A 52,620-nucleotide genomic window follows, 5' to 3' on the forward strand; every position below is an offset into this window, starting at 1 on the left:
AATTAACACTTATTCATTCATTATCAGAAAAATATTTTCAATGTTAAAAAATCATTACATTATGTACTTACAATAAAAAAAAATGATAACTGCAAAATGACTTTCTTATTAAAGAAATTCCGTAAGTCATTTTGCATAGAAATATATTGGGGTTTCTTCAAATAATGAAAGATTCAATAAGAAACGGTTTACTGATTTTGCGGCAGGATAGGTAAAGTAATATTTAAATTGAAAATATATCAGATTTCTAAATACAATAGTAAATATAACTGATCATACGATTATGGTTCTGTGCTCATTTATTTGAGATTGGAATCACGTTTTAACGATTAATATTATTATACAACGATATTTGATATTTCTCTACAGACATTGATCATAGCGACCTATATACCCTGGCTGATTGCTTTGAATAGTTTTTTGTAGTTTTAGTATATATTTAGTATTTAAGTATATATTCCATTGGTTGATACGTATGTGTCAATAATATTCCAGGCGTCACTGATACAATTATGTGTATTATAAGATCATAATAATAGTGATAAGTTAAGCCCCTCATGGTATATGAATAAAACTAATTTAAACTTATTTATTGTCAGGAAAGTCTGTTTAAACATGGTATCACATCATTTATAAACTTTACCTAAATGTTTAAAATCTACATAGCATCTAAAGTTCATGGAAACAAGTTTTTGATTAATTTTGTATTAATGTTTATAATAAGATAAACAGAGTAATAAACATTGAAGTAAAAAATGCACACATTCAGTCAAAAGGACAAAAAGGAAAGGGGTAGGAAATGGACGGGATGACAATAATGTTGGTTGTAAAATTGAAAAGTGTGTCACTTACCGTTCACGTCTACCCAACGAATGACAACTCAATTGTAATAAAGTAAACATTTCAAACAGAATAACTTAAGTACACATCTCTTCAGATCGTCTATTTTATGTGTATATCTCTCATTAATAAACTCAGTGGAAACCCTTTTTATGACAACTCAGAAATGAATACCACTCAAGTATTAAGACTTTTTAAAAAAAAAACATGAGTTTTTGTTTTATGTCAATAATGCTAATGGTGGCATGGCCCTGAAATAAGGAACACACATTACATTCTAGTGGTGCTTTTCTTTAACGTACTTACGTTATATCTCTAGTTAAATCGCAAGAACTTATTTATTTGTGTTTCACTAAACGTTTTTAGCTACGCAGTTGCGTAAGTTTAAACGTTAGGTTGCGCTCACTTATTACTGGGGTAAATTGCACGTTCTCTTTAGTGAAATGCAACGAACGCAAATTTACGTTTCGCGTATGTCCAAATTTACGTAAAAAATACGAAAAACTCACGAAATATTAGTGAAACGCTCGCCTGATTATTTGTTTTAATATTTTTTACTCCTCTTTTAAAACCACTGATAATTCAGTCCGTTTCTATAAAAAACTTCAAGTTCGCTCTGTTTTAGCTTGAATGCTCTTAGTTCTGACACTTGATTTAACAATGTGTTGTAACTGTTAGAATACTGTATAAGGTAGGATTGCAAAGTCGTTTAATATTGTTTTCTGCACATTTATGCTGTGAAGAAAAAATGTTTTTGATAGATAATACGTACAACATTTAATACAGAAACCTGACCAATGATAATCTTATGATTAATAATAAATTCCTTCAGAATGAGTTCCTGGTCTCGTTCGATAAGATGTCAAAATATTTGTTTATATTAGTATTTGAAGATTGTTATTATAATACACATTGTGAACAATTGTTTTTTTTTACAAACAAACCAAATTATACAGACTCAGATAATAAAATAAATTTCGCATTCTGTAAAGCCAACCTATTGTCAAAGGAAATTCTACTAGATGTTAATAGAACAAAGCGCTACTTCAGAATGACCTTATCTAATAATAAAATAGTGACTTTTTACTGCATTGGACAAATAACAAGCCATTTTCCTAGCAAGGAAGATCAGATGAGCAAGCAGTCAAAGACTATCATGCTACTTTTGTTTATAAACTACAAAATGTAAAAAACATGTTTCTAGCTTTTATATGGATTTGTTACTACTGTTTATTTTTCAGATAAGTCGAGTGTTGAAATATGGAGGTTTCGGGAAAGAAACTTCGTAAATATTGTAAACCTTGTGAGCAACGTAAGGCATCAAAATACTCGGATGGTTTTTGTTCACAATGTGAAGAAGAAATGTGTCAAAGATGTTTTGATACTCATAAACAATGGAAGCTTTTTCGGGAGCATAGACTTGCTGCATCTGTTGCGGCAGCATCTAATAAAGGTGAAACACCAACGTTTGATGATTGTACTAAACATCTAAACGAGCCTATTAAATTTTTCTGCCCCGAACATGGCCAAGTTGGTTGCGGAGATTGTATGATAATTTCGCATAAAACCTGTAAAGTAGAGTATATACCTGAACACATCGACGGATATAAAGACGGTAAACAGCTCAAAATGTTGAAAAAGGATATAGATTCATATGAAAATGAAGCAAAATCTCTGTTAGGAAGCATCAGGCGTAACAAGGACCATGTAAAAGATGTCAACAAAAAGTTTGCTCTTGAAGTGAAATTGTTTAGGGATGAAATGGTTTCACATATCACAGAACTCGCTGATGACATGCTTAAATATGGAGATGATATCATGACAGCAGACATGACAAAGATCGAAAACCTTGAAAAAGAAAATAAAAGCCTAGTTGATGAAACAAATGGTATGAGAGACACATTACAATCAGAAGCTGATCAGCCTTACAAATTGTTCATCAGTTCCTTGTCATACAAACAAAATCTTCATCTCGTCCGAGACCAGCTAGAAAGAATCAAAGCGAACAATACGATCGAAAAATACGACTTCACGCGTGACTGTAATCTCGAACAATTGATGAAAACTTGTAAACAACTAGGAGCTTTGCATAAGCCAAATGAATCTGGTGCCGGTAAGTTTCTTACTTTCATAGTAATTTTTGATGATACATGTTTAAACAGGATGAATTTTTTTTACTTATAATGTGTGTCATATCAATTAAAGCCTAATATAAAACATGTTCTCAGAAGTTACATTTGTTTTATACATTCTTGGTTAATATAACGGCTTTTCTTTCAATTCTATACAGTAGTCTTATTTCGAGTGTTAATATGCATTTTTATAATTACTTTGTAAGCTATGGTATTTAATTTGTTTCTCTTCCTTTTTCATAAATCAGCACTTAGAAAAGAAACAGTAAAAGCAAACAGAGCAACACCGGTGGCAAAGGCTAAATGTTCACAAACAAATCAAGTAAGTATCTTATATTATTTGAGTGTGTTGTAGCTTTTATTTGTATTTTTTAAACGACTTATCTAATCATCACGGTATCAAAATATATTGTATATGTTAAGTGTGTTTATATTTTAATTTATACAATTAATCATTACTTATTTCGCGTTATATTTTGTTTTCAGCTGTTGCTGGACAGACAACTTGTTTGCAAAAACCTAATCATTGACGGAGACATAATCAGGTGACATAAAACAACTAAATTTTTACACTAACTTAAACTTTGTAATTAATATGCAATTATTTCAAAATATATTGAAAATATTTAATAGGTTAAAGACTATGTTATAATTGTAGGACATTTTTACCTGTTTTGATCAATACGATGGATTTGCATTCTTTTTCAGTTATGCTGAAAAAGCAAAAGGCGACCTTGGTTTATTTATTGACAAATATTTATTAAATTCGTGGGACAGTTTTGAAGTCAAGGTTATGAGCATTGGTAGAGGCGGAGGTATAGGTAACAGTTAACATAATATAACATTCGATCAAATGTAACTTGAGTCAAGTGTTTAGCCATAATTAGTTTGTGTACCATAATACTGCTTAAGGAATTAAAGAAGAGTCGTCAAAATTCTTATTCTCTTCAGATAGTCTTTTGAGCATATCATGTTTATGATAAAATCCGATGATACCTTATCGTCATTAACCAAACAAAATTGAATGTTATTTTAAAATATGTTACGATAATAGTAATTATATGAAGGAGTTTTAAGTTAAATATTCATTTTCGTCTGTAAATACTTTCTGAAATTAATTGATAATCTGCCATAAATACTTACCAAGCAAATTGTGAGGAATACAAGTTTGTTTTATTTTTTATAAATATTTTATTCTGATTATCAAAGTATCAATATGATTTGTTTACAAGGAACACCGTGACTCTTTTTATTACATATTCAAACAGTCATTAATTACATTAAATAATTTTGTCTTACAGTAAACGAAAACCATTAAAGGTTATTTATTTTTTATTTATTATTTATAAATCTATGAAATTATAAATAACATAGTAATTATTTAATTAATTTTTTTATTAATTATTTATTAATTAATTAAATATTTTATTTACTTATTTATTGTCTCTTTATTTTTCATTTTATTTATTTATTTATTTATTTTGTTCTAATTCAAAGTTAAATACTTTCAATCAATTGATTAATTAATCTATTTATTTATTTACTTGTTTTATTTATTTATTTATTTATTTATTTATTTATTTATTTTGTTCTAATTGAAAGTATAATACTTATAATATGGGATGACTCTTCGTTGATTTTTACAATAGAAGAATTTCATTCTAGCTATCGGTGTGGTACCGGATAACTATCCAAATGATCTTCTACCTGGATTAGGAAATGATTCATGTGGATACCATTCAAACGGCATGTATGTGTTATTTGTTTTTTTAACATACTCTTACCTTCGCTTTCAAATATATATGCGATTAACGGACTAGAAAATTAAATGCATATACAACTAAGCCAAGTTCTTTCTATAACCCAATGCTTCCAAATCTTAGAAACAAAATCAATAAAAAGACATGTTTTTATTTCTTGCGCCGTTTTCAAATTGTCAGTCTTTTATGCATACACACAGACGAAAATGCAATACATTGATAGGGTTGACGTGATTCCACCAGCACCCAATTGTATAAACGTTGGTTAAATTAACCCTGGGTTAAACGCTAACCGTGGGTTAAATTTAACCAACTTTGGTTAACTAACCAATTTGGTTAGTCACTTGTATAAACCGAGATAACCAAAAGGTTAACTAACCAAAATGGTTAAAATTAACCGCTGGTTAAACTAACCAATACTAGTCCCGACATGCAATAAATTCTATATCCGGTTATGTTATTTCGCGGAATATGTCAAAATTGACACATGGTTTACGCTTCTATTTTTATTACAATCGAAAATGTTGATAGTAGAGTTAAACTCGGTTCAAATTTAAATGAAGATGTTGTCACCACACTAATTACATATCATCATTAAACAAATGTACAAAATATAACTTTTACGTAGGATTAACTTGTTTAAGACCTCGGACTGGTGTTTAGGTACGAATAACTTGCATGGTTGCTATGGGCTTTGTTTACAAATTAAAATGTACTGCAAATGAGGAAATATTCGCTGATATAATGTTATAAATCAAAATCATCCGTCAACTGGGACAGAAAATGGTTAGAATGTAACTAATTTCATACAAAAACCACTCAATGCAGAAGTATTGACGCATATATTTTCTATCAGATTCGTACCTAAAACGTTCGAACCCAAAATATTTTGTGTAACAGCAGATGCAATTTTTGAATGATTTTGCCCCAAACTACTCTCTGTAGTTTCACTATATAGTATATGAAACTTCTGTTTCAGTTACTAAATACCATATCAGTCACTTGGGAAAATCTTGTTGCATTTGCCAAAGCTATGTTTCATGATAGAAGAGCTTTTAAAATGCTGAAAGTTTACCATATTATAGCAAAATAAATAATAAAATAAAAGTCTACTTATTGCTAATTAACCCCCCCCCCCCCCAATAAAAAAATAAATAAAAAAATAAAATAAATAAATAAAAATAAACAAGAGGGCCATGATGGCCCTGAAGTCGCTCACCTGTATATAGGCCCCCAGAGGGGGGCCAGTTTAAACCCCAGGGCTTTTATTTGAACATACTTGGAAGACACCCATTAGAAGATTTTTCATGATGTTAAGTTTTTACTACACACATATAATGAAAAACAATGACCCCCACCCCCACCCCCCTTTTGCAGGGCCAATTTTAACCCAAGGGCTTTTATTTGAACAAACGTGGTAGACACCCACAAAAAGATGTTTCCTGCTTAACAATCTAACCTCTTGCTCATTGGGTTTTTTAAAAGAAGATTTTTTAAGTTTTTACTATACACATATAGTTAAAAACAATGACACCTCTGGGGCGGGGCCAGTTTTAACCCCAGGGCTTTTAATTTAACAAAATTTGTAGACACTTATTAGAAGATGTTTCATGCTTAATATCTAAACTCTAGCTATTTGGGTTTTTTCAAAGAAGATTTTTAAGTTTTTGCCATACACATATAAGGAAAATGAATGACCCCCGGGCGGGACCAATTTTGACCCTAGGGCTTTTATTTGAACAAAATTTGTAGACACTCACTAGAAGATGTTTCATGCTTAATATCTAAACTCAAGCTATTTGGGTTTGGGTTTTTTCAAAGAAGATTTTTTAAGTTTTTGCTATACACATATAAGGAAAAGGAAAATCAATGACCCCCTGGGGCGGGGCCAATTTTGACCCTAAGGCTTTTATTTGAACAAACTTTGTAGACACCCATTAGAACATGTTTCATGCTAAATATCTTAGCTCTAGCTCTTTGGGTTCTTTAAAAGAAGATTTTTTAAGTTTTTACTATATGCATATAGGGAAAATCAATGACCCCCTGGGTCGGGGCCAATTTTGACCCCAGGGCTTTTATTTGAACAAACTTGGTAGACATTCACTAGAAGATGTTTCATGCCAAATATCTAAGCTCTAGCTCTTAGAGTTCTTTAAAAGAAGATTTTTTTAGTTTTTACTATATGTATATAGGGAAAATCAATGACCCCCAGGGGCGGGGCCAATTTTGACCCCAGGGCTTTTATTTGAACAAACTTGGTAGACACTCACTAGAAGATGTTTCATGCCAAATATCTAAGCTCTAGCTCTTATGGTTTTTTAAAAGAAGATATTTAAAGTTTTTTCTTTTGGTTGCCATGGCAACCAGAGTTCTGCATGGAATTAAATTCTTTGAACAATTTTTAAAGGTGACCACCAAAGGAACATTCCTCTGAAGTTTGGATGAAATTGGCTCAGTGGTTTATGAGGAGATGTCATTTAAAGCAAAAGTTTACGGACGGACGGACGACTGACGGACGGCGGACGGACGGACGCCGGACGAAAAGCGATCACAAAAGCTCACCCTGTCACTTTGTGACAGGTGAGCTAAAAACAAAACAACAACAAAACAAACAAACAAAATATATGAAAAACACATAAATGAAAACAAAATCATTTTGCTTTCTTGTGACTGTATGGCTGACATCCTATATTTTAAACATTCAACATGTTTTAACTTTAATTCTCACTAGTCACAACACTCAAATGCAAAATTGACTTGGTTCCCAGCAGTAAATTTACTAAACAGAGGAGAAACTAAATGAAAAAATAATTATAAAAAAATGTCATCTTGAATTTACCATAATTAATTAATTTATGAACAATCAAAAGTGATTTTTAATTTACCTCTACTTCAATTTTGAATTAATTTTATTGATGTTGTTTAGGAATTCTTAGATCTTATATATTTATTACTTATACATGGATCTTGTAAATAAAAATACTTAACACTTAATGAATGATTGGAACCTGTCACTGGCTAACATTATACTAGTCCAGTACCTTTAGGAATAGGCTATATGTCATTGAAGTAGGTAAACCAGGGTTTCAATATATATACATAATGTAATGAATAGTGTATGACTGTTACCATAAACAATAAGTTATATATAGTTTAATAAGTGCATAGTCTATAACTGGTTAAAAATGAAAAAGTGTCCAAATATGTTTTCTAGAGTTCTATCTATTGTTAAAGGTCCCATTGAATGGTAATTTACCACAGCGATATTTCCATTTATATTCGTAAGAAAAAGCCACTAAACCTTTTTCAGCGGAAATTACCGACTGCTGTCGTGTTTATTGGAGCATAAATCACCGCTAATCATTGGCCAGTATTTCACGCGTTTTACGATTCAACGCACCTCGGCGATTTACGGAAAAAGTCGGAAGATACTTGGTGTGACGTCACACCCAGTACTCGTTCGAGAATCGCCATATTGGAAACATTGAAAAAAAAATATCGTACAGTAATTTTTAGATTTATTCAGCGTAATTGGTTGGATTTAAGCAATGGGAGGCGCGAGATGTGTAGTTGGAGGATGCAGCAATAAGAGAAGTGAGCGGGTTAGTTTACATCAATTCCCTAAGGACACGAACATTCGACAACAGTGGGTGAGGGCTATCAAGTGTACAGGAACGAATGTCTCTAGAGCTGACTGGAATGGACCTAGTTCTTCAAAATCAGCACAAGCACAATTGGTATGCTCTGAACATTTTGAATTCACGTGCTTTACCCTCACCACTAGGATGCATTGGCAGCAGGGATTACCATACAAGGCTGCCCTTACTGACGAAGCGGTGCCTACCCTGTTCGGTCTACAGATACAGGAGTATAAGAAAAGGGTAGAGAATCCAAGTTCTAGAGGAGCCTTCAGAAAACGTGAATTGGAAAGAGTAAGTGTATTTCTATGCATATTTTTGAAAAATACATCTTAAAATAGATAAATTTTGTGGCTAATATATCGATATATACTGTACTGATACTGTATACAGGTCAAGCACGTCTCAACAAATGTTTGTTAAGAAAGAAAATAGTTGGATATTTTTTAAAACATCAAACTTCAAAGTAAATTTTATGTGCAGCGTCTGCAAAATATCTAGAATTCTACAAAATTTTGGAAACAAAGTGATCCCTCGGAAGCATTAATCACAACAAAAAAACATAAGAATTGCAGACTCGGTTTGATTGAGTCTGTACATGAGAGATAATGAATAAGTGCAACATCCCTCACGCCCCCTAGCACCGGCTTGAGCGGTACTCAATTCTCAACACTTTATAGTGTTGGCATCAATGATCCAGAAGGACCAGAAAATATAACAACACTGAAGTGAAGTACGGGGCAACTTTTTACGGCTGCCACACGGCACTTGACACCTGCCATAGTCATACATGGAACATTTGGGTGAAATTTGCACTGTAATTTGTAAAATGCTTAGGCTATCTCAAGGATATATCACCAGATTGATTTCAAGACAGCTTGGTGTGATCAACTTGGAACAACTTAGCCTGTATTCAGCTCATGTTACATTCATTTTGTAAATTACGCAAACAAAAGATGTTTCATCATAGAAAATTATGCAAAATCTGCTAAAGAAATGCATCTAGACCTTTTGTTCATTTTTTTTTAGATTATTGGAGAATATGAAGTCACACCAACTGGAAATGCTGAGCAACCCCTACCAGTCACTGGGCCAGCACTACTTCAGCCCTCCACTGGACAAGTGAAAGAAGCACTTACGGTAAATATCAAGAAAAGTGAACATTTGTTTCCACATACACTAGCTAAATCTGTACCCTCATTTTGTGTTTAGTAATGGAAGTATTTGAATTTGGTTTTGATGAAAGACCCCAAGTATTATAGGCTTCAGCCTGCCGCTGTTATTTAACACTCATGAATATTGTATGTTAACATTACTAAATGTTCTGAAACATAATATTGTTCTGCTTAGTACAATTTTAAGTACACTCTTGTCTATTTAGCAATGATTTTGTGCATGCACTATTCATTTTTAATGCAGTTAAAGAACATAGATCTTCCACTCAAGAATTTTGGAAGTTTTTTTTTTACTCAAACAATAATATTTGCAGCAGATGTATAAGCTTACACACTTAAAATGTCTAGGAATAATTAATTATGAAAAATTATTCAAAACATATACAAAAGCAGGTGGCCATGTCAAACACTAAGCTACTGTTACACAATGAACCCATTTCATAGCAGTGATAGCAAAAAATCAGTTAGGAAAAAATCATGCAAGGGACATTTGAGCCGTGGCACGACAAAACCAACATAATGTGTTTGCGACCAGCATGGATCAAGACCAACCTGCGCATTCTGATCAGGATCCATGCTGTTCGCTATCCATTTCTCTACTTGTTATACGGTTTGTAAGCGGATTCGCAGGCTGGTCTGGATCCATGCGTGTCGCAAACGCATTATGTTGGTTTTGTCATGACCCGGCTCATTTATAACAGCTATGTAAAGGAATTATATACTAGAGATAAGGAGTATATATATATCAATATTTCAGCTTCAATGTCAAATTCAACATTCTCCATTCATTGTTGTAGATCTACAGTTATTTTTTCCTTTTTGGCAGAGATTCATAAAATTAACGGGAATTAAATTTATTGGTTGACGAACTGAATCTAATATTTCCTCTACTTAATTATGTTCATCAGTATAAGCAGCTTATGGCACAAATTCAAAGTTTCCGTTTGCAAGGTTACATGGCTTTGCTTGGCAGCTAGCTTCATTTCAGCTACATTGGTACATCATGTACATAGGTTGCCCATTACTCCTTAAGTTCTTTATTTATCACAAGCTAGATAAAATGGAGATGATACTTTCCAAGTTAAATCCCTTTCGAAGGATGTCACTTGCTATAATAGCATGCACAACAATACATTGTAAATTGGAGAGCAGGACAAAGCAACAAGAAGACAATGGTTATACAATTCAAGCTTTATTTAAATACAAGTCATTCTAATATGTTATGCAATCATGCTTTGACAATATATACTTTTTGTATATAAAATTAAACAAAAAGGCCTATGTAGACATTGCATGTACAAAGATTTAGATCCCCATAAAGTATTAAAAAAGGAGGTGATAATGTTTTAGTAGAATTTGAAATACTATTAATTTACTTCTAAATAAGTTATTTTTAATGCAAAAATTAAAAAAAATTATACAATAGGCCTAATATTTATGTTTTTCCTTGTTTTAGTTGAAATAAATGCTTAGTAAACATAAATGAGTCTTACAGATCAGATGTTTAAGTTTTAACAAAACTGTTACATGGCCAAAATCTGATTATATACTCTAAAGGTAACTACAAAATCCAAATAATGGTATGTAACTTAAAAAAGGAGCAGTCAACAGGACTGAATGCTTAAGTTTTTATTGCTCGCCTATAAACAAAACTTTGGCAGAGACCAAAAACCTAACAAAGGTCTATGAAAACTTAAAGATATACTATGCTCATCTTTGAGTAAAATATTTTGATCAAAGAAATTTATTTAAACCTATGAAATTCTTACTGAGTATGTCTAATTTGAATAAAAAATGAAAACAACTATGCATTGGAAGTCACATGGTCTATTATAGGACAAGTAAAATTAGTCTTTTCTTAAAAAAACTGCCAGTTTTTTTAACGACACTATATATTCATATTGTGACGACCTATAGTTTGTAGAGTTTTAAACATGACATATAAACTTTATGTAAAGTCAAAACATGTTTATTTCATTTTTACAAAGAGACTATGTAGTAATTATCAATATTTTCTGATATCAAATTTGAGCATAGTATATCTTTAAATTCCTAATGGGGTCACCTTCTCTTGTCAACAGATTGGGTAATGATTTAAACAATCATTCAAAGTTTAAAGACATTAAGTACATTTTCTGATAAAAAAGGACAATAGATGGACAATATGATGGTCAACAAGTATGGCAAGTTTCAAAACCATAGTTTTAATACTTTGTCACAAAAAAACTTTTTCTAAGATGTGACTCAATTGCATATAAAAGGGATAGCAGGAAAGCTCTTCTTTTTCATTGAAAAGGCTAGCTTAAATCAAATACATGATCGTTTCTTTTTAACATAGCATAAGGTACTTTTTATTACACTTGTTTTATTAACCAACAACAAATGACAATGGCAAAATTATTATTCAATCTAAATATAAAATTTCATCACAGTAAATTGCAAAATCAGCAAGATTCCTTTTGCCGAAAACATATACATCATGACTGTTTTTTGCCAAAAACATATACACATGTACATCATGTTTGGCACAGCAGTATGACTAGTTGAGAAAAGACTCACATACATACAAAAACAATCAAACAAAGATTATTTGTCTACTTATCAATTTTTTGGAAAAAATAATATTGCTTTTCTTACTTTTTATTTAAGTATCATGTAAGAAACAAGCAAACCCTAGAAATGTGTCTGAGACACAGATGCCCTTCCTATATATGTTAGAACATCGAAACATCTGACATGACAGAATTGTTGTGCCACAAATGACCTTTTCAAGTAAGAGTACAGATGGTTGTTTGATAAAACATATCTTAAATATTAAAAAATCCTTAATTTCAAAGTGACAGAGCACAAATTATCAAATTGCTGACCTTTGACCTCTAAACATGACCTTGACCTAAGACTCTTGATCTTGTGCATGACACACCATCTCATCCTGGTAAACCATGTTGGTGCCCAAATTCACAGTTTTCCTTCGCAGACGTAAATGGGCCAAACAAGATTAAAAAATTGCTGACATTTGACCTCTTAGTGTTATCTTGAAAGGTCAATATAACACTTAGATTTCAAATGTCTGTAGTTGGCTAAGTGTCTAGGTCATGCACATGACACATCATCCAAATCCCTTGATGTAAGACAGTTATGGACTGGACAAGATTTTCTAACTGCTGACTTTTGACCTTTGTGACCTTGAATCTAGGGGTCTACGTCATGCGCTTGACACATATCGTCCTATCATGTTCAACATTTGTGACAAAACGTTTAAAATTCCCTTGATGCATGACAGAGTTATGGGCCTGACAAGATTTTCTAAAAATAGTTCACACAGGGACAGACAGACAACGGTAACAATTATATGCCCCTTGCCATTATCTTGGGGCCATAAAAACATTCTTTTCAGTTGAGGACATTAAGTCAGAACATATTATATAACATTCTTTACCAAGATATCTTTAAAAGGTATTGCATCTTATAAAGTTATATTTTAACAAACCACTTACAAACAATCCTGATGTTCTATTCTTCTCTTGATTTACTAATTAAAATTATATTTTGTACAACTCATGAGAATATGACACGGCATTCTTAGAACACATATGACAATATTTCTCAAACAATTATTACTAAATTCTGTGTTTATCATAATTTGTTACAATATCTAAGTAATGAGACACACTTAAACTTATTTCTGCATTTACAATAATAATGTCATGAAGTACATCAGTATGGTGTAGACTAGATGGACATATTGATCATAGATACATTGTTAAACTAAAGTGATCAAATAATGATTAAGCACTTGTTGATTTTGATACAATACTTCCCTCTAGAGTTAGCCAATATTAATAATTTGATACTTTTTATCCTCAGCTATTATAAACCCGTATTTAATGTCTAATGTACACCCATGGAAATGATGCCAGAGCTGTACTTCTTTATAGACATAAAGTCAAATCTGCTTCTACAGGTGGTTTTCCAGATTTCAAAAACGTTTCATCAATAGGAGCTTTTCTTCGGCAGACCTTTTTCTCCTTTTCTCTGCAAAATTTAAGACACAATTACCTTACAATTCAGGACAAGTTAAACAGTTATGAAAATATTTTTTTCTTTTTGTCACACTGGTAGTGTAGTTATTTGTTGTTTTGAGATCATAATGTATGTACCTTATATTCAGAGAAAAAAATTGCATTCGCAAATATTCTTCAATTAGGGCAACTTCTTGCAATAAACTGACAGAGGGAATGATGTCTCCTATGAAACCGCCCCAGTTTTTGTTAAGCATGGATATAAAGAAGATAGCATATTAAAAATTTAACTTGGCTTCAAAAAAGTTTCAAACTCCAAAACGATTGCAAAACTACAAAAATTTATCGGATATAACCTAGAAATCTATGATGAAACATCTTTTGTTTGCGTAATTTACAAAATGAATGTAACATGAGCTGAATACAGGCTAAGTTGTTCCAAGTTGATCACACCAAGCTGTCTTGAAATCAATCTGGTGATATATCCTTGAGATAGCCTAAGCATTTTACAAATTACAGTGCAAATTTCACCCAAATGTTCCATGTATGACTATGGCAGGTGTCAAGTGCCGTGTGGCAGCCGTAAAAAGTTGCCCCGTACTTCACTTCAGTGTTGTTATATTTTCTGGTCCTTCTGGATCATTGATGCCAACACTATAAAGTGTTGAGAATTGAGTACCGCTCAAGCCGGTGCTAGGGGGCGTGAGGGATGTTGCACTTATTCATTATCTCTCATGTACAGACTCAATCAAACCGAGTCTGCAATTCTTATGTTATTTTGTTGTGATTAATGCTTCCGAGGGATCACTTTGTTTCCAAAATTTTGTAGAATTCTAGATATTTTGCAGACCTGCACATAAAATTTACTTTGAAGTTTGATGTTTTAAAAAATATCCAACTATTTTCTTTCTTAACAAACATTTGTTGAGACGTGCTTGACCTGTATACAGTATCAGTACAGTATATATCGATATATTAGCCACAAAATTTATCTATTTTAAGATGTATTTTTCAAAAATATGCATAGAAATACACTTACTCTTTCCAATTCACGTTTTCTGAAGGCTCCTCTAGAACTTGGATTCTCTACCCTTTTCTTATACTCCTGTATCTGTAGACCGAACAGGGTAGGCACCGCTTCGTCAGTAAGGGCAGCCTTGTATGGTAATCCCTGCTGCCAATGCATCCTAGTGGTGAGGGTAAAGCACGTGAATTCAAAATGTTCAGAGCATACCAATTGTGCTTGTGCTGATTTTGAAGAACTAGGTCCATTCCAGTCAGCTCTAGAGACATTCGTACCTGTACACTTGATTGCCCTTACCCACTGTTGTCGAATGTTCGTGTCCTTAGGGAATTGATGTAAGCTAACCCGCTCACTTCTCTTATTGCTGCATCCTCCAACAACACATCTCGCGCCTCCCATTGCTTAAATCCAACCAATTACGCTGAATAAATCTAAAAATTACTGTACGATATTTTTTTTTTCAATGTTTCCAATATGGCGATTCTCGAACGAGTACTGGGTGTGACGTCACACCAAGTATCTTCCGACTTTTTCCGTAAATCGCCGAGGTGCGTTGAATCGTAAAACGCGTGAAATACTGGCCAATGATTAGCGGTGATTTATGCTCCAATAAACACGACAGCAGTCGGTAATTTCCGCTGAAAAAGGTTTAGTGGCTTTTTCTTACGAATATAAATGGAAATATCGCTGTGGTAAATTACCATTCAATGGGACCTTTAAAAGGTTGATAAAATAACTTTATAATATATGACTTGTGTGTTAATTCATGATCATGAAGCCTGTATAACTTTCTTTAAAAACTAAATAAAAACAGTTTGATTTTCACCAGAAGATGACATTGTTTCTTTTCCCTGCTACTAGAAATAAACAAGCCCTTTATCAACCTTTGATGAGAAGACAAATTGCCTAAGTCATCAGTTTGGAAATTTTGCTGATAAAATTAGGAAAAAGCAAGGTTTTCAACAGGGAAATCTTCCTAAATTATTGAAAACAAATTATTGTACTCTACCAAAAAAAACAACAACACACTGTGACACATATGTCTGTAACAATACCGGAATGAACTTAATCAATAACTAACTTTATTGCATTGGATATTCCAAATTTCAGTTTGATTAGGAATTTTTTTAAAGATTTGGGAAAAATAAGCATGATTATATGTTTTACAGTATTTTCATTTTGGAATCTGCTTGATAGAGCTAAAATAATTATCAATGTATCTGGAAACTATTTAATACACATTAAAAAACTTTTTGACTAATTTTACACAAGATGAGCCAAAATATTTTAAGGACACCAGCTTAGCAAAATGTACATTGTCCTAGGATTTTAAGAAAAGTAAAATTCAAGTTTTTAGTAATATTTTTTATGACAGTTGTGAACAACTGATGATTGATTTTTCAGTATCATCACCATATTTCACTATATTTCTACTGTATGACTAACGCAGTAAAGCTACCGTCTCACTTACATCCCGGCAGAGCCCCGGTAGACAACTTGGGTACAACCGTAACTCTGCCGGCAACGTCCTGGATGATCCGGGAACATTTGACCCCGGATAGAATAAAATATTTAATATCACTGGGGTGGTTCGGGATGATCCGGAAAGAATAGCTTTGCCGGCTTTTTCCTTAGCTCTGCTCTGTAAGTGTGACCGCAACAATAATTTCGCCCCGGATCATCCCGGTAACTTACCGGGATGGTCCTGGGCTCTGCCGGGAGTAAGTGAGACCGCAGCTTAAGGACTTTTTGCATATTTTGACCTCTTTCTAGTATGGTAGCTGATACGTTACACTTTTGCATGTTGCGTTGTTGTTTATTGCCTTCTTTTCCTGGGCGCTACAAAACATGCAAGACTGTGGCACGCTGTCCCCATGTCGGCATATAACGAGGGAATGACTTCTTACTGTGTTATCGCATGGCTTAATTGAGTCGTTGTCGCCAGCAACAAAGCAGATTTAAGCCTCAATAAGCTAATTTTTCCATTTGAGCCAAGCGACAATGTGTCATGGTGCCACACACTGCGAAACAACCTGCCAGTTGGCTTGTTTCGCTAGTGACATGACAACAAGATATCAAGGCCTGAGCAATCTTGACTTTTGGGTTTAGGAATAATAGATCTAATTGTTAAAAAGCAGAACAGTGCATGAAATATGGAATGAACAAAATATATTATTTTATATGACTTCGTTCCTTTGTTTTGCCGATTTTCATATCAGATAATGGTTTTATACACAAAACACAACAAAAACACAAAAAGTCATGCAAACTGTTTAACTGACAGTGGCACAAAAAGTTAAAGGCATTATCATACCTTCTTCATCATGATAAGTTCAGCAAGAGAATTCTCTAAGGTGATATATCCTGTCAGTCTGTAAATCTTTAATAAGTCATGTTGTTATTGACAATTACACGAAAACGCACACATATGTGTTGATCGAAATAAAATTCACTGATCAATCACAAAGTATACAGCCTCATGTTTGTCTTTCTAGGGATCTTCCGCTGCGTACTGGTCCAGAATGACTTCGTAATTTTATCTCTAATTGTCCTTCAAGTTTATCCTCAGTATTAACCTAAGCATGATCTTCATTTAATCGGTTTAAAATGACATTTTGTATCATGACTTATCCGAATTATCGACACTGACAGCTGATTTTTAAAACTGTTTATTTCCGGCTCTGGAAAAGTTTGTTTCCGTTTCCCGTCACTACGCAACATAAAGAAATATCGTTGCCATCATATACAACCAATAATAGTCTATTTCGAAGCAAAAATGAACAAAAGTTGAGACGAAGCGTACAAACGGCAGCCATTTTGTTTCTGGTTAACATTTGGTTAAAATTTAACCCACCTCATATACGTGGGTTAATTTAAACAGAAATTTACGCTGGTTAAATTTAACAAAAATTTTATACAATCGGTTAACCAAAGTTTAACTCAAAAGTTAACCTAACCATGGATTTAACCCAGTGGTTAAAGTTAACCAACGTTTATACAATTGGGTGCAGAAATATAGATGACCTTTTGAATTCTGGAAATCATGTCTAAAAGTTCGTATCTTGATATTCTAATTAGAGATGATTAACCTTTAAAGTAAAACAAATAAAGAGTGGCTGGCAAAAAGTTTGCCAAATAAAAACATGTTCATGTATTAAAAATATAGTATGTAATATAGTATTTAAATGATTTATTTATAAATATTTCAGAGGAGATGCACCCAAGTTCCGAACAATAAATAAATATATTTTTCTACTATTTTGTTCTATCTAGACGACATATATTGAATTAAGGTATATTCAGTGAATAATATCGCTCGATCATATTGTTATTTTTATGTAATTTTATAAACATTGTGTTGTGGAAATTTTGCAAATCATTTTCAACGTATTTACATTTCACATGAAATTTTACAATTCCATATTAGCATATCTTTGTTTTAAATGTTAAATTTTGTCCATCATATAAAAAAATGTTTGAGTACGATTACATTTAAGCGGTATTTCTGTCTGAGTCCAAAAAATTTTCTTCAAATGGAAATCAGTATAATGAAATGCTGAAGCAGTATATGTTTTCATCTTCATCAAATATTTGATTAAAAAATATTTTAAGTGAAGCTCTGCTGATACATATTATGTAAGTTCATGCAAATAATAGGAACATAGTTATAACTTTAATAAACTCTTTTAATAATTATTTACCCGTAAACATTATAATTTACCATAATGTGAACAAATAATTTAGGTGTTTGTCTTTCTTATCAAACTCACTTAAATGAAATTCTAACTTAATCAGCGATTTCATATCACATGCCAAAATGTCTTTTTTAAGGACATACTTTACCTTCAAAATGGCAAGCAAAATAAAAAAATATGTTCCTGTTGAAAAAATATGTCTCTTTCATTAAGTAAGGTAGAAATAAATGGGATAAACATCTTTTCGAATGTCTGAATATCCTTCAAATTCATAATTAAATAATTTGATTTGTTGAAACAATATATTTTTCATCTGCATCACCTGCATCAAATACTAAATTTTGAAATATTTTCTTTCATGTAAAACCTATACATTATTTGTTTCAAATTTAGTCTAGTAAAAATAAAATATGACCCAGAACTAATTGCAAAAGTTTTGAATCTTTGTTCATTGAATAGGGCTGGTATATGTATATGTCAGAAAAAAAGTTGCACATATAACTCTGTGCCCAACTTTTTTTACAAGCGTTCAAAGTTCACGAATTTTAACTTTATATTTTAAGACTCGAACTGTACACCATACACGCATTTTTTTCCTATGACGTAACAATTTTACGTAGGCACGCGCGTCATTGTACACTTGTCATATGATTTCGTGAAACTTCCGTCGAAACATGAATATCATTTTTCATCAAAAATAGCATTTAGATGGCAAAGGTAAGTTTGTTTTGTGTATTTTACATTTACTTTTATCATTTATGCCTTTTTACTTTCACAATAAGTGCCATAGTTAAATATAACTACGATTTTATGTTAAATATTTTTGGAAATAAACGTAAATGTTAGTAGATTTGATTTAAATAAACGATCTATATATATTTATAAGAAAACGATGTTAATAAGACATATTTAATATGAAAAACTTTATATTTTCGACATTATATTGTTACTTTGAAATGAACAAATTTCACGATTTTTTAATCTACGGAAGACAAAACGGGACATAATTTACGTCGTGAATATGCATTATTTTATTATAACAAGGTATTTTTATTGTACTGTCGGGGATCATCAAACGAACACTTTTTGAACAATTTTCCGTACAAATTTCATAATTTCTAACCTACTGTAGAGACGTTAAAATTTGACACACTTCAGCTAGGTTCTTCTCCTAACTAACTAACTTGTTTATTTCTGATTGTATTGACACTTATATCTGAGGCTCCACAAGGAGAACTTGTCTACAATACAGCACCATGTGTCCGGACAGATATGTACATCACGTGGGGTGTTTTGATTTTAGATTTTTATCATGATATACAATATTTCAGCAACAAATACTGAAGTTTTGGATATTCTATTATTTACTCTGCAAATGATTATAGCTGGTATATGAGGTCAGGCAATGCTTTCTTGACCCCAAAATTTCAACGTCAACATTCTAGAAATAGACAACAAAAATATTACCATTTACGTAGGTTGAAATAAAATTTATTTACTTAATTTGACTGACAACCACTGCACAAATAAAATACTAAATAAAGCATTTTCGGGGCCGTCCGGGTTTGGTGGTTGTCTGGTTTTGGTGGTCCCAAACCAGTATGTAAAACAATATTCAGATTTGCATGTATGTATATATTAATTTATATTTAGATATATATTTTGCATTATTAAACATGTAAATGTACATAAATAAAATCAATACTTAATTTCAGATAGGACATCCATGATTTACACACCAATGGTCATATGATGATTATCTAATGTTCAGCTGTCTCTTGTATCAAGGTGAGTCATACTTTAAGTCTTATCTATGCACAATTTCTATCTATAATAAATTATATGAAAAATGTTTGTTTTAAATTGTCCTTTTTTTAAATATGCTATTATGTGAAATTGACCTCACCAGTAGCTCTTCATAGGAAATTTCATACTACATGATTGCCCGGAACATGCAATACATTCCATATATGTTCACCTTCCTCTGTCTGTTGTGATTGTATAACTGATTTAATATTTTAAAAATGCAAAGTATAACATAGTACGGATTTTTTTTTTGTTATTGCCTACATTAACACCTATTGAAAGTAATGCCGAATATTCAAATTGGCATTTGCCAAATGACGTCACGCTTTATTTATCAAAGTGGAAGAATGAAATGAACGATTATGTCATTTGAGTATCGGTTCATGCAAAATATACTTGTTTCTTTTAAATACAAAGTTAATATGCTAATATAAATATATGCTAAATTCATGCATGATTTCTCACACAAAATATGTCTTTTATTTCTATAGATGATACAAGCCACATTACTAAACCCTGCTGATGGAACAAATAACGATATGAAGGGCGTTGCATTTCGGTATGTTTTATACTGACTACTGTATATTTAAATTAATAAAAACTCATGACAATTTTCTCTGTAAATATACACATGCTTGTCATTAAGTTTTCGGACAAAGATTTAATGTATGTTAAATGCAGGGAAATAACATAGGCTATTTTAAGGTAGGCTGAAATAAATGCACATTTTATACTGAATATTTCTATTCTGAATTGTTTTTTTTCAGAAACCCGTTGTGCATTTCTGATTTCGGGATCTACAAGAAAATATCAACATGGCAACAGGTATATTTGTTTTTACCAATGTCAGATGGTTTATACATTCATCATGTTCCCATGTGTCGATATTGGTCTGAATTAGTAAGAAAATCAATACACAAACATATATATAAAATAACATATTTCTATAAGTTATATACATGTATGATGTATATTACACTACATAATACTATTGTTACTGTGAAATAATGCATATACAAAAAATAATAATATATACAGATCTATAGATTTTAAAATATGCTTTCAGATTCTACATCGTGCGTTATTTTATGCGCAGGATATCCAGAATAGGTCCCAATTGTCACTCTCAGAGAGAAGGGAAGCAACAGTGTTAACCATGCTAGCGATCTGAGGAATTCAAGTATACAAGTATACGAACAATTACAGGCCAAATTGTGCACCAAAACTGTAGAAGGGATTTTACTCACACTAGAAACATTTCAAAAACTAAGTTCCAATGTTAAGTGTAACCAAGGTAAAAGACCTTTAAGATCAAATGCTAATTTTGCTTTTAAGTGATATTGCTTGTTCTGTGGTAAGCCTGCTAAAGTTGCATCTGGTAAACGTAGATGTTCATCCTGGTAGAAGTTTTGATTTTCAGAAAAACACATCGTTCGGAACCCACGGTACACATTCCGTATATACTACATTCAATATTATTACCGATACATATATACGGTAAATAGCCTGGTTACCGAGGATGCAGGAAACAATACAACTCAAAATGCCTCTGAGAGAAACAATCTGTGGGGAAATGATGTTTAAAACAGACTGTTGTCAGTTTTGGATTTTCGTCAGATTCGAAGAATGTATATTTCAGATCAGACAATAAAAACCCAAATAGCTTGGCATATATATTCAAAAGACACCAAAATGTGATTGGAATAGAGATTTGTTATTTCCTACCATTCCTGCACGCTTTCTCTGGTTGCCGACAGTTCTTAAAATAATGTGTAAAAATGAAGTGTTCCGGCAAAATGCTGCAATACTTCATTTCTGCAACAAACAAAGAAGAAATTATCACAGGTGGTGAAAATGCCTTGAGGATATTATATGATGGAGCTAGGGAGATAACTTTGAACAGACTGAGATTTCACAAATTTGTAAGGAAAACCATGTCAAGTTCATCTGTTATTCAAGTTCAAAGCATTCCGCCTACGTCTGATGCTGCGGCGCAACACTCTATACCGTCATATTTTCAATCACAAACATGGATTGGAAATGATAAAGTAGACCCAACTGAATTGGGATAGGAACTTCTCTAAGGACTCGTGTACCTGCAAAATCTACACAACCCGCTGCTCCAGATTTCTTTTAAATATTATCAGATGCAATTGCAAAAAATGATATTCTTGGAGATGTACCTGTCGCAAACATGACCTCGAATGTTCGGTTGGTTGTGGAGAATGTATTAGCTGTTCAAACTGTCGGTCCATTTCAGATATTGATTTTGCAGACATGGAGGACTAGATCTTGTATCGACACAATGCACTTAGAACTAAGTTGTCAATTTTTACCTGTTTTGTATTGAAATGTATTCATATTTTGTGTTATTATTGACAATGTACATGCATCTGGCATCTTGTTTTTACATAAGCAATAGAGGTTTCACTTTAAGTTATTCATAAAAAACTTTGCAGACAAATATGTTCTATATATTGAACAGTCTCATATTCCTCGCGATGTAAATACAATGTAGCTTGTAATAAAAACAAAAGATTTATAATAATACTCTGTTTGCTTGTCATATGAAGTAGTTCTTTAGTATTGTAGTTCTACTCTTTTATCCAGTGTCAAATTACACTAAAATTTATGCACAATATTTTATATTGGTGTCTATCACAAAACAATTAACTTGTACTAGCACCAAACTATGCCCTATAACATAAATGTAGTAAAATGTTTGAAACAATTTAACTCCAAATGTACAATAGTATTGTACATTTAAAGTTAGATTGTATATTGAATAAATACTTATCAATGCTTTCTTATATTTGCTTGTGTTGCGACACACTGTTTTTTTCTTCTCTAATTGTCAATGTCAAAGTTCATCTATTGTAAATAAAAATGTATTACTATACTGTCTGAAATACAGAACGATAATTTCAAATTTAAAAAAGTGGTCTTATATGTTGTAGACTGTTATATGTTAGTACAAGCATGACAATAACCCTACCATATACTTAAAGTGATTTAAGTGTACATATCGATGTGACAAAAATGTAGTTCTTGTGAATGAAACAGCCTGTATATTCGTGTTCTTTATATTTATTATCACTACATTGTTGCTTGCCAAATTATGTAGCTCTTCGATACATTTGTACATTTAGTTTTATTCCGTGTGTAATGTCAAATTTCAACAAGTGACACTTAAATGTATATACTACAATTTCTCCATAGACCGGGCATTGTATTTTTCATCTGTAGTTTTGGTAAATGTTACTTGCTCTTAATTATACTTACTTGTTGTTGTTGTTGTTCTTTTCTTTGCATGAAACAAACAAATTATTCAAAATGCTTTGGATGTTCAGAATGTAGACCTGGGTTCTGATATAACAACACCTGATTTGGTTCTATTCTGTATATATTTTCAATGTAATCGCTTGTACTTCTTTTCTCTGGTGTTTATCCCGCTAATTAAACATGGCGTCTATGGGCAATTTCGGCTTTCTCAAAAACATCAGCTCAAAGGGCGAGACTTTTGTCGATTCGTGTGGGGTGCAGTTGTAGGCAAAGACTAAGCGATCAATGTATTTCTTCCAATCCGGTTTCTGCCAGTTTTCAAGCGTCCCCAACATGCTAAGCAACGTTCTATTGAATCGCTCCGGACCCGAATTTCCCTGGGGGTGGTAAACTGTGGTATGCGATTTCTTGATATTCATCATTTGACATAGTTCTTTAATTAAATCACTTTCAAAGTTAGCGCCCTGGTCAGAATGTAAACGAGTTGGAATTCCATATTTAACGGTGAAGTTTGAAAAGAATGCTTCTGCGGTGGTCTTTGCAGTTTGATTTCTTGTTGGAACAGTTATTGCAAATTTACTGAAGTGATCTGTGATAACTAGTATGTTAGAGTAGCCTCCTTTTGATGTTTTGAGTGATAAGAAGTCGAAGCAAACCAATTCCAAGGGGTAGGTGGTATTAATATTGACCAATGGAGCTCTGGTGTTTGTTGCTGATTTTCTTCGAAGGCCTCTGTCGCATCGCTTGACTAAGTTTTCAATGTCTGATGTCATCCCTGGCCAGAAGAATCGCTGACGGATCAATCTTGTTGTCCTCTCTATACCAGGATGACCTATATCTGTATGCAAGCCCTTGAGGATGTCTTGTCTGTAGCATTCAGGCACTACAAGTTGTTATATCTTCTCTTCATTTTCTTCTATCTCTCTAAATAATATTCCTCTCTTGATCCTGAAGCTCTTGAAATTTCTCTTCATAATTTGATCTTCCTTTGTAAATGTCTTCTCAATCTGTTGCCCATCTATTACCGCAATTCGCCATTTTCCAATTACTCTATCTGCCATCTGGTTTCTTCTAATTTCCCGCATCTCGACTTGAGCCATTGGAGTCCCAGGATCTTCTGTAACCTCTACTAAGTTTAGATTCATAGCTGGTAAGGAGTCAATCAGTGGCTGTGATGTCATAAGAGCACTGCAGATTGTCCTCACCACCTCTGTATCCATCTGAATTCTTTCTTCATCTTCATTGTCAACCTTTTGATGGGGTTATCGACTAAGAGCATCTGCATCAATGTTGCTTGTACCAGGACGGTAAATAATTTCATAGTCGAACTCCACCAAGGCTGCGGCCCATCTCTGTCCTGTTGCATCTAGTTTAGGTGAGGTAAGGATATGAGTTAATGGATTGTTGTCAGTATAACACTTGAAATGCTTTCCTGCCAAATATAATTTAAACTTGTCGGTCACTGCCCACTTCAAAGCAAGGAACTCGAGCTTGTATGCAGAGTATTTCTTTTCTGACTTGGATAAAGATCGGCTGGCATAAGCTACAACACGCTTGCGGTCTCCATCTTGCTGGTAAAGGATTGCGCCAAGACCAAGGATCGAGGCATCGGTGTGCAGTTCGAATGGTTTGTTGGAGTCTGGATAAGCAAGTACTGGAGGAGATAAAAGGATTATCTTCAGCTTGTCGAAAATCTCTTGTTCCTGTTCTGACCATTTCCATTCTTTAGTGTTCTCTTTACGCCTTGGACCTTTCTTAGATGACGGATGGGGAATAAGTTCAGCAATCTTGGCGAAGTCTTTGATGAACCTCCTGTAGTAACCGGCAAAGGCTAAGAATGAATGTAACTCTTCTGGTGTTGATGGTGTTGGCCAGTTTCGCACCTTGTCTATCTTTGCAGGGTCTGTCTCAATTCCATCTTTGCTGACAACATGCCCAAGAAAGTTCACTCTCTCCTTGAAGAAGAAACACGTCTCTGGTGCAAGCTTCAGGTTACACTCTTTCAGTCTGGACAGATGAGATCCAACCTTTCAAGATGCTCTTCATATGTATTGCTGTACACTATCAGGTCATCAAGGTAAATGATACACATCTTTAGATTCATGTCTCCCAAACAATCCTCCATTAGACGTTAATATGTCGCTGGACTATTGGTGAGACCGAACGGCATCTTGTTATACTCATAAAAGCCCAAAGGTCTAACCGTGAAACTCGTTTGCTCCTTGTGCGACTCTTCTACCTCTACCTGGTGATATCCGCTGTTCATATCTATAATTGTAAAGTAGTGAGCTCCATGTAGTGAGTCGAGTACCTCCTCAATCCTAGGTAGTGCATATGAGTCCTTTAACTGTTCTCTCGTTTAGCTTGCGGTAGTCTACACAAAGTCGAATCTTACCATTCTTCTTCCTCACTAACACAATGGGTGATGCAAAAGAGGATTTAGATGGTCTTATAACTCCACAGGACAATAGTTGTTCTAGGTGGGCCCTTACTTCATCTACCATAGAGGGTGGAATCCTTCTGTGTCTCTGTTTGAAGTACGTAGGATCTATCAGGTCAATCCTATGCTTGATCCTGTTACATTGTCCTATATCTGTATCGCTTGTGCTGAATATGTCTCTATGTTTCATCAGTAAATCTCGAAGTTTCTCTTGTTGTGGCTTGTCGAGAAAGTTATCTTGATCTATGTTCAAGTCTGTAACTATTTTCTTTCTTTTCTTCTCCAACTCTTCTTCTTCTACTCTTTCTATAACTTCATCTGTAATTGTGACTGGCTGTAATTCGCATATTGTCGACCTTGGTGGAATGGTAACAGTGTTGGTGGTCAAATTGGAGAGTGTTACGATTACTTCTCTTGAATTTGGATAGCTATAGTTGATAACACTAGGTTCAACATCTATGAAATCAGGTAAATCACTTTGCATGCATAATTAATACTAGATCCCTGCAAAACCTGGTTTAGGTCATATACTTCACTAAATGTCTTTACCTTAACTTAAGCAACTATATCTCATACTAATTAAGTATAGGCCACTATCTTGATTATAAGTAATTTTCCAAATTTTCATGCTGGTGTAGAATTCTGGTTGTTTACTTCATTGCTCAGGTGTGACCCAAAACATTTTATCAGTGGTAACCTACTTTCAATTTGAGATATTTCCCTTGTTTAATTGTGTTTATAAATGTAATTTCTCCTTGATTATTTAATTTTCTACAATTATCAGGTGATGCATATCATTTCCAACAGTTGGCATCTGTTTGTCTGTGTAAACAGTCCTTGTTTTCCTTTTGTGTACCCAGTGACCTGATATTGTTTACTACACATTCCTTTCTATTTTGGGAAATCCCTGTGTAAGGTATATGCAAATTAAGAGCACCTGCTGAATTTTCATTGGTCGATTTTGAAGGTGTGCCTGTGTTGACTCTTTTGATTGGATAACACATTAAAATGACATAGACATGTACAGTTGACCTTGACTGCAAAAGCGCATGGTTCCTGTTTGTTGACAGGTATTGAGAATTGCAATTTAAATGAAGTTTGGTATTTATTAAGACTTTAGAAGTATCTTAGGTAATTAGTAATAGAAGATAAGCATATTTATACCTAAATAAACATATTGTAAAGGGTGATAGTACACATTTGTGCATTAAATGCGATTTTGTGTCTAATTATACAAATATTTCAAATTAAAAAGTTTACAGTGCAAATATTTGTGTCTGATAGAAATGAAAATGACTTAAATGACATTTGCTGTTCTGACAGATTATAAAAATCAGTAAAGTTAACACATTTAATTGTAACATTTAAAGTAATTTAACATAAAATTTCTGAAATATAAATTTTACAATCTGTGAGAAATGAAAGTGACTTAATTGACATTTTCTGTTCTTCTAGATATTTGATATTCGGTATATCACGGTGATTTTAGTAAACTACTAATATTGTGTATTAGTATTTCATCAAGTTTACTGTAGCGGAACATAATACTTTTGCATCGTGATATAAAACTTTTAATTATTACTTAGAATTAAATAAATAAAATAGATATTAAATTTAAATTAATTTAATAATAGAAATACACTGTAGTTAATAAATAAATTAGTTAAATAAATTTAAACTTGACAATCATTTAAATTTTATTGAGGTTATAGTTGTGTCCTTTATAAAATAATTAAAATAGAGATAAATGTAAAGAAGAAATGTATAATTCAACAACTCTCACAATGATATCTGACCTGAGAGTGGTCACAATGTCACATGACAGCAATTATATTTAAAAACAGCGTGAAACCCAATGCTTGAATAATCATTCAAATTTACAATCAAAGGGAAGTAATATACAACTCAAATTAAAATGCGAAAAGGTTAAAATAAACGAAAAGACCAAAAACACGAACTGGTTACATTATGTATTGTTTTTACTGTAGATATACATGGAATGGATTATTTGCTGCTTATATATCGGAATTTGACTGGTTAAAAATTTTAACATAAAGTGGGTGGGGTAATTTGACACCAGTTTGTCATAGTTTGCCCAACAATTTTTTTTTTTTTTTTTATTTTAAATGCATAAATTTTTGTATCAACATGGACAAAAATTTGTTTGTATGAAGTGTGCATGTAATAAATATGTTTAACTTATATATAGAAGTGTTTTTTTAGTATCATCGGAAATTAACAAATTACGCCGATTTTATAACTGAAATTTAAAGGGTGTCAACTTGAAAGTTAGAATTATCACATTTCCCCTTCAGCAAAAGAGTGCAACTTTTTTCCAAATATCAAGCAGATATGGTACCATCATAAAATACGAAAACAAAAACTTTTGCAATTAGTTCTAGGTTAGCTTGATTTTCGGGCTAATTTGACTAGACTAATTGAATATATACATAAACACACATCTTTATGAGATAAATACAGTTACGGTTTTAGTAAATATGCTAAAAATATTGAACTTACTTTACCGTAAAGGTGCCAATTATCTTTTTTGTTCAAGTCATGAAATTAAATGGTTTATTCTGAAATAAAGTCAGACTAGATCAGTAATTTTATATTATACGAGAGAGGAGCCATAAAAAATGCAAATGTTTGGTGTAAATGATATATGGTTCATCAATATAATGCCATCATGTATTTAAAAACGTCCAGCATCTTTTTACAAAATATTAGGCAAAATAACAAGTCATTGAAAAACTACATACAACAAAAAATTGTCAATGTGGCCTACGCGGCGAACTTCTTAGCTCATTTCACGTCTCTTGTATAGTTTTTAAAGACGCCGTTTACGAAACAGCGACAAGGGTACAAGATTGTTATCTGTTCATATTTTAATTAATTTGACTAATTTCATTGTAATGAATATTTTGTTGGAAAATGACTGTAAACCATTGCTGGTCATACAATGCGACATGTTTACAATCACTCCACATAAAGGTGTCAGAACTGTATTTCCTATGTTGTTTATTCATGGATGAATTTATGGAGAAATAAACCGAAGCCATGTCAGAAGAATACGAATTTTATGGTGTATTCATGACATTTATTTAAAAAATTGTAGATTGTGTGAAATATTTTGTTTAACTGAAGAGTTTTAAAGAACTTTCAAATATCATTAAAAAAAAGTCGCAATTAATGTTTTCAACACTGAACACTCTATACATAGGTTTGCTTCATTAATTAAATAGTTTATAACTGAAAATTTGAGACATTTAATCAAGTCAAGTTATACGATATAACAAAATTACCTTTAGTGACATTTTATTTTTCAAATTGTTTAAAGATTTTCGATCTATGAAGCCTTAGCGCTCAGTCATTTTCCTGATCATTTGTCTTCGTGTGAAGCAAATCGAAAATTTACGACGTTTTTGTCATATTCTGTCTTTTTTTACACGGAATAATGCCCTTCTGCACTGTCCATTGTTGTCAAAAAAAACGGTATTTGTTCAGTTTCATTTTCACTTGATATTCCCTTTTGGTTTTATCAACCATCTTAAGCCTTTATTGTGATATTTGTACGACATAATTACATTACTTAGATATTACACGGATTTCAGCTAATCTTTACACGCCATTTCTACGCTAGAAACAATGGTAGCACCGCACTTTCTCTGAACACTGTTTTTTATGAAATTGCAAAATTCAGATTACATTCTTTCTTGATATAATAGCATCATCGAACTGAATCAGATGAGGCTTTATTTTGCGTTTTTTTTTCATGTTTATTTTATTTTGACTTAGGATTTATTTCACTTAAAAACTGCCCCAAAATCTGCGTGCGCCGCATATGTATTATTATGGTAATATTATCGCATGCCAAGTTTGCACATTTTACTTAATATATTATAGTTATGTGATGTCTTATTAATTGTACGTTCCGTTTTTTAATGTATGGTTTAGATGTTAATTTAAAATACACATGTGAAATTCAAAGGTTTGGGTCAGTCCAGATCATCCCTCGTTTACCCTATCATTCAAGGATATTCATTATCTTCAAACACATAACTGAAATGAAAATGTATTTCTAGTTTGGTAAACTAAACTATAAAACTATATAACGTACAAATTTGTGTGAAGATTATAATCTTACACAAGTTTACTATTTTAATCAATTATTAATGATAATAATTTACAGGTCATTGTAATGATAACGTGCGCATACACATCTTTGAAAAAAGTATATACACAAGTTTTCTAGTTTGAAAGATTTTAGATTATAATAGTGTTCTATTCGGTGTTAAGACTTTGTCTATTTAAATTGATAAAACATTTGAATATTTACTTGTTGAAGACGTTTAAACCAAGCTCCGATACAGTTGAAGGAAAGCTTTTGTCACATGATAGAATATTTACAAAGGACAAAAGGTAGTACTTGTTTACACACTACATCAACACGAAAACAACAACGGATATATACAATAAGGAACTTCGCTTTATCTATTTTTGTTGTAACTAAGAATATATTTCCCGCCAAAACGCACGAAACTATCAGTTAAATCTGAATAATTAAACAGCTGAGTAAAAAACCTTAATTTTAGTGTCTTATCCTTCTACGAACGTTTTCTGATATAACAAATATTTTTTTTTTTTTGTTATTGTTTATTTTTTTTTTTAATGTTGTTTTTTTCTTTATTAACGGTGAATTATTACCAAAGTTCGAAGTAGTGAAACTACATCAAACACATACATTACTGTTATATGAATGTCAGTCATTATAACGCATTTATTAATAAGAAATATTTGTATTATTGCTTTTTTGTAGACTCAAAAGTTTGTTCTGCCAACAAGTGACATGGTAACATTTACCTTACTATTGACACCTCCCATATCAACAGTTTCATCAGTGTACACGATCTGTTCATGAGAAAAGAATGCGTGATACTTCTTATTGAATGCACCTGTGTCAATTATGATCATTGTTAATGTTTACCATTCATTCACAATATGTGTCTAATATGGGCTACACTGTTTAAAAGAGACTATATTATTGTTGAGTTGTATACTTTGTTTCGGACTCACACGTGCAAAATCTTTATTTGACCCAATATACATTTTTTCTACAGCTGTATACTAGTCTTATTGTGGTCAGTATTGCATTCAAAAATGTATAAAATAAAACTAAGATATTGTATTTCCATACGATTGATATTGCATTTTCTGCATCATTTAATCGTTAAAGTTTGTTCGAATTATAACACTTGGGCAAACTTGATTTTTTCATTATATAGGAAATACTCCAATAATCTTCTTCTTGAAAACTGCAAGACCTAAATCTTCCGATATTTAACATGAAACGTAGTCAGATGTCCCTTTTTTTTCTTAATTTCAACGAAAATTAGCATTAACACCATATCAGAAATAATAATTGATAAATCCAATTGTATGAATAACAAACAACTACAACATGTTTTATGAAGTAGATAGATTTATCACACACCCGTACCGATTTTGCGACTCCGTAAATATGGAATTGCACGGCCGTGCATATATTTTGACGTGACGAGAAAACTCTAACTCAACATTTCAGTTACTTTTTGCAAAAATAACTGTAATCTCGATATATAGAAATATTAGAGGAATTCATATGTTTACGTCTATAATTGAATATAAATATGATCTTGATTATATATTTTGTTTAAGGATAATGAAGCGGTTTTCTGTTAAACAACGTTTTAAAAAAGGACTTCTTTCTGATACAAACATCTCAGTAAATTATGTTTAATATACCATATTAATGCTACCCTGTTCCATGTATATTATGAATTACATACATGCAATTAATTTTTTATAACAAAAATTTCCAAATGAATAAAAAATTTCATAGTTGTAGCTGCTAAATCTAGCAATATAAAATAAACTATGTATATGCAATATTATAAATGGAAGCTTTACGATGATAAGTAATAATAAAGGGACTCCACTCAAATTGTTTGACATGATTGGATTGTTCGATAATAGTTTTAAGTAGGTTTACATAATTAAGTTGTTTGCAAAATTGCAAATAGTTTCCGTGCTCCGTTTTTTATCAAGAATGTAAATTCGTATTATAAACATGGCCCACGTCAAAACCATGTAATAAAAGCAGACACAACATCTGAAAGGAATATAATATTTGTCCACGATTAAATGTGTATGTAATTGAACAAGAACGAATAACATAATTCAATTCTTACATTATTGTTGAGCATCCCTATATATACATACATTATTTACTTTAACATAATATACAATCATTATCCATATATATACATACAACTGTTACTTTAACATAATCTATAATCATTATACACATATATACATACATTATTTACTTTAACATAATATACAATCATTATCCATATATATACATACAACTGTTACTTTAACATAATATACAATCATTATCAAAGTATGAACATAAATTGATTTTTGTCAAAAGTTTTGTCAAAATTTATTCACTGTGAATAGAGTTATTTGTTTCATTTCCTAGACAATCCTAGTTATTTTGTTGTTTTTGTTTTCTAGGCACACACAATAATGAGCTTAATTGACAAATAACATCACAGGGATCTAACTACTACCAACAATGTTTTTTAATTCAGTATCAATGTAAAATATTATAAAAAACAAAAACTAAAAACTAAAAAAAAAACTTTCATGTTATAAAAGCACTGCTAAGAGATAGGAATCCTATATTTGACAAACTTTATTCTCAAACATGTTATTTAAAATTTGTTTTAAGGGTGTTCAAAGGAAGTAAATCCGGTGAAAAATCTGGAAACAAGTGGAAAGTCTGCGATCGAATCAAAGTTGAAATGTAAGTATTAAGTAGTTTTTTCTATGTTTGTTTTGTAATGATTTGATTCATAAAGATTTACACAGACAATTCATTTTGTAAATATTACATAAAACATTGCCGTTGAACGTTTAATATGAAACTTAATAATTAAGGTATGATATGCTATTTCTGATATTCCAGCAGTTGACATAATTGGTCCATACTTTATGTTTGTTTATATGTTTGTCAAATACGGATATACCATCAATCTACATTCCAATGGTTAATTTAAAGATATATTTTACACTTTATCACTTTTAAAAAAATGTAAAGGAGATACAACATTTATACATAGTTAAAATGTTATAATGATTTTCCCAAAAGTAAAATGAGTGTTACATTGAATTCACGCATTATTCAATGTTAACGGTATTGTACTGAATGTACCGTTTCTAAATCGATAATTTAAAACGTGCAACAACATGCTTCAAAATTAAGCAAAAGCAGTTTTCAAATAACAAAAGTATTTCCATCGAATTCAATTAAGTTCTTTATTTTACCGTGTAGCTCAGTAGCAGAAACCACCATTTGTTGGTGTTGGTTTTTTTATACAGAATAAAATTGCTTATTTTATTACATACTTTTTGTTGAAATTTCGATCCAAAAGACTTATTATTGAAGTATGTATATTGGCTGGATTCAGAAGAAAATAGCACGGCAAGACACCAGTGAAAATACGAAACATTCACTGCAATATATGTTTTCATTTTTAAAATAAGGAAAACAAAAATACGCTCATTTTTTTTTATCAATATTTTAGTTATCTAATTTAACTATTAAATTATTATCCAATCTTCATTTCGTAAATATCGGACACATAGATGTTTTCAAAGCGCAAGCATGTTGAGCTGGTATTTAAAGTCCGGTGCTTTCTTCAGTTGTTATATCACGAATATAATTGCTTTTCTTGCATACAAATAGAACTCTGGTTCGGGAAATACGCAGTCCTCTTTTTCCGTATAAAAACTGATATACTTTTCCCGTGCGAGTACAATGTCATTTGATACTTTAATTGATAAGCAATCACCATTTTAGCCAGCTTTTTAAGCATGGTGCCCCGTGACGCATCTATTAAAAACATAAAACATCAGTGAGTGCTCACGTGATGGTATGCGGTTATGCATTTAATGTTCTCCGTGTATCTATACCTGCATAGGCTGTGTGACGTCATGTAAGTTTGCGACCAGCATGGATCCAGACCAGCCTGCGCCTCCGCGCAGTCTGATCAGGATCCATGCTGTTCGCTATCAGTTTCTCTACTTGTAATATACTTGGTAAGCGAACAACATTGATCCTGATCAGACTGCGTGGATGCCAGGCTGGTCTGGATCCATGCTGGCCGCAAACCCATTATGTTGGTTTTGTCGTGACGCGGCTCACTTATATCAGTTCTAATTCATGTATATCAATTTTGATGAAATGTATATTTGCATAATTATCATGTAAAAGCTTAACCAGAGATTTTAGTTTTAGCTAAGCGGATATTACTTATAAGTAATAAATTATGTAACAACACAACAAATGTTTGTTAATTCTAACGTTTCACCACACATTAACGTTGACTTTAACGTTCCGGTTTACGGCTGCATCCGTCTTACAATTTAATCGAAGATTAAACCTCCATTAAAATTTTACAAAAGTATCATTGAAACGGTTTTGTAGGTATATTTATTCTTATGCAGTGACAGTCATATAGATGGAACTTATGCAAAATATCAATATGGATGAAGTGCAGATTTAACCAATTAAATGTAGCTATAAAGATTTATTATATTACATGGCGTCGTTTTAATTGTTGAAATGTATTTAAAATATTACAAAACGTTTCTTTTTTATGGGGAGGGGCGACTTTGTTCAGGTAAAAACAAACAATGGTGCATAAAACGAATGAAAGAGGTTTTTTCAATTGTAAGTGTTTGTAAAAACATTTTCTGTGGATGTTATTCTTTAAAACATATTGCATTACTCTTTTCTAACTGTAAATGAGTATTGTGAGATATCGTATAAAATATTCAAAACGCGAAAAGAATACAACAATAATATTTGTTTTCCATTTTTTTAAAATTCATTCTTCATATACATATAACATTTATTTGTTTCTGACAGATCTCGAACAATTTTCATTACAATATATCCTCAATCAACTCACAATGCAAATACTCATTGGTCAAAGTTTAAATTTGTTACTGTAAAAGAGGTTTTGCTCTATGTAATTTGGAGGGAATTTGATTTACCAAATGTGATTTTAATTTCATGGAATGGCACTAACGTGTCACATTGAAGGTTCCATGATAACCGCCATATGAACACATCTGCGGATGTTTCAAAATTCTAAATTTTACCAGTTCATGTTAAATGTTGAATTCTGCTTAAGCCGGTGCTAGGGGGCGTGAACGGTAACTTGCACTTTCCAGTACCGTCCATGAACAGGCTCAATCAAACCGAGCCTGCAACATTTTCTATTTTGCCGTGTTGGGCTTTCTTTAGGGATTCTGTATTTATCTATCTTTAATTTTTAATCAGCAAATAAAGAGAATAAAATTTCTAGTATGTTCAGCAGGTAGCATATAAGTACCCGTTTCCAACAACATGTATGTCAAAAGGTATAGGCTTAAAAACACAACCAGGTCTTTTTAAACCACCTTTTTAGATTTGACCACTTTTCAATACACGCTTGCCATCTCCATTGACCGTATCTCAGAGTTTATTGTTTTTATGCCCCCACAAAGTTGGAGCATATAACGTTGCACTTGTCCGTCCGTCCCCACGTCCGTCAGTACGTCCGTCCGTACGTATGTCCGTACGTCCCGAAATCTTGTGAACGCAACTCCTCTTAAACCGGATGGCAGATTATGCTTAAACTTCTAGGGATGAACAACCTTAATTTGTAGATGGCAGTAAAGGAAGGAATTTTCGCTGCGACCAAATTTAACAGAATTATGGCCCTTTGTTGATTTTTTCACTATATACTATGTAGAAATTTTGTGAACGCAACTCCTCTTAAACCGGATGACACATTTTGCTTAAACGTCCAGGGATGAACAACCTTAATGTGTAAATGGTAGTAAAGGAAGGAATTTTAGCTGCGACCAAATTTAACAGAATTATGGCCCTTTGTTGATTTTTTCTCTATTTACCCTATAGAAATTTTGTGAACGCAACTCCTCTTAAACCGGATGACAGATTTTGCTTAAACTTCCAGGGATGAACAACCTTAATGTGTAGATGGTAGTAAAAATAGGAATTTTTGCTGCGACCAAATTTAACAGAATTATGGCTCTTTGTTAATTTTTTCACTATATACCATATAGAAATTTTGTGAACGCAACTCATCTTAAACTGGATGGCAGATTTTGCTTAAACTTTTAGGGATGAACAACCTTAATGTGTAGATGAAACTAAAGGAAGGAATTTTTGCTGCGACCAAATTTAAGAGAATTATGGCCCTTTGTTGATTTTTTCACTATATACAATATAGATGTTGTCAGTAGGGGCATCCGTATCCTTTGGGCACAGTTCAAGTTTTTCTATGTGTCACTTGCAAGTTTTAAGAAATAAACATCCAGTTCAAAAGCATATGAATATAATCTCAAAGCCCGATAGACCTTATAAAAATAGAGCAAAGCATTTGAAGATAAAACATGCATTGTTTTACTTAAATACACACATAATGAATATCGTTTCTTTACTTATTAGAAAGAGAAATGATTAAGTATATCAAACTACAATTAGAGACGATAAGATTGGTTGTTATTTTTCTGACATTAGTTCGTTTATTGATGTCATACATGACGTCATTTGAGTGTACGCATTCTTTTTTATACCGTGTACTAACCGTGTAATAAGACCTTGTTATACACGTTAATAAAACAACACCAACACTTAATAGATATTCTAAGCAAGATTTCGTCGTGCAGTAAGAAGATTTTAATAATTTTACATAACATATGAAACTCATAAATTGATATGATATATCAAATCTATCATTAAGATCACGTGGTAGCTATCTGTCTTAAAAAAATCACTTCGTTATTACCTATCATCTAATACTAGGCAATCAAGCATTTAATAGTTGTCTCCTGTTGCAAATATCACGATTTCTTGTTTTATGCTTATCTTTCCACATGTCTATACCAAACTTTTAAGATAATAAATGTATTGTTATTCATAAATCATTATTCTTTTGTAAGACATTACCACTTAACAAAATTTTAGAATTCAATACAAAAATGTTTTTTAAGTCGTATTTAGAATTTAACTTAGTGTACATATCAGGTATTGTTTTCATAATACATTATCTTAAAACGCACACACTTGCAAAACTGTAATAAATGATAAGGCAACGAATAAGTTCTCATAAACATAAATTTATATTCGCAAAACATTTGCAGCTATTCTAGTAATACTTAAAATGGTAGTCAGGGTATCTCGTTTCTATCAGTCTTTCACATGTTTTATTTTATCTTTTATTCATTCTACATTACACGTGTTTAGAAAGCCAACTTTGGTGTGGGTAGAGTCTTTTGATAAGTCCGATGGTTTATGCAGTTATAATATTATTACGAATGGAAGGTACATTAGCGCTATTTATGCATGCACAAGTTAACTCTGGCTCGGAATTACTTTATTAAACATTGTTTTAATAGTTTTATTTTCGTTTACAAAAACTTGATTATTTTTTTTCATATGGAAGTGGAATGTTATTTTATTTTTTAATTTGATAATTAAATTACCGGGACATCACACTAGTTTCCTATTAGTGACGTAAACTATCAGGCGTGCTCACATGATTTTATGCGGTAATGCATTTCTTTTACCCCTATTTATCTATACTCGCTTTAGTTGTACGACGTCTCTCACGCTAGCAAGCACTGACTTAAGTTGTCACAGCATGAATAAACTATTTTTTTTACGAAGATTCACATTAGTAAGTAGTGTTGCTAACAACATGTAGCTACAGTTATAACGATGTAATATATCAAGATGATGCTTACGGTAATTGAATTTATATAAAGGAACACAATAGCAATAGAATCGTGTTAAAGAATACCAATTATATTTTCCCGAATATGATATGTTGAACTACTGAAAGTCTGAAAGTCTTAAAGCAAATAAAAGAGTTGGTAAAATAGTTCAAAATTATTTGATATGAAGATATGTCTCTGCACTGTTCTGCTTTAAACATGCTTTAATAAGTTAAGCAGTCATATTGAATAAAATAGCCTTGAGTAGAATTATTTCGATGCAAATCATAAGTATCTTGTCTAACAGTATTAATCATATATAGATTATATTGCATATCTGTTGTTTATTATACGTATATTGTGTTCATATACATAATTTATGTAATATTTATACATGTTATGATGCGCCAAATTAATTACTTTTACTTTTACAACATTGACGGTATCAAATTGAAATTTAATACGTTGTTTAAACAATAAACTTCCCTAATGTCATGATCGATGTGTTTGAATTAAACCATAAATGTAATTCGATAATTATTCTTATCATTCTTTATTTTGTTTATTTTCAGTAACAGTATGTTAGTATAATTTTAACATTTGTTTTCTAAAATAAACAAATCAAAAGATGACTCTTAAATGTCTTTATGTTTAATAACATATTTAAATGATATAATTTACTAGACAAATAGCAAGGTATATTTATGGTTATGTAGTTTGTTAAACATTATGTTACAATCAATAGAAGATGTAGATCGTGATATGATTATTTTGGAATAAATCGTAACTAAGTCACAATCTAAAACGACACTGTACGTTATGTGTGTTTAACATTAAAAATGATATGCTGGAACATTTTAAAGTTATAATTGTTTAACATAAAGTTTCGTTTTACCAATAGTATCAACACTTGAAAGAAAGCATATGGATGAACAGATTTAAACTGTAATAATGTGCTAATTTTGTGTAATTCAAATATATTTAACACCATCTTTGATTGCGTTACCACATGGTATCTATCGACTTTTTGTATTTGTAACAAAATTGATATAGTGATCAATATATCTAATTATCGCTCAGCAACACTCTTTATCATCTCTTTATCTGTATTATAAATTGTATCAAATCTAACGCCCACTTTTTTGGAAGTGTGAGTATGTTCAATGAAAATTAACAGTTTGCAAACAAAATTAGGCTTGTGAAATAGAAGATACGCTTTCTAAGTTGATTTATGCACATTGTCATGATACATTCATCAAGAAATAATCACTGATGTTGTAACATTTTGTTTCTAACTACTTATATATACAAACAAATTTCTTGAGAGTATTCATGCAAAACATATATAATTTTCATTTCAGTCACATTTTCCGTATTTCAGTATACAACATTATTATCTAAACTTGTTTGTACATAATACGAAATTGTGCTATTAGTATTAAGTAAATATGACATGCTTTATTATCCTAACTTCTCCCATTGCTGTATTAAAATTTTATTGGGCATTATTTAAACTTGATTATATATTCTTTATGTCAAGAAATTAAAATTTTGTGCCAGCTAAGCGTACCTGTTCAAAGATATGTCTATACTTGTAGGGCAGTTGCATACTAAAGTTTGCCTTGCTTAGTTCAACACTCATAGATAATTCCTCGGAATTTCAATCCTGTTTTATATAGTGGTGATCTTGATATGTAATTATATCCATAGTAAATTAAATTGTGTTTGTAAACTGTATATCTTTTATGAATTTAAATATCGCAGTGCGAACTTTTCTATTTCTAACGGCGGATCCAAGAGCATTTTCTTATTAATTGATACTTTTCAAAGTTTTAGTATGCATGATGCTAATTCTTTGCTTTACACGGAATAACACGCGTAATTGAAAAAAAAACGTGTTCAAACGTTGCTGATTCATTACATGCTGGACAATTTTTATCGGCTGAAAATGATTGATATTTAACTTTTTACAAGGTAAACGTTTAAGTGCGTATATCATGTATATATTTTATCTAATTCTCAATCATGGTGCTATGATATTAGTTTTTTGAGGTATCTTGTTTATTTCTATATTATTTATTTCACAGTGTTCGTTCCATAATCTATTTCTTTTTTTTTCACTTTTTTTCTTATTATACTGCATGCTTTTTTATACTAAGTGCTTAATCTGATAGGATGGCATCAATCCTTGCAATTTTTGCGCATTTATCGGCGTGTTTTTTCCCGACAAGACCGATATAACTAGGTACTCATACTAGCCTTAGCATAAGGTTTTCAATTAGTAACACAGAACTAATTCTTAGGATAGTATTGCACATAGTCGGTTGATTTTTAGAGCGCAATACTTTTTACTGCTTTTATGAACATATTTATACCGAACATTAAAGCCACTGACCTCCAGATGGTAAAATGAAAGAAAAATGAAATAAAATTTCAAGTAAACAGTAAATATTTGTCACGGTTCAGAACTGTTCACTATTTAGGGGAAAAGATGTGTAAGCGGCCGGATAGCTCAGTCGGTAGAGCCGCGGAACGGGTATTCCGAGGGTCCCGGGTTCAAGTCCCGGTCAGGCTGCACATTTTTCTCGTCCTGTGACATATTGATCTAGTTAGGTTTATTGTATAAATCCATCATTATTGACACCTTGATTCAAGAAAGAATGTTGACAAAAGCGTTAATACATACGGCTTTTTTTCTTTTCCCTAATCTACAACGTTACTAACGCAGTAGCCAATATAAATAGGAGAAGATAATCCATTTAACACGGTTATGTGTCACAACAGGGATTTAACTCAATACAGGATTGGAGCAGTACCTCTAGACACCTGCAGAAATCATGATCACAAAATAGACAAATATCGTCTTTGTCGCCGATTTTTACATTTTTCATTCATTATCATACACACATCGTTCAGAAAAGATAAATAAGACCTGTTTAAGTTCATTCCGTTGGGAAAAAAGGCAAGATTTTATCATTCAAACGCATTGTCGGGTATATACCGGAATACGGTATTTAGTGTGGTGCTCTAATCCTTCTTTTAGTCTCACTCCACAACAGTGTTCCGGAAAAATCCCGGTAACAGGTATGCCCGGGATCGTTTATCAGTTTTCGTCATCTAGTATTACATATTAATATTACATATCAAGCTTAAGGTTAAATCGATAAAATGGTCATCACATATAAAAATTATTAATCAATTATAATTTTAGTGCCATGAATTACTACAAATATAAAAACAAAAGCAGTTATTCGGTACTTATATGTTTGATAAAATCCCGGAGCACAGGTCGCGATATTGTCCTTTACGACCACGTGATACCAGAACAAAACCCGGATGAAAAAAGTCCGTGGTATAATAAAAGAAGGAATTTTACGACGCAGACCGATTAATTTTAGCTATATATTTTATTCTTAAATCACGTACAGTAATGAAGGGCTTTAAAAACTTACAAAGAAATAATCGCGCATTATCATTTACTGTAAAATCATTATTATTCGTGGGGCACGAATTTTCGTGGTTTTCGTGGTTAGGTCAATCCACGAATTTAAGATCCGACGAAATTTTATCCCAACAATTACTTCTAACCATGTCTCTATTCTAAACATGCGTCGCTGCTTTTCCCGTCGATTATTGTGTTGATGGTATACAGATAATCAGCTTAGTGACAGATTAAATCTTAAAATAGTTTAGGTTTACAATATTTAAGAAACTTGATAGCAAATTCGATTATATGTCCTGATTTTCGGTCGTAGAGACTTTTAATTTGTTATAGGCTACTTGATTGTGTAACATAATCGAGTAAAAATGGGAAACCAGTGCAATAATTAGCCATAATATAAATTGCCAGTTTGCTCTTACTAATTGTTAATTAAATGAAAGAAATCTTTGATATTAATATCGTTAGTTAAGTTCACAAAAAATCATAAACAATCACTGAAACGGACGAATCGTACATCCTTTTGTCGTCTTTAAATGATCCAGTTTAAATGAATTTTAATTTGTATTTGTGCGACTGCTATTCCGTAAACATCAAAGACGCTGCCGACTTCTTAATATATCCGCACAATCTCGTATTATTTACTCATAATAATTGATATGCATGTAAATTTACACATTCGATGTGATGTTGCGTGTAGTTACTGTCAAATATAGTAAGACTGATTCAGGGTGTAAACGTTTCAAAACTAGCTGATTAAAACGTGTCAGGGGTCGTATAAATTATGCAGTTTACATCGGCGAATCACAGGGGCAGTGTGTACAATGGAGCTGCATACATGTTATGTAAATGTGTTAATTGCTGTCAATTATCGACAGTAACTGCTACTTTTATGTTATGCCTAGAGACAAGGATTAGATTATTGACAAGCGCTGTGTGATACGTAAAGATATGTTATTGCGGTAAGTAAAAATGCGCGGCGATTAATTGTTAGATTATTTTTCATTAGTTTATTTTTTTTTACAAGAAAATGAAAATCCACGAATTTAAGAACCCACGACGGGGCCTGTTTTGATAAAACCACGAAATTTGATGCCCACGAAAATAAGTGAATTCGCAGTATTTACATAAAATGCGTTTAAATATAGGGGTTAATATTGCAGTCGTTATATCACGAACAAATGTGCACTAGCACAATTGTAGTATAAAGGATGCTTGTTATTCGGTTTTATTCCGAACAATTTTACTTATACGAAGCTGCTGTTTTGTTTAGACAAACCGAACAATCAAACAGTGTTGCTCATTACGTCTAGTTATAGCGACAACGATACAGCATATCATGATAATTATTTATTATAATAATATTGCTGATTAATTATAATTATTATAATTAGTGTATGTGTAACTATGCTGATTTCATCATATTCCAATCTTATAAAAGGCTAATAAACTTACAGTATACATTTTCTATAGAAACGAGTGGTTAATAATTGTCTTTCTTTTTTGCCATTTATGACGTTTTTGATTAATTGACTATCTGAAAATTAAATTAAATAGTTTCTTTTTTAAATATGCGTATACGCATTTTAAGATGAATAACCAAAGTGTTGCAGTTAACTGCTATAAATTAAATGTTCTGCTTAAAGATATTTAACGAAGAATAGCTTTCATACTGATGGAAATATCAGTCAAGTGTTGATTTAAATTCTGTCGATGCATTAATAATGTATCTAGTCTTACACTGTTATGCATATTACTTAATGTCATGTTTGATTATATCCTTACTAATACATTAAAGTTTTATATATTTTATCACCGATTACTTGACAATTCATTTTTAACCCATATATAATAGAAGATTATCATCATGAAGATATATTCAGTGTTATTTAGGCACACTTCTTATCATTCTTATTTATATTTTTCAGCTATTTTAGGTGAGTGAATTATCTTATTATATATTTCTTACATTGTTTAATTAAGTTTAAAAAATAGATAAATATTCCTTTTAAATTGTAAACTCTAAATTATCTACGTGATTTATAAATATATATAAACGTTGATATTTACCAATTTTATCAATTATTAGTTTTCTTAAACAGATTTTATTAAATTCTTTACTTTGATCGTAAGTTCAACATGAAACAAATGGATGAGGTTTGTTCCAGTATTGTTTGTTATTCAACATTATGTTTTGAGCTCGACTTAAACGTTTTAAAATATGTCCCATTGTGATGTCCAAAAAATATGATTAACGACATACAGCATGTTGTGTTGTTATACAAGTAATCAGATATAATTTCATATTGTGATATAGTTTTGTTCTACTATAATACTTACAATCATTTATTCTACCATTATATTTACAATCAAGGGCATATACCATTTAATATGAGCGTGTTAGAACAACACGATCCAACTAAGCAGCTTTCTTTCAATTTTGTTAGTTTATGTACTGTTTCACTTAGAAATAATGTGCTGGAAAAGATAGACAATGTGTGTTTGAATACTACATACGCGTGAAAGAAATATAACTAACAACGGATTAAAACTTTAATCACGTGCTGATATTATGTGTAATATCCATAATTCTGAACTGATTTTATACATGTTACTTTACCTGAATAACTACGTCATGAGCGGTATAAAATTTATAAAACATTGTTTGATTGTATAACCACACCGTATTAATTGACTTTGTGTTATTGTTACAAAATTGTATCAGATACAACGATTAATATACAAATCTGATATTGGTTGCTCGGCTCGAAAGAAACATGATTTACCAGCTTTGTTGTTGTTTAATATTTCAACCAGTTGTGACCGGAAATAAAAAAAAAATGTAATTTTATCACAAGGCATGTATATGTGTCTTAAGACGGTGACGTCTGTTTTGAAATTGTTTATCAATAACTTGATTTTTTGGTATAACATTGGAAGTCTTGTCAAATAGATCGTGTTTTCAACGGAATCATCTAGTTTACATGGTCAATAATTAATGTTCATCTATACCACATTGATAATTTAAGAATTATGTGATAAGAAATTCAACATACACACTGACTTTTCACTTTTTGTTCAAAGTTATCTTATTTGATAAAGGTATAAAAGAGCAACTTTAGCAGATTGGGTATTTCTTCATTAATGTCGAATTAATCATATATATTTTATGGTTCAAATGAACGACGCAAAAAGTCTAGAGCGATATACATGAACTATTTATTGTATAACTTTTTGACAATATGCAAATATGATGAAAATGCACATTGATTGGTCCATATGCTAAGGATGACTGATAACAGTTCTAATAACGCTAAGTACGTAAATGTATATCAACTATGATCAAATGTATATTCACTATGGTGACATAATTATCATCTAAAAAGCTTGACATATCAGTTGGCCAGAGGGTTAAGCTAAGCGGGAGTAACTTAGATTTTAGTAAGTAATAAATTATGTAACAACAAAACAAATCTCCGTTTATTCTACCACTTTACCACAAATTAACGTTCTCTTTAACATTTAGTTTTACGGCTGGAGTACTTATAATTTAATCGAAAATTAATCCTCCAATCGCTTTTACAAAGCGGTTCTTGAAACGGTTTTGTTTGTTTAATTATTTTTATGCATTGCCGGTCATACAATTGGAACTTACGCAAAATATCAATATAGATATACTGAAGAACAAATTTATCCAATTACATATAGCTTTTTACTATCGCAATATTTAATATAACATAACGTCGTTTTATTTGTGAAATGTATTTAAAACATTACCTAGCTTTCTGTGTTGATGTTGTTCTGTAAACATAATACATTACACTTTTTCAACTACTTTAAAGGGGTATTGTGAGATATCGTAGAAAAAATATTTAAAACGCGCTAAGAATATAATAATATTTCATGTATTTGTTTTTTTATTCTTCATAAATATTATATATATTTGTTTCTGACAGATCTTCCACAGTTTTCATTACAAAGTCTCAGCAATAAACTCACAATGCAAATACTCTTTGTTCAAAGTTTGTTACCTTGAAAGAGGTTATGCTCTATGAAATTTAGAACGAATTTGTTTTACTAAATTTGGTTTTAATCTTTAATCAGGAAACAAAAAATGAAGAAATGTTATTACGTTTAGCAGGCAGCATAGAATTTCCAGTTTCCAGCAACATGTTTCTCTTAAGGTATAGGCCTAAACACAAATGCATTTTAGGTTTGCCCACTTTTAAATGCACGTTTTCCATGTCTGATGACCGTGTCTCAGAGTTTATTGTTTTCCAAATTTCAGGTTTTTGTGAATTTGTCACTTGCATATTTGAAGAAAAAACAAATATCAATTTTGTTTGCTTGTTTAAGAATAATGCAGGAATCGACTTCAAATGCGTATGAATATAATCTCAAAGCCCGTTAGGCCTGATAATTATAGTGCATAGAACGATAAAACATAAATAAATTTACTACACTGCACACATAATGAATATCTGTTTTCAATCTAACATGCTTATAACAAAGAAAAATAATTAAATATAAGAACCTTAAGAAAACGAAAATAAATTTGAATACATATGTAATTGATTTTCGAGACTGAACGCACATGACATATATTTTATATTAATTATTATGTACATGTATCACCATTTAATTATAATTAATATAAAGTCTGACAATCGAAGATAGTCAGATTTAATGCTGATAGACTTAATTCCATTCATAAGTAACTCCTTTGACATCTAATTTTCAAGGAGTTACTAATGAATGGTCATCACAGTGATTACATATATACTTTAGACGCAAAATAAACATGCATACCATTCATTTTATCAATAATTGTCATTGATTAGGATTTCCTTTTCTTGTCTGGAATAAACAGCAATCATCTGATGGAGTATACAACAGTCATATTGGCAATAAACAACATTAATATATGTATTATATAGAACTGTCATATCTGCAAGAACAACAGTTTCATACGAAATAGGCAACTATCCTATAAAACTATCATATATGCAATCAACAAATATCATATTTGAAAAAAACAGCATTCAAATAATAATAAAATGTATCGTATTTGCAGTGAACAACAGTCATATCTGAATTGAATTGCAGTCATATCTGCAACATTTGCATATGCCATAAAAATAGTCATACTAAAACAGACAACCAATATTGTTTTGTTAGAATAAAATTGAACCCAACTGAATTGTATAAAGTATTTGACAATTATAATAGACATGTGCAATACTTAAATGTAGAGAAAAAAAATATCATAAAACTATTTTATCAGTGAACATTAAATAACCATTCTAAGTCATTAGATATGGAAATTAAAAACAACAAAAAAACACAACAAAACAACAACAAAAACAACAACAACAACAGCAGCAAAAATCAACAACAGAAACCTGATATTGTATTTCAATGTGCCATAATAATAATAATAATAATAATAATAATGATAATAATCTTGCATATATTTAGGTGACATACTATTCAATGTTTATATTCTTCAATATCAAATTGAAAAAGGGCATCTATTCTTAAAAGGCAATAGTGTATTAATCTTCAGATGATCAAAATACCCTTTACAGTGTCAAAAATGTTGATTTAATTTATATCAATTGAATTGTTTGAATTATTATGTGTTTATCATTTCCCTTGATTTAGCGCATATTCTTTACAATGTTTGCATTATTTTATTTCCTTACTTCTTCAAATTGACATTTGTTACATCAGGACCTCCTTTTTCTGTTTTTTTTTTTAAACAACAACTAATTGATTTATTTTGATGCCCGCTGACCATCAGGCGACGGAATATTCGTACAGGACAATATTACAAAGTTTAGAGAACGACTGTCATTTGAAGCCCGACATCAAAAAAGCTTGATCGAACATGGGTTGCAGGATGTCGAGTTTATGCAACTCTACCACCGCGAATCAATCATATAAAATCTGGACAGAAAATTCATATAAAAGACATGTCTATTATCGAGTCAATTACAGATGGTTCTATCTATAGTCGTGTCTAGACAGTTACCGTTAAAAAATGTGTGCCACTTTGTAAACTGTGTTGATGTATTGATAACCTTTTGTTAAAAAAAACATCAATATGATAACAATAATACTCTTTCAATAACCTGTGCAGTCTGTCTACCTGTATATCAGACGAATTCTGTGACGTATTAAATAATATGAAACGATGACACTCGATCCAGTCCTTTTGCACAAAAATAAATACTACTATTATCCATATATTCCAACTCTTGGTGTATATACGCATAAATATAAAATATAGCTTAAAAAATCATGGTTCTATAAATTCACTTTGAAATAAATTAATTTAAAATTATCCTAGCATATCAATAAATTTGCATTTTTTTTCTCAATCACTTGTAACTTTCCAATACATGGTCCGTGTCTACACGCTTGCTAATTAAAGGGAAGTAACTCAAGCAACAACCTGTATGCTCTCCCTTACTTTTTTTGTACCAACATACAGTGTAATGTATATTTTGAGTTTGTTTTCTAGCAAATCCTAAAATATACAATTTTGAGTGTCGTAGACATTTTATCATAAATTGTGTGTACAGTTATATGTGTGTGTATATTTTATGTTGTATATGTTGAACATGCTGCTGTTTCTTTGTTGTTTTTCTTTGCTTTTTTTTTTTTTTTTTTTTTTTTTCATTATTTCTGAAATGTCATCATACATGTATATCTTTGATGTTATGAGCAATCTTTTTGTTTCTCAAATGTGGGAACCTATAACATATATTTATGTACAATCAATAGAGTATTGTTTTTCTTATTTTAATCATATAGTTCTCACAAATGATAAAATAGTATACTTTGAACTTTAGCATTACATGTGAATAATTAACAAAAACAGTGTCTCACTACGCTTATCTTAAATTCAGAACATATCCTTTTACCGTCTTGTCTTATCTCAAAATTATGCATTAGTAATTTATTAATTTTGTTGTTTATAAACTTATTCTAGTTTCTTTAAATTATTACTTTATTTATTCTTCTATTAATTAATTTATTTTTTCCATGTCCAAAACCTTTTTGCTAATTTCCTTTTTTCATTAATATGTTAATTCTAAGCTGTCTTTCCAGCTTAGTCATATCTATGATTATATTTACTATATATTGACTTCTTCATTAAAATAGTTTCCCACGCTGTCATCCCCCTTGGGTAAATGCAAGTACACTTTTTGATATAGCTCATTGCTCACTCTCTTTCATTTTTGACATTAAACTTTCACCAAATAGGTAATAACATAATACTATGGAGAGTGGCAATAGGGCTATATTATAACTGTAAACAGAGACTTACAAAATCATGTTGTTCTGTTTCACATCCTATTTTAACTATGATGCTCTTTTGTACACGGCTAAAGAATGAACTTTTTAAACGACTCCACAATCTTCATTTTCCATTTCTTGTCCTATTGTTCAAGAGTATATTAATGTTAACTTATACGACCTGTATCTACTCTAACTACTACCACAGAAATAACCTTATGAGTAATTTCCTAAACAGTCATTCACCAATCAAGAAATCCAACATAACCAATGATTCTTGCAGTGTATGTTTTCCTTTATTGTTGTTATTATGTGGTGATAATGAGTTCAATCAAGGCCATGTAAATGACACTGACCACTGCTTTTCTATTTTACATCAAGATATTCGCAGTATTAGAAATAAAATGCAATATATTATGGAAAATTTTCTATATTTTGATATGCTATGCTTTTCTGAGACACACCTTTCCACATTTATAAATAACAGTACTCTTTTACTTAAGGGTTATGATTATATGTTTAGAAAAGATAATACTGCGCACTCTGGTGGATTTCTTTTATATGTTTCAGCCCATTTAAGACCAGAAGGATTATTTGATCTAGAATTTTTTCTCCCAGAAACAATATGGCTCAAAATAAAAGACAAGAGCAAATCGTATCCAATATGTTCTGTATATAGACCCCCTCAATACAGGGTAGATTTTGGAGAAAAACTTAACATATGCATTGAGAAGGTTTCTGAAATAGATACTAATATTATTCTGGTAGGGGATATAAATGAAGATCAACATAACTCAAACAATAAAAAATTTGAGAAAATTCTTAATCTTAACAACATGGCAATTATAATAACTCAGCCAACTCGTGTAAGTGATCATTCAAGTACTTTAATTGACCCCATTGCCATTTCTAATAATATTTTACTGCATGACTCTGGAGTTTTTAAAACGGACGATACTATAAGTGACCATTATGCTACATATGCTTATATTAAAATTAACTTCAAATTTGATGCCCCCTTAAAACGTCGTGTGTTGAATCACAAAAGAGCTGATTTTAATATACTGAATACTTGTATTCAAACAACAGATTGGTCTTTTTTACATGATAATTCAGTTGATAAAGCATGTAACAATTTTATTACTAAATTTCTTGACATTGCAAAAACATGTATACCCACATATTTCGTAACTGTACGCCCTTATGACAAGCCCTGGTATAACAACAAAATTCATAGAACATCCAGAAAACGTGACAGATTAAAACAAAAAGCAGTGAATTCTAATAAAACTTCAGACTGGGACAAATAGAAGCAAATAAGAAAGAAAGTCAACAATATGAAAAATATGCTCAAGAAACTTTTTTCAACAATAAAGAATATTCATTGCATGATCTAAATAACACAAACCCATCTCAATATTGGAAACTTGTAAAATGCTTATTAAAGTTAATTCTACTAAATGCGACAATATACCACCCCTTAAAAGCGAAAACAACAGTTATTCAGTTTCTGATGTAGTAGAAATTGCTAATACTTTAAATAATTATTTTGTTTTAATTTTCACAATTGATGACACTTATTCAAACCTTCCAATCTTTTCATCAAAAACTGATTCTCTTATTGACAATATTCAAATTGAAGAACAGGAAATCTCTGATATTCTCTTAAATTAAGTTTCCAAAAAATTTAGTGGTCCAGATGAAATTAGCCATCGCATGTTAAAAGAAACCTTTAAAACAATATGTCGGCCCCTTTGTATTATTTTTAATAGGTCTGTAAAAGAAAGTTCCTTTCCCAATTGCTTAAAATTAACTAATGTAATGCCACTATTTAAAAAAGTAGATAAGGAAATTCTATCTAACGATAGGCCTATATCATTAATCAGTTGTCTTGGTAAAGTAATGGAAAGAGTTATTTTTAAACATTTATATAATTTTTTACATTCAAATGATCTTATCTATAAATATCAGTCAGATTTTCTCCCTGGACACTCAACAGTCTATCAACTTATTGATATGTACCATCAAGTTTGTAAAGGGTTTGATGGAAAAAAAAAACTTGTATAGTTTTTGGTGATATATCTAAAACTATTGACAGGGTCTGGCATTCAGGTTTATTATACAAATTAAAACAATATTGAATTATAGGGAACTTTAATAAATGGATTGAAAATTATTTAAGTAATAGAATGAGAAGAGTTTTTGTAGGATCATCTTTTTCTGAAACTAAATATATAAATGCTGGTTTTCCTCAAGGCTCTGTTCTTGGCCCACTTTTATTTCTTATATATGTCAACAATATAGCCTAGTCTTTAGAAAGTACTGCAAGACTTTTTGCAGATGATAGCTCTCTTGCAGTTACATCGACTAATAAATTTGTTCATGGTCCCAACAATGGCTGGTTAATTTTAATCCTTTAAAAACTGAAGTTGTTACTTTCTATTTGGCAGACTGTGAGCAAGCAAAACTTATTTTCAACAATACTACATTAACACTAGTTCAAGATCACAAACATCTTGGAGTCATTTTAAGTTACAATGGACGTTGGCATGAGCATATAACTTACATTACTACCTCTGCTTCAAAAGTCCTAGGGTCAATGAAAATGCTAAAATTTAAATTAAAACGTTCAACACTTAATCAAATATACATTTCTTATCTTAGACCAATTTTGGAATATGCCTCAGTCTTAAGTAACTAGTCTTACACGCTCTGTTTCTATTGATAAATTATTAAAAGAAATCGGTTGGGTCTCTTTATCAGATAGGCGGAAAATCAAAAATTAGTACTTGTTTATAAAGAAAAACATGGGTTTTTACCAACTTATATTTCTGAATTATTCCCTCCAATGGTCAATGAAAATAATCATTATGATCTGAGAAATAACTCAAACTATTTAACTGTACAAAGACGTACAGAAATCTATCCTAGATCTGTAATCCCCTCATGTGTTAATCTATGGAATGAACTTGCACAAACCACTCGCGATGCTCCATCCCTATCAAATTTTAGAAATTGAATAAAACATAATTTCAAACCACCTGTTGTTCCTAAATACTTTTAAAGTGGGGATCGTACTTCTTCTGTTCATCATGCTTGAATAAGAAACCAATGCAGTAATTTAAATGCAGATTTGTGAAGAATTACTTACGACAAAATCCTTTCTGTGACTGTGGTAGTGGAGAAGAAGATGCAGAGCATTATTTTTTATATGTAAACATTTTACTGAACAAAGACGTAACTTATTTTTAGCTACTAGACCTTTTCACCCAATAAATACAGAAAAACTCCTTTTTGGAAACCCAATGATGCTGAAAATGAATTTGTTTTTCGTGAAGTACAAACATATATTAAACATTCTGAAAGATTTAGATAATTTAGATAAAATTGATACAAGTAAAAACCAGATCAGGACTTGGACAATGAGACCTTCCTATAACCATTTCCATACAAAGTCTAGGCTGCTCTACCGACTGAGCTACCTGGTTAACTTGTAATGGCATATGTTTTTTTAGTTTTTTTTTTTTTATTCTCTTTAATTTTTCCAATCAGAAGGGAAAAAAGAGGAGAGAAAGAAAGAAGAGGGAATGAGAGGAAAAAAACAAATACAGCAGCCTTTATTCATTACATATAATCTTATTCTTAAGTGGTACCGATAAATAAAAATGTAAATACTTTACTTACTTCAACTGACCGTTATCTCCATATGTCAAAATCCAAAACAATATGTAGAATTTATAATATGAAAATATTCCATTTCCTTGTTGACACACATGTACGAAAAGTAATTATGACGTAAAATAATTGCCGAATTCGATATCTAATTATCGCTGTGATACTATCACACATCATTTGTTTTTTCTTGTCAATTTCATGGGTCAGGCAGCGTAGGGGAATCTCTCTCTCTCTCTCTCTAGCTAACTTCAGGCGTCAAGTAAGGACTATACACCCAGACCCGACATTTGAGGACACTCGTTTCCAAAGGCATTACGCACAACTCTCATGCTGATTTTCAAACCTCATCACCTCCCCTTGACCATCACGAACCGTTTTTGGCGTTTTCATTGACACGTGAGAGTACTTTTAGTGAGGACTGCTTAGTGTCCCTGTAACATTAGAGAGAAAATCGGTCTGTCCTCAAAGGAAGTTATCGCATTATATTAAGTGAGAGACACCAAAGTGAGCACACGTGTCCTTACAATGAGAGGAGAGTTTAATTTCTTT

At 31.5% G+C, this 52,620-nt stretch overlaps 2 protein-coding genes and 1 long non-coding RNA gene across 3 annotated transcripts; all 3 read left to right on the forward strand.

The window, feature by feature from the left end:
* The first annotated feature begins 2,075 nt into the window (after positions 1 to 2,075).
* LOC132739413 (E3 ubiquitin-protein ligase TRIM33-like) lies at positions 2,076 to 3,327 on the forward strand. Its single transcript, XM_060727113.1, has 2 exons — positions 2,076 to 2,953; positions 3,221 to 3,327. The coding sequence occupies exons 1-2, from the start codon at positions 2,101 to 2,103 to the stop codon at positions 3,325 to 3,327; spliced, it is 960 nt and encodes a 319-aa protein (XP_060583096.1). The 5' UTR covers positions 2,076 to 2,100.
* Positions 3,328 to 3,454: 127 nt separating this feature from the next.
* Positions 3,455 to 32,687, forward strand: LOC132739414 (uncharacterized). The gene is made up of 4 exons (XR_009626997.1): positions 3,455 to 3,517; positions 3,681 to 3,793; positions 4,638 to 4,722; positions 32,593 to 32,687. It is a non-coding gene; the product is annotated as an uncharacterized LOC132739414 (long non-coding RNA).
* On the forward strand, positions 7,958 to 10,221 carry LOC132739415 (THAP domain-containing protein 10-like). Its single transcript, XM_060727115.1, has 2 exons — positions 7,958 to 8,664; positions 9,400 to 10,221. The coding sequence occupies exons 1-2, from the start codon at positions 8,281 to 8,283 to the stop codon at positions 9,580 to 9,582; spliced, it is 567 nt and encodes a 188-aa protein (XP_060583098.1). The 5' UTR covers positions 7,958 to 8,280; the 3' UTR covers positions 9,583 to 10,221.
* Positions 32,688 to 52,620: the final 19,933 nt, after the last annotated feature.

This window comes from Ruditapes philippinarum, unplaced genomic scaffold (genome assembly GCF_026571515.1).
Source record: "Ruditapes philippinarum isolate M1 unplaced genomic scaffold, ASM2657151v2 ctg6171_1_1_1_1, whole genome shotgun sequence".
Lineage (NCBI taxonomy): Eukaryota > Metazoa > Mollusca > Bivalvia > Venerida > Veneridae > Ruditapes > Ruditapes philippinarum.

Bases quoted from the DNA above. Each gene is read 5' to 3' on its own strand.
- LOC132739413 (XM_060727113.1), top strand. From the start codon at position 2,101: ATGGAGGTTTCGGGAAAGAAACTTCGTAAATATTGTAAACCTTGTGAG. The intron at 2,954-3,220 runs GTAAGTTTCTTA...TTCATAAATCAG, and splicing joins GCCAAATGAATCTGGTGCCG to CACTTAGAAAAGAAACAGTA.
- LOC132739415 (XM_060727115.1), top strand. From the start codon at position 8,281: ATGGGAGGCGCGAGATGTGTAGTTGGAGGATGCAGCAATAAGAGAAGT. The intron at 8,665-9,399 runs GTAAGTGTATTT...ATTTTTTTTTAG, and splicing joins GAAAACGTGAATTGGAAAGA to ATTATTGGAGAATATGAAGT.